The sequence below is a fragment of the Brachyhypopomus gauderio genome, unplaced genomic scaffold (genome assembly GCF_052324685.1).
Source record: "Brachyhypopomus gauderio isolate BG-103 unplaced genomic scaffold, BGAUD_0.2 sc79, whole genome shotgun sequence".
NCBI classification, from domain to species: Eukaryota; Metazoa; Chordata; class Actinopteri; order Gymnotiformes; family Hypopomidae; genus Brachyhypopomus; species Brachyhypopomus gauderio.
The window spans coordinates 717968-778915 of NW_027506900.1; the positions used below are offsets into that span (position 1 = coordinate 717968).

At 40.8% G+C, this 60948-nt stretch overlaps 1 protein-coding gene across 1 annotated transcript; it reads left to right on the plus strand.

Annotated features, from left to right (window-relative positions):
* Positions 1 to 11957: 11957 nt before the first annotated feature.
* Positions 11958 to 59862, plus strand: LOC143492560 (mucin-5AC-like). Its single transcript, XM_076990905.1, has 48 exons — positions 11958 to 12071; positions 12886 to 12909; positions 13106 to 13165; positions 13394 to 13453; positions 13754 to 13801; positions 13959 to 13997; positions 14096 to 14357; positions 14568 to 14682; positions 15872 to 15959; positions 16338 to 16447; positions 17610 to 17823; positions 18974 to 19099; positions 20543 to 20660; positions 20803 to 20938; positions 21167 to 21265; positions 21357 to 21423; positions 21570 to 21704; positions 21801 to 21965; positions 22053 to 22147; positions 22452 to 22578; positions 23294 to 23546; positions 23763 to 23812; positions 23926 to 24029; positions 24574 to 24725; positions 24884 to 25022; positions 26113 to 26220; positions 26404 to 26583; positions 26899 to 27138; positions 27637 to 27793; positions 28098 to 28226; positions 28634 to 34297; positions 37420 to 37688; positions 46831 to 46999; positions 47166 to 47407; positions 49004 to 49187; positions 50085 to 50295; positions 51077 to 51252; positions 51344 to 51413; positions 51522 to 51646; positions 51760 to 51791; positions 53806 to 53956; positions 55261 to 55301; positions 57215 to 57337; positions 57977 to 58075; positions 58191 to 58319; positions 58506 to 58545; positions 58963 to 59080; positions 59327 to 59862. The coding sequence occupies exons 1-48, from the start codon at positions 11990 to 11992 to the stop codon at positions 59496 to 59498; spliced, it is 11697 nt and encodes a 3898-aa protein (XP_076847020.1). The 5' UTR covers positions 11958 to 11989; the 3' UTR covers positions 59499 to 59862.
* Positions 59863 to 60948: the final 1086 nt, after the last annotated feature.

Consider the following 60948-nt stretch of genomic DNA (forward strand, 5'->3'; position numbering starts at 1 on the left):
CTGAAATATATATCTCAAATATTTATATTTCCTGTCACGCTGTGGGGGGGGGGGGGGGGCGCTCCCGGTTACAGCAGCAGCTGTCCTGTTTTGGTCACGTGATGTTCGTCCCTCAGGTGGGCGGGACCCATGATCCGTCTCACCTGAGGGTCGTTTGTTCGTCTATATATGTCTTGTCTTTGTAACGTAGCTTGCGCCACGGAGCGAGGAGACAGACACAAACGCTGAGAGGAGCGAGATTTACTGCAGGGCATTCCATAATCATCATCACTAAGCCAGTGCGGGTCGATAGCGGGAGGGCAGTCCGAATAACACGCAAAGACAGGCATAATAGACACAAGGAAACACAACCAGGCAGGGAGACACAGAGAACCAAAATCCAACGGACGAAACACAAAACCACGGGAATCAGGTACACGAACCAACAGCATGAAACATACAATGAATAAAAAATACTCGACAAGGGACAAGGGAGATTCAGGGGCTTTTATACACAGAACTAAACTAGGGACAGGTGATGACAATGACACAGGGGCATGGTAACAAACGAGCAATCATCAAAACCAACGAGCAGGGTGGGACAAACAGGCAGGGAACACGGACATGAGGGAACCCAGAGTGACAGCTACGAGAGGGGGCGTTGCCCTACGTGACAGAACCCCCCCTCAAAGCATGCCACTCCGGGGCACGCAACGGCAGACAGGACAGGGACACTGACTAGGACAGGACAGGGAAATACGGCACACGGCGAGGGACAGGAACAGCAGACACAGGACAGACCAGAGGGACAGGATCGGGCAGAACAGGACACGGGACCTGGGGCATGGCAGGGACAAAGACAGGGGACATGGAGACTGGCCAAGAGCTGGACAGGGACGTGGTACGACACGGGACACAGGGAGGCTGGACAAGGCCAGGGCGAGGCAAAGGAGCAGGGCCAGACAGGACAGGACCGGGGACAGACACGGGAGTGGGGACAGGGCAGAGGCACACACGGAGGCACACACGGCTTGGACAACTGAGACTGGGACAGGAACAAAGTGGGTGATTACTTGGGGAACAGACATGGGGACAGGGACAGAGACGACACCACAGGAAACAGACTCGGGAACAGGAACACAGACCTGAACAGACACAACCACGGGGACAGGGACCAAAACAAAACCAGGGATAGGACCAGGGAGCAGGGGGAACACGGGCAGCGGAACATAAGAGGCACAGGGTGGAGCAGGGGGCACACGAAGTCCATGCCCAACAGAGGGCAGCACAGTCTCAGAGGAAACAGGCGGGGTCCGCTGGCGGGCAGCGGGAACAGGCGGGGTCCGCTGGCGGGCAGCGGGAACAGGCGGGGCCCGCTGGCGGGCAGCGGGAACAGGAGCCGGCAGACGGGCAGCGGGAACAGGAGCTGGCAGACGGGCAGCGGGAACAGGAGCCGGCGTGGACGACCCCTCCTGGGTCGCGGAGACAGGAACCGGCGTGGGTGAGACGCCCTCGGGGGGCGGAACCACCGGGCTGACGTCCTCGGGGGGCGGAACCACCGGGCTGACGTCCTCGGGGGGCGGAACCACCGGGCTGACGTCACCGGGGGGCGGGACCGCCTTACTGACGTCACCGGGGGGCGGGACCGCCTTACTGATGTCATCGGGGGGCGGGACCGCCTTATCGACGTCATCGGGGGGCGGAGTTGGCCACTCTTGCCGTGAGTGTCCACTGTTTTGGTCACGTGATGTTCGTCCCTCAGGTGGGCGGGACCCATGATCCGTCTCACCTGAGGGTCGTTTGTTCGTCTATATATGTCTTGTCTTTGTAACGTAGCTTGCGCCACGGAGCGAGGAGACAGACACAAACGCTGAGAGGAGCGAGATTTACTGCAGGGCATTCCATAATCATCATCACTAAGCCAGTGCGGGTCGATAGCGGGAGGGCAGTCCGAATAACACGCAAAGACAGGCATAATAGACACAAGGAAACACAACCAGGCAGGGAGACACAGAGAACCAAAATCCAACGGACGAAACACAAAACCACGGGAATCAGGTACACGAACCAACAGCATGAAACATACAATGAATCAAAAATACTCGACAAGGGACAAGGGAGATTCAGGGGCTTTTATACACAGAACTAAACTAGGGACAGGTGATGACAATGACAGGCGGGACCACCTTACTGATGTCATCGGGGGGCGGGACCGCCTTATCGACGCCACTCTTGCCGTGAGTGTCCACTACTCCCCCCCAAAAAATTCTTTGGCGTCTTAAGGGGAGAAGCTGGCAGGATCGAAGGAAGGAGGAGCTCCTCAGGGTAGGCGACGACCTCATGTGTTGTTGCAGCGGGGCTCTGAACCGGGGGCGTGGTCTTCCTCCTTCCCCGGTCTGGTCTGCGCCTGGAAGAACATACAGACACAACTGCTTCTTGGTGGCTTTCATTGTGACTCCGCCTCGTCGGAGGCATCGGGAGCTCACAATGGCTTTTGAAAGCCAACCGAGAGCCAAGCCAATGCTCGTCTGCACATTCATTCCATCTACCCGAATCTCGCGCTACAGGTTGCTCCTCCCTGTAGCGTGTGTCGAGTCGGGCAGACACGTAGCGCTTATCAGGGAGCTCGTCGCTAAAGCTAGAAACCGAAAGTGATTTTGCCTTGTTTTTACAGCAACGAGACTCCCCTGTACCCACAGCGCAAGGGGAATTCCTGTCTCTGGTTCGTTCACGCTGTAATAACGGAGAGTCGAACCGAATTAAACCAGCCAACATCTCATTACAGCGATTGAACTTACCAGAGTCTCGCTCTCTCGCTGTGTCCTTGTAAGGTCGAGTATTATGTAACGTAGCTTGCGCCACGGAGCGAGGAGACGGACACAAACGCTGAGAGGAGCAAGATTTATTGCAGGGCATTCCATAATCGTCATCACTAAGCCAGTCCGGGTCGATAACGGGAGGGCAGTCCGAATAACACGTAAAGACAGGCATAATAGACACAAGGAAACACAACCAGGCAGGGAGACACAGAGAACCAAAATCCAACGGACGAAACACAAAACCACGGGAATCAGGTACACGAACCAACAGCATGAAACATACAATGAATCAAAAATACTCGACAAGGGAGACTCAGGGGCTTTTATACACAGAACTAAACTAGGGACAGGTGATGACAATGACACAGGGGCGTGGTAACAAACGAGGAATCATCAAAACCAACGAGCAGGGCGGGACAAACAGGCAGGGAACACGGACATGAGGGAACCCAAAGTGACAGCTTTGTACCAGTTGACTGCTGGTTATTATTTCCTTCATTCGGAACTATGTCACGGGTTTTTGGTTTGCGCACTTTCAATTAAGCCATCCTCTTTTCCTGAGACTTGGCGTGATCGTTTCCTTTTTAGTTGCTCACCCTGCCCGTCACATTTCCCCATCAAAGCAAAAACAACAGTAAATGTTACAACACTAAGTAAAAATTTATTTTCATTTACTTCCTGAATTGTTTTCTGATTAATTTTTAATTTATGATTGTACTTGATTATTAGCTACCCAGTGCAATGTATAACCATGGCCTTTAACCATCTTTCTTTATACAGCATGAGAAACAAACAAAAAGAAATCATACAATACTTTATCTACTGCTCCACAGATTTATGTTGGTCATTGTCACGGTGAGGGGGCCAGGTCGCCACAGGAGGGCGCGCGTCCCGGCCAGCAGCCGATCCCAGCACACACCCCCGAGCACGCAACCACTCCCACCATCGCATTCTCCTGAGTACTGATACACCTGTACACAATTACGTTGCTCTTTTTAAGCCCGCAGGTCATTCGGTCCAGTGCTGCACATTGCCTCTAGGAGCCTCACTGGACCTCGCAAGCGCTGCTTTACCCTCTGCTATCGTCCTTTGTTTACTGAGAGCAATCTAGTTTGCGTTGCTTGTTTTCGTTGTTGCACGATGGAGAATAAACTCCCTTTTGTTCCACCTACGTCTCCGGCTGCCTCTGACCCAACGCCTTCGGCGTCACAATCATCCTCTAGACCCAGTGGTCACAGGACGATGCCCAACACATACTAACACACCACCACTACAATGGAATAGGAAAAGATAATAAAATAAGTCCTGTATTTGATATGGCTTTTACAAATCCAAGTGCTGAACAGAGGGTTTGGTCAGAAAAAAGGCCCATAAAGCTTTTATGTGCCCTAAACTGTATGTAGATGTCATGTATGGATCCACTCCTGCTGTTAGTCCTGTCCATGTCTTCTGTTTAACCTTGTATAGATCCGTTCCCCAGGCAGTCCTGTCCGTGTCTTCTGTTGTTCTTTACCTTGTCTTGTCTGTCCCCCCTTCCTTGCTTTTGGCTCAGGTGTTTCTAGTTTGTGTCTTGATGTGTTTGGTACTTGTACTCCCTGTGTTCCTGTCCCTTTTTGTAAGACAATACTCCTTGTGTTAGAGGCCCTGTGGTTAGTGATTGTGTTAGTACCCCTAGTTTATTGTATTCCTGTCTTGTAATTTGTTCCTGTGTTTATCTGCCTGTTTTCTGTCCCTTGTTCCGAGTTCTTGTATTTGTTACATTTTCTGTCTTTTTGTTATCAGAGTTATCCTGTCTGGTTGTTGGTTTCTTGTTTTTTTATAGCTTTATTTGAATTTGTTCTGTCTCGCTGTTCTTGTACCCTCCTTGTCCGCACCCAAGTTATTTAAACCCTGCTCTCCTCAGCACTTGTGTCTGCCTCTTAGCTCCCCAACGTTACAATAGAAGAACATCAGAACATGATGGAGAGCACATTCTGCATGGGATATGAAACATTGTGCAGAATACGAGAAAATACAATAAGCAGCCTTATTGTTGTGCCTTAAGTAAATGTTCTGCTACACAAAGCAGCTACTTTGAATGTGTACATTCAAAGACATGCACATTACCAAGACTGAACAGTTTGTCTGCATTAGCTGAGACAATATCGGAACTCGTATTACCTCTTCTCCATTCAATAGGACAAATTTAAATTATGTTGATACTTCATTATTTTTTTACATATTTTTACACGAATAACACAAATATTAAATGTTAAACATGAGAGAGTGTCTCAAAGGCCTGTTTCCCACTCAAGGGCCTGTTTCCCTATGAAGTTCAAGACTAGAATAAAAAGAACTTCAATCAGCAATTCACTACATCTACATCCAGGACACTACCTGAGGAGTGTAGTGTGTACATATTATAGTTACCAGTTACCAGTGTTGGGAACGTTACTTTAAAAAAGTAATTAGTTATAGTTACTCACTACTTGTTCATAAAAGTAACTGAGTTAGTAACTGAATTACTCTATAATAAAAGTAACTCGTTACCAGAGAAAGTAACTATTTGCGTTACAGTTAAAAAAAGTTATATGCCAATGAATAAGGATTTTTTTTGAAAAAGCAGTTTTTACAGTCAGTTGAAATGAGTAGATCAGAAAGGTGTTTAACTTTTGATATTTATTACACATCCACAGACCAGTGCAGGATAAAATCCTTTAATATCCCAAATCTTTGTAAAAAAAAAAATAGTAAACAGTTACACTATATAAAGTGCATTTAGATCTATCAAATAAAATTAAATTCTCTCAATCTGAGACAAATGTTTGTTCACAACAGAAGTAAACTTAACAATACAACCTCTATTCTTAATTAAATAATTCAAATACCCAGTCTGGTAGACATTCAGGAACTTCAAGTATTTTCTTAAATAATGTTTATATCGCCACCTTGAAAATGCAAATTTTTCTTCCTCGCCATTTCTGTCTCTTCTCTGTTTGTGTCGTGTGCTTCGGCGCGCGTGTAAAAACACTGGCTTTGATTGGCTACCATAACTCTGCCTTAGCCAATCGCTTTCTGACTTGTTAAGTTAAACAGTTGTTACACCGAGAACTGTGACCTATCGAGATCTGTTACTCCTCACTAGCCTGGGCAGCGGTCCGCTCGGATTACTGTTAGTATATCAATATATAGTAACGCACCGCTTTTAATGACCAGTAACGTAAACGGCGTTGTAACGACAGGAAAAGTAATTAATTATATTATCAATCAATCAATCAATCAAATTTTATTTATATAGCGCTTTTTACAACAGTTGTTGTCACAAAGCAGCTTTACAAGTGCCGAGTCCTAGCCCCCAGTGAGCAAGCCAAAGGCGACAGTGGCAAGGAAAAACTCCCTTGTTTTTTGCATGAGGAAGAAACCTTGAGAGGAACCAAGACTCAGGGGGGGAACCCATCCTCCTCTGGCCGACACCGGTCACCATGACAACAACAATAATATAGACAGAATGTAGACAGAATGTAAAAGATGCAATAATGTCCATTTAGACCGAAAAATATGTAATAATGTCCATCATGGTGTAGGCATCCGGTCAGGCAGGAGGTGGCCGGCCAGGATGGATCGCTTGTCTCTCCTCATCTCATTATTCCTCAAGCAGGCGGGCAGCCATGTGGAGAAATGAAACAGGGAAAATTAGCTCTGTATGAGGACATATACAGGACAGGTAAAATTATAAACATTTCTGGAGTGTGGCAGCAACTCCGGCACTAAGTTAAATTATTACAGCCTAGCTAAAAAAAAGGCAGAACCAGAAGGTAACATAGGCTTGGGGGCATTCTGAGACAATGGCATCCGTCCACTGCACTGTCAACAAACTTGAGTGACCACGAGCAGTGACAGGATGACAGCACCAGCACCCCAGTCTACCATAAAACCCTTCGTCTATGAACCCCTGGATCTGTACCTTTATCTAAGGGGGATATTAATTATCAAACGCTAGACTAAATAAGTGGGTTTTCAACCTAGATTTAAAGATTGTGACTGTGTCAGAGTCCCGGACACATTTAGGAATATTATTCCAAAGCTGGGGGGCCTTATAAGAAAAGGCTCTTCCCCCTGCTGTTACCTTGTTAATTTGTGGAACTAATAACAGACCAGCACCCTGTGATCTTAGTTGACGTGGGGGTTCATAATAGGAAATAAGTTCCTGGAGGTATTCAGGAGCAAGCCTGTGTAGTGCTTTATATGCTAATAATAGAATTTTAAAATCAATACGAAATTTAACTGGGAGCCAATGCAGGGCTGATAGGACTGGTCTAATATGCTGAAATTTTCTAGTTCTGGTCAGAACTCTAGCTGCGGCATTTTGAACTACTTGAAGTTTATTTAGATTCCTATTTGAACATCCTGACAGTAGTGAATTGCAGTAGTCTAGTCTAGAGCTAACAAAGGCGTGCACCAATTTTTCTGCATCATCCTGTGATAATGCATTTCTTAATTTGGCAATGTTGCGGAGATGTAGAAAAGCTATCCTAGTAGTATGATCTATATATTTATCAAATGATAGGTCGGAGTCGAGTATGACGCCTAGGTTTTTGGCTACTGTGCCAGGTGTAATGGGATAGTCTGCAAGATTAAGCATTAAGTTTGGAATTTTCTGTCTTGCGGCCTTAGGGCCCACAAGGAGAACTTCTGTTTTGTCCTCATTTAATTGTAGGAAGTTTAGAGACATCCAGCATTTAATATCTCTTACACAGGCCTCAATTTTTCCTAAACTGAGTTTGTCATCGGGTTTGGCTGATATGTAAAGTTGAGTGTCATCCGCATAGCAGTGAAAATTGACACCATGTTTGTTTATAACTGTGCCCAATGGTAGCATATATAATGTAAATAATAGTGGTCCTAAGATGGAGCCTTGCGGGACCCCATATTTAACCATTGTACGTTTGGATGAAATATTATTGAGCTCTACAAACTGATAGCGATTTGTTAAGTAAGACTGAAACCATGAAAGGGCTGTGCCTGAGACTCCAACCCAGCGTTCTAACCTTTCTAGCAAGATCCTATGATCAATTGTGTCGAAAGCTGCACTAAGATCAAGAAGCACTAACAGTGATACATAGCCTTGATCTGATGCAAGGAGGAGATCATTTGTTACTTTAACTAATGCTGTTTCAGTACTGTGATGGGGCCTAAAACCAGATTGGAACTTTTCAAATGTGTTATTCCTATGCAGATATAGGCATAATTGCTGGGCAACAGCTTTTTCTATGATCTTAGATATAAATGATGTGTTTGAAATGGGTCTATAATTAGATAGCACAGTCGGATCAAGATTTGGTTTCTTGATCAGAGGTTTGATAATTGCTAATTTACATGATTTGGGCATGTGACCTATTGTAATGGATGAGTTAACTATAGTTAGAAGAGGTTCAGTTACAGCTGGTAATACCTCTTTTAATAACTTTGAGGGAACTGAGTCTAATGTGCAGGTAGTACAATTTAAGGAAGAAATTATTTTCTCTAATTCTGATTTTGGGAGTGGATGAAAAGCATCAAGTTTTTCTCCCGGTATGTAATTTAAATCAATATCAACCAAACCAGATGACATACCAGTTGTATTGCTAATAAAGGGTTTTATATTTTGTCTAATATTCTCTATTTTATTATCAAAGAAATCTATAAATACATTACTAGTGAGGTTTATTGGAATCTGAGGTTCTGTGCCTGCTTGATTTTTTGTAAGTTTAGAAATAGTATTAAAAAGAAATCTAGGATTGTTTTTATTTTTCTCTATCAGTGAGGCTAAGTATGCTGAGCGTGCTTTAGTGAGAGCCCGTTTGTAGTCAATAATGCTATCCTTCCAGGCACAGTGGAATACTTCCAATTTAGTAGATCGCCATTTCCGCTCTAATTTACGTGCTATTTGTTTTAAGTTTCTAGTTTGGTCGGTGTACCATGGGGCGAGCTTTTTGGATCTAGCTTTTTTATATTTTAGTGGAGCTACTATATCTAGAGTTGATCTGCAGGTATTCTCTAAGTAGTCGGTTAGACTATCTAACTCTCCTGGATCGGATGGCGAGTGGGCTAAAGCAGTTAAGTCAGGGAGGGTTTCAATAAACCGTGTTGCTGTTGATGAATTTATTGAGCGCTTTATACACTGCCGAGGAGACGGGCGGGTATTTATGTTAAGGTGAAAATCGAATTTTACTAAATAATGATCGGAGATTGCTACGGTTTGCGGGAGTATGTTTATATTATCTACGTCGATACCCAGCGTTAATATTAGATCTAGGGTATGATTTCGATAATGTGTAGGTCCTACTACGTTTTGTTTAATGCCGACAGAGTTCAATATAGAAGTAAAAGCCCTTGTCAGTGGATCCTCCGCATTATCAAAGTGTATGTTAAAGTCTCCTACCATTATTATTTTGTCACTACATACTGCTAAATTTGCTGCAAAATCGGTGAAATCGTTTAAGAAATCTGAGTAAGGCCCTGGTGGTCTGTATACATTAGTTAGGGAGAATGTACTTTTATTTTCAGATGGACTAATAACATTAATAGACTGCATCTCAAATGAGTTTGAGATATCTAAGTATTTCTGATGAATTTCTAAACAATCACGATAGATTATACATATTCCACCTCCTCTGCCTGACAGTCTAGGTCTATGTATATAACTATATCCCACAGGAGTGGCTTCGTTTAGAGTTAAATAATCACCAGATTGAACCCACGTTTCAGTTAGACAAAGAATATCAATTTTCTGGTCTGTTATAAGTTCATTTACAAAAACTGCTTTTGAGTTGAGCGATCGAATATTGATTAATCCAATTTTCAGATCGGTCATATAGGTTGTAATAATTTGATGTGAAGTCTGTATATTAGTTAAAAACTTCGGGCGGACTATTTTCTTATGATTTAGTTTAACCCGGGGCACAGACACAGTCTCAATCCTAAGGGAACTTGGTGACGCCTCTAAGCAGCTCGCAGACAGGTTTAACCCATTAGTCTGCGGCCTGGTCGCGACCCTGGACAGTCAGCAGCTTCTAGTGCTACTCTGCCGACTAGCTAACAGGCTATGGGCTATGCTGCAAGATAACAGGGCAGCGCCATCCCGGGTGGGGTGGACACCGTCCCTGCCTAAAAGACCAGGCTTGCCCTCGAACTCTTCCCAATTATTAATAAAGCCCACTTGATTTTCTGAACACCACTTGGACATCCAGCGGTTTAGCGACGTGAGCCTGCTGTACTGCTCATCACCGCGCCGCATTGGGATGGGGCCAGAGCAGATTACGGCATCGGACATCGTCTGGGCTAATTTAACCACCTCTTTAACATTAGCCTTAGTCACCTCTGACTGCCGCAGACGTATATCGTTGGCCCCTACATGAATCACTATCCTAGAAAACCTCCTATGAGCTAACAATCTAAGGTTGCCACTAATGTCCGGCGCTCTGGCTCCCGGTAAACAGCTGACTGTAACCGCTGGTGCCCCTACAGCTACAGCTACTTTCACGTGTCGGACTATAGAGTCTCCTATGACCAGAGTCTCCTCAGTGGGTGTAACACTGAGCGGGGCAAACCTGTTGGACACGTGAACCGGGGAGTGGTGCTCTGGTGGGCTAGCGCTGGCGTTAGCGGTAGCTGCAGCCCTCGCTCTCCGACTACGCCGCCGAGACGTCACCCATTCACCCCGCTGTGAGGGCTCTATCGCCGGAGTCGCGGAGGGACTAGTTCTCCCTGGCGCGTCCACACCTACTACAGACCCTGTCCCTGTCTCTCTATCCCTCAATAATGAGTGGACGCGTCGCTCTAAGCTTTCCACTTTCGCCACGAGAGAATTTACTAGTTTGCACCTCTGACAAATACTATCACTATTACTATCAGTGGCGAAAGGGTCTAGACTAAACATGCCACACTCCGAACACGGGAACAAACCAACACCAGCCATGAATAAATCAAAACACTTACCGTGTCTAGCCGATATATAAACTTACGCTTGCTGATTTGTGAAGGCAGAAAGTTGGTCAGCGGCCGGAATAAAACCTGTAAAATGTATATAGGAATGCAAAAGGTAAAGATTAGCACGTAAATAGGTTATTATACTTTAGAAAACAATTTCAAAATTCGCTCCGCAACAGCGTCGGTCAGCAGGAAGCAGCGTCGGCAGGAAGCAGGAAGTCAGACCAGCCAATTTCAAAGAGAGTGAGGGAGGAACGACCCAATTGGCCACACAATGCAAAATCCCGTTATTATCCCGTTACTAACAAAATTACACCGTTACCTAACGCCGTTATTTTTAACAGCGTTATTCGCAACACTGCCAGTTACTAGTTACTAATCATAGTTACTTACCTCTTCATGTTATACATCAAAATGCCTCTGTAATGTGTGTTGCAGATTTTTGCTTATAATGTGCATGATTCTTCTGCTATTTGTAGCACACTTCAGGAGGTCATTCACAGTTGTGATGAACTCAGATAGTGCTTGAGAAAACAAACATTCCCATTAACTGTTCGGCTAAACTGTTTCTAGAATAAAAAAACAGGCTTGTCCACAAAAATGCAAATTAGTAAATTTCAAAGGTATTTGATAAAAAAATATCAGTTTCTTTATTTTTCTTTGTTTTTCTTATTGAAATCCAAATGGTTTAGAGTACTCAGAGAAACAGCTAAGCAACAACATTTGTTTGAAGAATGGCTTGCCCATCTTCATGGCAACAAGATCCAACAGATTGAAACTGAATTGGTCTCACTATCATTATACTTCTACTAATATGAAAAAGCTAGTGAAGTGGCATTCTTTTGTGCAGTGAATCATTTCAACTTTTGTCCTTACCCCAACAACCATTTACCACAAGACCACACCATGGGCACAAGATTGGCCTGCTGAGTCCTGGAAACACATTCAGTGGAGGAAAAGACCACAACATTTGGCAGACCTACGATTGTATACCTACTGTCTGCTTTTGGAGACACACTCAGGTATTAAACCATATGTGATGTTAAACAAAGGCAAACTAATATTTGTTTTATTCAGAATTGTTACAGACAATGTAATGAAAAGGTCAGTCTTCAGCCATGCTCCACCCGGAAATGATAATTACTATTTAACCTGAGCAAGATTCCTTATAAAAACCCCCTTAGAGGACGAGGTAGGTGAAAGAGGGGAAGCAGCCTCTCACATACATCCCAGGGCTGGTAAAGATGGGAAGGCCAATGATGTCTCGAGTGTGGATGCTGAGATGTGTTACATTATTAATCATACTGCAGTCATCACAACAATCAGGTTGGTTCTTGGTTATAAACTGGATTACACTTGTAAAATGGTAAAGATATTTAAATGCTGTTTTATTTAGCTTGCATTTATTTTCTGTTGCCTGTTCATTTATGCTCTCTGACAGTTTCCCTCAGATGAAAGAAGCTTTGTTTATTCAGTTAATTAAGTTGTTTATTCAGGCAGCGATAAGGTTGTACAGCAAACATTTTGGGAAGGAAATTGATGGTGTCAGTGATTATTTTTTGATCATGAGACAAGCTAATAAGGTTTAGCTTGATGCATGTCACACTAATTATAACCAAAATTCAAATACAGCTTTGAAACTTAAAGACATTAGTGTGACATGTTGAGACAACTTAGTGTTCCAGTGAATAATTCACTTTTGAACTGTTAAAAATATTATTTTGTTTTATAACTGATATCATCTGCATTTAAGTGTATTTTAGTGTTTCGTGTATTTAGATGTATCCAAAACATTGTGAATTATTATGTGAGATTGTAACGGAATCTGAATGGAAACTCATTTCATCAGCTTATGGTTCTTTTGAGACCTACACAGAGCATTCAATAGAGATGAAACCAGGAGATCTAGGGATGCCTTTCTAGTTTATTTCACAGTAGTTAATGTGTAAAAATTCCCAAGCCACTCTAGTTTATTATTTGATAATATTGACACAGCCATTTGGAGGAGGTTACAATGTTCCAGAGAATTGCTATCAATGAGGCTTCATACAGTAATAATTAAATATTTGATCAATAATCTTAATGGATCCTCTCATTTTATTATCTTATGGTCCTTCTGAATTCAACATGGAACATTCAGATGAAATGAAACAAGGAGCATCAGGTACACCTTTCTAGTGTATATCCTCGATATTAAGTGTATTAATATACCAAGGCTACTATTGTTTATTACTTGATAATATTGGTATAGACATTTAGAGTAGGTTAAAATATTCCAGAGAATTGCTATCAATGAGACTTTATAAAGTATGAATTAAGTATTTGATCAATAATCTTAATGAATGCTCTCATTTGATCAGTTAATGGGTCTTCTGAAACCAACACAGAGTATCCAATGGGGATCACACCAGGAGCACAAGGTAACCTCCCTACTGTATATAACTAATTAAGTGCATACATTTTCCCAGGCTCATACAGTTTATTACTTAATATATTGCTTATTTAGGATGTTACAGTGTTTATAACACTGACATGGCTTTTTAGGGTAGGATACAGCATATGTTCTGGAGATATGCTATTAATGAGCTATTACAAGTATTAATTAAATATTTAATTGCTAACCTGACTGGATGCTCTCATTTCATCAGCTAATGGCTCTTCTGAAAGGCAAACAAAGCTTTTAATGGAGATGAAACCAGGAGCAGCAGGTACACTATCTCACTGTATATACCAGCAATAAGTTTATTGATATTCCCAAGCCACTCTAGTTCATTATTTCATAATACGAGGATGAAACCAGGAGCACATATTAAGTGCATTAATTTGCTCAGGCCTATACAGCTTATTACTTAATGTATTACTTATTTAGGTGTTACAGTTTATAATAACACTAACATGGCCATTTTAGGGTAGGTTACAATGTGTAGAAGAATTGCTATTAATACATATTGGAGAAATACATATAATACACATTTAACCAATTTGAATGGATGCTCTCATTTGACCAGATCATGATTCTTTTGAAACCCACATAGAGGTGATACCCATGGCAACAGGTATGCTTTTTTATATTCAAATAATTAAATGTATTAATGTACCCATTCATTTTATTGTTCTGGACAATTGCTATTAATTATAAAAATATATGTCATTAACAAGTGACATATTTCGTGAATAATCTGATTAGTCTCTCTCTTTGTCTTGCACATTAAGTATCTGTGCTGCCAGAAACAAAGATGATTATTGATACAGGTAAATATGTTATAGCAACATTATTTTCCAAACTTTGATACTCTGCAATACATCTCAAGAAATGCTGCATTCGGTCTTAAGAAAACATGTTTACCCAGGAGTGAATGTGGGTCACAACGGGCAGATTTGCAGCACCTGGGGAAACTTCCACTTCAATACATTTGATGGAAAATTCTTCCAGTTACCCTATACATGTAACTATGTACTGGCCACCCTGTGTGACACCACCAAGATGGACTTTAATATCCAGATGAGGAGACAACATGTCAACAACATTCCCACCATCAGTTCATTTACCTTAAAGCTGGAGGGAATTGTCATCAAGCTTCTCAATGGAGCCATTACCATGGATGACAAGGAGTGAGTGTTTTCTTTGAGATTAAAGTCCCTCTAGATTGTGTGCAATTCATAAATAACCAAATAAACAGATACTAGAAAAATATAATAAAAACTTGAATGGCTGACCAACTAAAGAAATTAAACATAAATAATGGCATTTACTTGTTGAATGCAGTTGTGGTCATTTCATTATATTAGGTGTCTAATAATTTCTTAAATATTTTTGTACAGAGTGACGTTCCCCAGCTCTCAGCTTGGAGTGCGCATTGAGAAAACAACGAGTCTCATTAAGATAAGTTCCAAGTTGGGAGTGACAATCAATTGGGATGAAGTCAACTCACTCTCGGTACAGTTCAACTATTGTTTTCATTGCCATTGCAGTATATTTGCTAAGTAGTGTCTAAAAATGGATCACAACTCTTAAAGATCCATAAACCCATATTTGTAACCTTATCCATGAACTACAGGTAGCACATGTTTACATTTTAAAGATAAATGCCATACATAGGAATAGGGCAAACATCAGCCCTTAAAGCTTAAGTTTACAAAGCTAAAGCTTCAGTTGTATGATCACTGTCAGTACTGGAGCTCAAGTATGACACAGAGCTACACTGTTTGCCAAGATTCAGAGACAGAATGCAAACAGCACTTGTTCACATAAAGTATGCTTATTCAAATGATAAGTCAAACATTGAACAGGATACCAAACCTGTGATCATCCTAACCAATAGGGAACATTTCAGAAGAAATTCTGCAGTAATGTATTAATATTGTGTAAACAATGATGCATTTCTCCTTGTTATACATAAGCGATATTGATCATTAAACAGAAAACATTCCATGAAAGATTATACAAACTAGAAATGATCTGTTTAAATACTAGAACCTCATTGTTTAAAGGAAGTTCTGGGAGTTCCATATTTTTTTATATGCATACACATCTTTTAATTGCAGAGAGTAAAATGGATAGTATGTGAATTATATTGTTTAGCTGTTTATGTACTAAAAACAACGCATCCAGCATTACAGAAATATATTTATATTCACAATCTATATGGAAGCTGTGACAGCACAGAGGATGTGAGAGACAGACAAATGGCTTTATTCTTCATGATCAGCTTGCAAGGCAGCAGGTCTAACTCATAATGCTGGCTAGCAGCGATATCACAGTGGCTATAAGAACAACTTGGATGGCTGAGACAGCTTGGCATGAACAAGGCTGGAGCAGCTCAGGTACGGGCCTCTCTGCACAGGACATTAAGGAACGCGCAGCACAGAAGGCCTGTGAACTTAAATACTGGTGAAAAAAAGGAGAGAAAATGAGGCACAGGTGAAAGGAATGAGCTAATGAAGAGGAAGATTTAGAGAGGACCAGTGTGTGTGTGTGTGTGTGTGTGTGATAGATAGATAGATAGAGAGAGAGAGAGAGAGAGAGAGAGAGAGAGAGAGAGAGAGAGAGAGAGAGAGAGCTGAAGCCTGGGGCTGAAACCTGATGTAAGTGCTATGAGTGACCTGTATTTTGTCCTATTCATCAGGTTGAGATATCCACAAAGTACAGGAATCAGACCTGTGGGCTTTGTGGGGACTTCAATGGCATTACGTCTGATGAGTTCACAGAAAATGGTGAGACAGTTATTTTGGTAGTTACAAATAATTGTTAAAAACAATAGCACATCTTCTGTATTAGTTCTAGGTGAACACTTTATAATGCCTAGTGACTGAGTTATGTTGGCCATTTTGTAAAAAGCAAACATTGTTTTCACTGCTAGACATGAACACCTACATAACTTCTGTTATTCTTATAAGGAACTTATAAGAAAGCTTTGAATGTTTGTGGTGGTGGTTCTGCTATCATCTTGTCAACTGGTCTTTAAAAGATAAAAAATATTTAAAAAAATAACTCGAGACATGGGGTTACAGATTGACATATTGGATGCTTAACCTACATATCAAAACATTGGAACTTTATATTTTTATTGACTTTTCTTATTTCTTTTACAGGGGTAAAACTAAGTGCAGATGATTATGGCCATAAGTGGAAGATGGATGCACCAACTGAGATATGTGAGGAGGTGAATGAGAAGGAGAATCCTGAGGAATGCAGTAACATGGTATGAACTGTCAAGATCAAGAATTTGTTTGATTATTTATTCATTCATTCATTTACTTATTTAGGCTATATAATACCTGACCTACTGAGAGGGATGGGAGCAGGGCACCCAGCCCTCACTATTATTAATACAATTGTGGCATTGGTCACTGCTCATTAAGAGGATGTTAATTGTAGTTAATTAAGGAGATCTGGTTTTCTGGTTTGCCTTTTCATATCTAATTTGCCTTTTCGCTATGATACTTGACTCCAGAGTGAAGGGAAGAGAGAAGAATCTGTCATACCTTTACTTTCTGGGATTTCAGTATCTCTAACATAGAGGCTACTGTTGTGTAATGAATTAGATAACATACAACGAACAACATACTTTACATACTTTCACAATAGCATCTTCAGTTCATATAAAATGCACATTCTTGTGCAGTTTTTCCCCCTTTCTTCCACCAGGCTGTTCAGGCAGAAACAGAGTCCAGAACAGGACTGGTACAACAGGATTTTAATGTAGGTCGAGACAGATGAATCAAAAGAGCAGAGAAATACAATGCAGGAGTTAAAACAGGCAGTAATCATACATATGCAGGGTAGAATACTACACATATGAGAACAGACAAGGGCTGGATGAAAACAGCTCTCAAAGACAGGAGTACACAGTTAAAAAGCAGAAATCAGAAGACGTGGAAAAGGAATGGTTCAGAAACAGGAAAGAACAAAACAATCAATGGAGTTTATATTCAGTGGTGATTATGGGAACATTAACAACAGATAATTATTATATGAAGTTATGCTTGCAGCATCTTTCTCAGTACCAAAGAATGCTTTACAATCAACACACTGTACAGCACATTTCCATCTAGTCAACACACAGGTGAAAACCACTAGCCAATTGTGCACAACAACCTCTCAGGAAGAGGAGAGAGCATAACACCCAGGACAGAGCACAATCCATCACTGGGCATGCAGACATGCATGTCATTCTCACACACACACACACACACACACACACACACACACACACACACACACACACACACACACACACACACACACACACACACACACACACACACACACACACACACTCATGCCAGATTAGACCTGATGAAGTTCACTATAATAATAATAATGATGTGATTATAAGGAAGTACCATCTTTATTCTTCACAGACATCTACATGTCTACAACTGCTTTCCAGTCCAGCATTCAGTAGCTGCCAGGACCTACTATCCATTCAAGGCTTTATGGATGTGTGTGTTAGAGATGTGTGTCACTGTAACAACAGCAAGACCCCATGTTTGTGTGACACAATATCTGAGTTCTCACGACAGTGTGCCCATGCAGGGGGCAGGCCGCAAAACTGGAGGAGCAAGACACTCTGTGGTATGTACCTGAAAAATTAATGGTGATGTCATCTGCAAAGCAGTTTTGGAGACCATTGGAAGCATTCTATTACATCAAAGTTTCAATACGCAGTTGGTGAGGTCTATGGAAATGCATTTTGCGTATCAAACGTGCACTAGCACAAAACATGAAAACATGTCAAAGCCTGATCCGTAACACGAGAACTCCGAATCTCAAGTGTGGCTCGACTTGAAACGCCATGCTTAAAGTCTCATGAAAGACAATACTCGAGACTATTCTCTGTCCTGACTCTGAGATTGTGGAACGATCTTCCAGTAGCTGTTCAGACTGCAGAGTCTATTGCCATCTTCAAACGTAGCCTGAAGACTCCCCTGTTTGTTTAGTACTTAAATTAACATTTACACCGCAGATTGTCCTTGTTGTCCTTGTTCTTAAATTGTATGTTTATCTGTCTATGGTTATTTGTGCTTCTAGGTATAAGTTTTAATTTCTGTAGATTAACTTTGAGCCTATGTTTACTTGGAATACTAGATAATGGCATTGATTCCTGTAGTTTAGTAGTAGACTGAAAAAAGCATCTGCCCTAAATGTAAATGTAAATGTTTTAAATGTAAAACATGAAAAAGCAACCAGGACAGAAATATACAAACAGGACTAAAGGAGCTGTAACTAAAATAGGTGATATACAGAATATGAACGAATGGCACAGGAATGTATACAAAAGACTGTGCAGAGACTAATTTATTCTGCAGCAGCAGTGTGATGCAATTACAGGTGTTATAGGGGTTGTGGCCAGGGTATCCAGTCCACCTTGGATATTTGTGTTTTATTAAATAGTGGCATTGTTGTTCAGTGAGATTTAGGATGTAAACATGCTGCAGAGCTAAAGATTTAATGCCCCTAGACGGCACTATGTATGAGTTATACATGTATTATACATTATACACTATGCATTTATTTATTTATGTTTGTAGAATGAGTTATGACATATAGCCTATTACAAATAACTATAAGGTTAGGGGGATAATTTGCTACTAAATATTCAAAGTTTTAACAAAAGGCCAAATATATTTACATTTACATTTACATTTATGGCATTTGGCAGATATATGCATTTATCTTTGTTGTTGTTAACCTATTGATTATCCATGTGGTTTGACCTATGCAGGAAAAGAGTGTCCATTGAACATGGCGTACAGTGAGTGTGGGAGCCCCTGCACAGACACCTGTTCTAACCAAGAAGGGAGCCAGCTCTGTGCAGACCACTGTGTTGATGGCTGCTTCTGCCCACCTGGTAACCCACCACTTATGAAACACACACACACTGTAATACAGTAGACGCTGACACAGAGGTGGGATCCATAAGTAGGATAACTTTAATGAAACAAGATGAAGAGGACCTGAAGCAGTATGCAGAAACCAAGGCAGGCATGGGTGATAACCTGAAACACGATATGAGGCTACACTAAAGGGCAAAACAAATAGCCAACAAACATAAGCAGGCGGAGACTTATACACAAAGAGAGCTAGAGAAACCAACAGCTTAGAATGCAGACCAGAGGTAGACTGGCAATACTTCATAAAAGTTCACATGGGTCTTATGTAGTGGACTAAAGGGAGAGTGGAAACAGGGGAGTATGATTAGGACACATGGGCATTCAGAACTCAGGTCAGTGGCAGGATTTACTCTGAAATGCACATACAAATAAACCACAGTATTGCATTATAAACAGCACATTGTATATTGTTTCATCAGTAATGTTAACTTTCCAGTTCAATAATTCAATACAAAATTTTTATTAAACATAAAGAAACACATAAATTCAAAATCAGCTTTAGACTCTTCTGAGCCAAATTCCCAGATTCTTATTCTGAGAAACATGAATATGTGTATGGATTTGTAAATAATACCCGGATACTATTTGAAAAACATTAAAATGAAAAAGTTAAATGAATAGCAAACTTGTAGTAAACCTGTCCTAGACACAATGTGAAATGTTTAAATAGAATTTTCACCAAGCATATACCAAGTGTTCATTTTGATCTTGCTCACTTGAGTCATGTAAAAGACGTAAATGTGCCATATCGAAATTTGTCCTCCACATTGACCCATCTGTGCAGTGAGAACACACGCACACACGCACACACTAGTCATCACTAGGGAGCTGTGGTGCACATGTGCCCAGAGTGGAGGGCAGATCCAAGCCCGGCGTCCGGGGAACAGTTGGGTTTAAGTGCCTTGCTCAAGGACACTTCAGTCATGGCCTAGAGCCTGGGACCTCCAGTCACAAGACCGGTTCCCTAACCACCAGACCATGATTCCCCCATAATCATGGGGGAATGGCCCCTGACACCAGCAACATAGTGTAAGGCTATTAATGTATGAAGTACTGAACAAAATGCTGCTTGAGATATGTCTAAATGTCTTTTGTTAATTAAAACTGTTTTATCTGTAGAGGGTCCCTTTGAAAACCTTTGATAGTGGATGGTTTTTAGACATTTGGTCCTGTGGTAGTATAATTGAGAAATATATTCTGAAAGCATTTGGTAGAAAGTCCTGAATGTTTATTTAATTAAGAACTTATTTGACTTGGGTGGGTTGAACTCATGAATTTGCAGACTGCTCCCTCATATCTCAATGTCATCCACAGCACATTTTGCTAAATGACTAGGTTCTATACCATACATCTACAAACACTACACTGAATTATGTATGTATAATGATCTCTTCATACAGGCACTGTGCTTGATGACATTGGGCAAACTGGCTGCATCCCTGTTGATCAATGTCCTTGCAGCCACAATGGAAATAACTATAAATCTGGAGAATCATACACAAGAACTTGTCAAAAATGGTAACACACACCCACACAGCTCACGAACACATTATAAAGAAAGTGTACTCTTATTATCAATCGTAACACACACCCACACACAGCCCATATACACATTATAAACAAAGTGTACTTTAACTATCTTCCTCTTTGTGTATATCAGTGAGTGTTCTAGTGGGCGGTGGAATTGTGAGGTTCTCGACTGTCCTGGCACATGCATGGTGACGGGGTCTCATGTCACTACATATGATGGCACTGCTTACACCTTCCATGGAAACTGCTACTACATCCTTTCCAAGGTCACTGCTGTTAAATTAACTTAAAACCAAGTAGACAAGCAAGTGATTGATATGTCAAAATGGTCTCTGTATTGTTTAAAGTTAGTGACAGGTGTTTTATAAGTATCTCAGTAATATTACTAATCTAATCTTGTGCAAAAAAAACCATTTGATCAAATTGAAATATAATTAATAGTTGTAACACAAAGAGTACTGTAGTAGATACAAATAAACATTTATTTTCTTCAGGACAAAGATTTGAATGTACTGGGGAGTCTGGTGCAATGCGGTCAGAAAGATATGCAAACATGCCTGACAGCTGTGAAGCTGATCATCTCTACAACCACTGTAAGCATTCTAAACTGATTATTCATTTGAGAAAATTTTGAGAAAATATTTTTTAATCAATTACTTCTTCGTTTTTATGTCCTATAAACAGGTTACCTTCTTACCCACTGGCATTGTACAAGTTAATGACTTCACTACCAAACTTCCAATTTATACTGGTGAATGTTCCAACCTGACGTCTTTTACCTAAAGATAAAATTTCAATGCTACAAAAAAAAAAAAAAAAAGCAATGCTACAGTTTGATCAAGATCCTTGGATATGTAAGCTGTGACGTTTAATGACATGGTGCTCTCTTATTTTCAGATCAAGTGACAATCTTCAAGCCTTCTACTTTCTTTATCATTGCCCACACACCAAATCTTCGTCTGGAGATCCAACTAGTTCCTGTCATGAGAGTGTACATTGTAGCCAGTTCTGCAAAGAAGACACAATTAAGCGGTATGTTTCCATCAACTACTGTAGGCATGTGAACAATCACAATCATTCTCATATTGAAATGTTTCATTTCATGACTAATACATTTCCTTCCTATAGGTCTGTGTGGGAACTTTAACAATGTCCAAGCAGATGACTTTGTCACAGAATCAGGACTTAAAGAGGGCACAGCAGAGAATTTTGCTAACACATGGAAGGTTGGGTTGAATTGTCCTGATGTCAGTAACAACAATCAAGACCCCTGCAGTATGAGTGTTGAAAAAGGTATAGTCCTTATTATTCATGTACATTTAGCCCAGTTCATTTCTCACATATGTGTAATTCTTTAATAATTTTTATTTGTTATTTTAGAAAAATATGCCAAGGAATGGTGTGTCCTGCTTACTGACCCAGCAGGAGTGTTTGCCCAATGTCATGTTGAAGTTAACCCAAAAGATTATAAAGATGTAAGTTTCTGTGCCCAAGCTAGAGTTGTTTTAAAACAATGTTTTGCAAACCTCAGAGACCCCTGTGCTCAGTCTTAGCTCTCAGAACGTTTCTACAAATAAAAGTTTCTACATATTCAGTGTTTACAATTTTACTAAAGTATTCAATCATAATGCAAGTGTTTACAATTACTTGGTGTGCTGTGATCTGGGCCAGAAAAAAGGACAGTCTTTTGCCCTCTAATGTTTGGTTGGAAAACATCACATACTCATGTGCCATTTCAGGAATTGTTTTAAATTAATTGTGTTGCTTAATTTTCTGCAGAGGTGTGTGTATGATTCGTGCAACTGTGGCAATAGTGAGGACTGCATGTGTGCAGCTGTTTCATCTTATGTCCATGCATGTGCTGCTAAGGGTGTATTGATCTATGGCTGGAGAAACACCACCTGTGGTGAGGTGCTAATTTGAGTATTTGATGAATATCTTAAATCAGAAAATGTGGGCCCAATAGTTTAATTGTAGTATCATGGTTTGAATCAAAGAGAATGCGTTTATTACAGTGTGTAATACAATAGAAATTTGCAGCCAAATCGGAAAGTCTGTTTCAAATGAAGACGGAAAATAACACATTTATTTCAGTCCTATATTTTATTTTACATAGCTTTCTTCTGTTTTTTAATGATATTTTAAAAAGTTAGAACTTTGCAGGGTAGTTTATCGTTATACATATTGAGTGTATTTTATACATATTTAGTTCATCCTCCTGAAAGTCAAAAAGAAAAACTACTCAGGGGTGGGTTTCCCGAAACGTTCGTGTAGTATGAAACGTACGAGGTTAAGAAGTACTTAGCGCTACGAACGTTTCGGGAAACCCACCCCAGATTGATTTAGATTAGTTTTGTAGCTTTCTAATTTTGTGTTTCTAATTTTATTTAGCTTTCTAACTTATAAATATAGTTGCATAATAATATAATATTATAGTATATTGCATATAATAATTGTGCCTGTTATTTATTTTATCTTGTTAAAAGTTTACATTCTAGAAAATAGTGGTGCTCATAGTAAATAATTATTTTCATTTACTAAAAATAAACAAAACTTTTTGTTTACCTTCTCAAATATTTGAAATTCTCACTGTTAAAGCAAGTTTGTCTCTCATTGTGAAGGTTCATTCTCCAAGGATTGTCCAAGCAGTATGGAGTACTCCTATAGCCTGAGCAGTTGTAGGACCTGCCGCTCTCTCAGTGGCCAGGACCGTAGCTGTCAAGTGACTTACACACCACTGGATGGTTGCAGTTGTCCTGAAGGCACCTACCTCACGGATGACGGAAAGTGTGTTGACTCCTCCAACTGCCCCTGTTACTTCAACGATGAGGTTGTGCCTCCCATGAATGTCATTGTCAAGGATGGGGCTACATGGTATGAACATTAATTTAATCTGCGGCTCTCTATTCTCTGATTGAGCCAACTGTATTACTCATGTTATTCTAACATATTTGACTCAATAACTCATTTTCAGAAGTAATCTATTAATAAAATGATCATATCCATACAAATAAACATTCATTCAAATAAGATGTTTCAACTTTGTTAGAATATATGACATTTAGTCATATGTTATTTACTTTATCACAGCACTTGCAATCATGCCGAGCTCCACTGCATTGGACAGCAGCAAGTTCCTAGTGAGCATAAGTCCATATTTTCTTATGTAGATTTATATGAATGGATTTTGTCTTTAATGTATTAGTGAATTTCATTCAAACACTAAATACATTGTGTATGTTTTTCCTGTTAGCTTGCACAGATCCTATGTTCTACTTCAACTGCTCAAATGCTGAACCTGGAGAGAGTGGGGCAGAGTGCCTGAGAAGCTGCAAAATACAGGGCTCTGACCAATGTGTAAGTCACCAGATAAAGGTGGAGGAATGGATGTGGAGAATAGGTGGAGGTGTGCATGAAGCAATAGATCAACTTACCGATAGATGGATAACAACTGATCGTAATATGACAGCACTTATACAAGAAAGACCTAACCATTAAAGCTTTTGAACCTATGTTTCCACTCTGATAATCAGTGTCTGAGACAAACCTGGTGCTTCAAACCTTAAAATCATGATTTTTTACACTGTTTCTTAAATTATTTTACACGCCATTATTTTACATGTTGCAGGGCAGGCTTCATATTCATGGTTACATATCATAAAATGTGAGCTACATTTAAAGAAAAGCTAAACATATAGTTCCAAAATAATTGCTATGGTTTTTAGCAATATCTTGTCAATTGTCTTGTCCTCTTTTCAATTTTGAATTCATTGCTAGATGTGTTATAGGAGTTTGATATTGAGCTGTTTTATTATGACAATATTATGGACAGGGATAAATATCATTCTCTGTACATGACTGTAATATCTTCTAAAGCTTCCCTCTATGGTGTGGGCCACAGGTGAGCTCACACTGTATGTCAGGGTGTGTGTGTCCAAATGGTCTGCTGGCTGATGGACAAGGAGGGTGTGTGAAAGAAGAGGACTGTCCTTGTTCTTATAATGGAGGCTTCTACCAACCAAACAAAACTGTTAAATCTGACTGTAACACATGGTGAGTTAGTGAGCTAATTTAATGACATGGACAGGATGCTGTTAATTATGATCTTCTGTATATAAGTGGTCATTACATGATATGTTAAACCTACATTATCTGCTAATGCATTTGCTGACTGTGAACTGTGAACTGACTGTGTGATATGAACTTTCCAGCACTTGCAAAAACCGGAAGTGGGACTGCACAGATAATGAGTGTTCTGGCACTTGCTCTATATATGGTGATGGTCACATTACGAGTTTCGATGGTAGGAGATACACTTTCAATGGAGACTGTGAATACATGTTGGTCCAGGTAAATTTTTTGATTATTATTTTTTTATTCTTAATTTTTTTTTCTTCAATAAGCTGAAAAATAAATAAATATTATACTTAACATTCTCACTTGTGATGTGCGGAGGAGGCAGGCATGACAACAACAGCAACGGTGCAACATACAACTTTTAATTGACAAATAATGTGTAGCTCTGTGCGGTAGCACAAGCACTTATAACAGACACAGGCAAGAACTTTAGATAAAGACGAGCACGAGACATTGCGCAAACGCACATTAAATAGGTGCTGAACACATTCCCCAGTGATCATGAGACAAGGCACAGGTGAAACTAACGAACACGCTCACAAACAACCCACACCCACGGAACTACAAACATGGACATAACTGCACGCAGAGGAGGGGTCCGGAGCTGTAACCGTGACATCACTCAGTTAAATACTTTCAATTTAAATGTCCTACAACAAAGCAGCCTAACATATTTAAAGGTTTTTTCTGAATAAATGATTTGCCAATAAAGCTTAATGAAACAGGTGAGTGTCAGCTGACCATATCAACTCAGGTACTGTAAACACCACAGGAGTTAATGACATTAATTACTTGTTGTGTATGGACTGAAATAACATTATTGACCAAAATCTCATCACTGAAATTGAGTGTGTGGAAAAGAAGCCTACTTTTAGGTGAATAAAGTTTATTCATTTGTAGGTACTATCTAGTGAATATTCCACATTGAGTCAGTTTGTATAACATTTTGGTATATATGCACACATTGTAGCTGTAAGATACAGATTATGTTACTAAATGCAGTTGAATGTTTGAATACAGATTTGGTCCCATCATAATCACATAATTAAACTGAACAAAATAAAATATTGTTCAAGTAACTTGTGTTATGCTATACACATGGGGGAGTTTTTGAATTTACTCAATTTACTCAATACTCAAAAAGAATATTATTCAGTTCAGATTAACTTGATGTACAAAAATTATGACATTTCAGTGAAACTGAAAGCTAGCTTGATAAGGTGTAAAATGGATGCAGTCGGCTTCAACTGATTAATTTTGCCATATCAAAACTATCCTGTGTGACAGTGTTTTATCTTGGCAGGACTACTGTGGCAGCAGCCTTAAGGGTTCATTCCGCATCATCACAGAGAACGTCCCCTGTGGCACCACTGGGACCACCTGTTCCAAATCTATTAAACTCTATCTAGGGGTAAGGACCTCATACAATGGCCTCTTGGTTATTAGAAGGCAGTTCTCCAGTATTAAAGTGCATTAAAGGAGCAGTGTGAGTTCTTCCAAAACTGGAAAAAAACTCAAAACCTGCAGAATCATTGTCTACTAACTTGTCAGCTGTTTAAACTTCTCTTGTACTTTTCCTTCATTTTATTTATAGAACCAAGAGTTGCATCTGTCAGATGAGGATATTAAAGTGGTCAATTATCAAAATGATTCAGAAATCCCTTATCACATCCACTATGTGGGGATATATTTGGTCATTGAGGCAAAAATTGGTCTGGTTCTTTTCTGGGATAAGAAGACAAGTGTAATGATCAAATTAAATCCGTCTTTTAAGGTAATCATAAAGATAAAACATTCAGAGCTCTTCTCATAGTGTCATGCCCCCCTGCCCCACCCCACGCACATTCTTGTTTCCTTTGTCAATGTATCTCTATATGCTTTCAGTTTATGTTCCTTCCACTCATACTGCCATGCCCATCCTTGTTAAAAGTATTTCCCTCTTCACCTGATTCCTTCTGTTATTGTTTGTGAATGGAGTGTTGTGAAACAGTGTTCTTTGTTAGTTGCTTATTCTGTTAATCTGAGAATAATTACTCAATCATTCAGTCACATTTACTCACTGTTCCCTACCACTTTTCCCCAATGACAGGGCAATGTGTGTGGCTTGTGTGGAAACTATGATGGGAATGCAAAAAATGACTTTGTGACTCGCAGTGGTGAGGAGGTGGTGGAACAGCTCGAGTTTGGTAACAGCTGGAGAGTTTTTCCAACATGCTCCAAAGCCAACAGTGTCAGCAGCTCCTGTGATATGAGACCACACCGTCAGGCCTGGGCCATCAAACAGTGCAGCGTTATCAAGAGTGATGTCTTTAAGGACTGTCACTCCTTAGTGAGTAACCAATAATGTGTTGAGGGTGATTAAGAGACATTCTGATTATAAGGTTTTTAATCACTCCTTAATTGAGGCTATGAAGGTTATGTTGAGGCTATTCTCGACATTTTGTATTTTTCCCATTCAAGAAAAGGCTGTTAAGTTGAATCAAGTGACTTAAAAAATTTATTAGTATACAGTGCAATCATCTAGGACTGAGAAAGAACAATGTTTCTAGCATACTTGAGAGTATTCTAGAAAAGGTGCCAGAATATGCTAGCATTATTTCAGTGCCATATTACAGCTTCACAGTGCTGTGCTCTCTGTCTACCATGGCTAATGCTTTTTACTGTTTTATAGTGCAGATCAAGCATTAAATAGAAAATAACCTATTCTCAGTTTTAGAAAATACCAATTGTTTTGCTTTTTACTATAAAATATATTACATACACCATGTAGAACTCAAGCATAGAGCACTGATTATTGAGTTGTTCTACTTTCAATTTCTGCCTACAGGTGGATCATACTCAATATTATGATGCGTGTGTGAAAGACACGTGTGCGTGTGACACTGGTGGAGACTGTGAGTGCTTCTGCACAGCTGTGGCAGCCTATGCAGCTGCATGCAGTCAACAAGGAGCCTGTATAATGTGGAGGAGCCCAACTATTTGCCGTGAGTTGAAATACAGAAACCAACAGCTTAATCAACCCACATATTCACACATTATTTTGCACTAAATGCAAGTACAGAGTTCTTCTATGGGTTTATGTTTACCACCTTACTTATCCTTTCATAAGAAATGTATATGTGAGAAATTGACATATGAGAAATACTTTTTTTAAGTGACACTGAATGAAGATGAACTTTATGTGAGGCTAATGTTTTTTTTATTTGATGTTTATGTTAAAACTTCATTTTTTGCTAATACTGTAATTCCACTTGACAAGTCATAGACTGACTTGGACTCTTCCTACAGCTTTGTTTTGTGACTACTACAATTCACATGAAAGCTGTGAGTGGCACTATAAACCTTGTGGACAATCCTGCATGAAGACTTGTGAAAATCCCTCAGGAGTCTGCTTCAATAAAATTCGTCCTTTAGAGGGTAAGTGGTCTTGGCTAAACCTTCAGTGCATTTTGTATTGCAGGGGTGGGTTTCCCGAAACGTTTGTAGCGCTAAGTACTTCTTAACCTCGTACGTTTCATACGAGGTTACGAAGTACTTAGCGCTATGAACGTTTCGGGAAACCCACCCCAGGTTTGCAGGTTGCTATGCATATCTCAATTATAATTTTTTTCTCTGTAAATTTTCTATAACAAATTTCAAAAGAATTAGACAAAATTCTATGTATTGAAAATACAGTACTAATATTTTTTAGACTGCTAATAACTTTCTCTTTGTCATTGTTATCCAAGCCTCACTTACTTTCTCAGAGGTTAGTAGTGTTGATGTGTAGTGTAGCTAAACACTGAGCTAGTAATCTTATTCTTTGTTAACACTTTATTTTGTAGGGTGTTTTCCCCAGTGCCCGTCAGACAGGCCATACCTGGAGGAGAAAACAATGAAGTGTGTTGCTTGGTGTGGCCCAGAGAGCACAACTGCCAAACCAACCACAAGAGTAACATATGTTCCTACAACACAAAGCCCAGGAACACAATCTACAGTCACCACAACAGAGATTCCCACAACAACAACCATGATTGTGTCTCCAACAACTACTGTATCAAGCACAACTGTCAAACCAACCACAACAGTAACATATGTTGTTTCTACAACAGAAAGCCCAGGAACACAATCTACAGTCACCACAACAGAGATTCCAACAACAACAACCATGACTGTGTATCCAACACCTTCTGTAACAAGCACAATCACAGAGAGAACAACTGCAAAATCTAACTGCACAGAGTGCACATGGTCACCGTGGATGGACTCACACTATACTGATTATCATTCAACTGGAGGGGATATTGAATCTATTGCTGACATTTGGGCATCAGGCAACATTTCTTGTAAGAATCCCGTGGAAATTCAATGTAGGGCAAAGGAGTATAGAGACAAGACTTTAGAAGAAGTGGGTCAAAAGGTTACATGTAATTCTTCTTTTGGTCTGATATGTAAGAATTCAGATCAGATGGGACCACCATGTTTAAATTATGAGATAAGGGTAAAATGTTGTAACAACATACTGAACAACGAATGTGTTACATCACCACCACCAACAATTACTACTACAACGTCTGCATCAAGCTCAATCATCACAGAGAGCACAACTGTCAAACCAACCACAACAATAACATATGTTGTTCCTACAACAGAAAGCCCAGGAACACAATCTACAGTCACCACAACAGAGATTCCCACAACAACAACCATGATTGTGTCTCCAACAACTCCTGTATCAAGCACAATCATCACAGAGAGCACAACTGTCAAACCAACCACAACAGTACCATATGTTGTTTCTACAACAGAAAGCCCAGGAACACAATCTACAGTCACCACAACAGAGATTCCAACAACAACAACCATGACTGTGTATCCAACAACTTCTGTAACAAGCACAATCACAGAGAGAACAACTGCAAAACCTAACTGCACAGAGTGCACATGGTCACCGTGGATGGACTCACACTATACTGATTATCATTCAACTGGAGGGGATATTGAATCTATTGCTGACATTTGGGCATCAGGCAACATTTCTTGTAAGAATCCCGTGGAAATTCAATGTAGGGCAAAGGAGTATAGAGACAAGACTTTAGAAGAAGTGGGTCAAAAGGTTACATGTAATTCCTCTTTTGGTCTGATATGTAAGAATTCAGATCAGATGGGACCACCATGTTTAAATTATGAGATAAGGGTAAAATGTTGTAACAACATACTGAACAACGAATGTGTTACGTCACCACCACCGACAATTACTACTACAACATCTGCATCAAGCTCAATCATCACAGAGAGCACAACTGCCAAACCAACCACAAGAGTAACATATGTTGTTCCTACAACAGAAAGCCCAGGAACACAATCTACAGTCACCACAACAGAGATTCCCACAACAACAACCATGATTGTGTCTCCAACAACTACTGTATCAAGCACAATCATCACAGAGAGCACAACTGTCAAACCAACCACAACAGTAACATATGTTGTTTCTACAACAGAAAGCCCAGGAACACAATCTACAGTCACCACAACAGAGATTCCAACAACAACAACAATGACTGTGTATCCAACAACTTCTGTAACAAGCACAATCACAGAGAGAACAACTGCAAAATCTAACTGCACAGAGTGCACATGGTCACCGTGGATGGACTCACACTATACTGATTATCATTCAACTGGAGGGGATATTGAATCTATTGCTGACATTTGGGCATCAGGCAACATTTCTTGTAAGAATCCCGTGGAAATTCAATGTAGGGCAAAGGAGTATAGAGACAAGACTTTAGAAGAAGTGGGTCAAAAGGTTACATGTAATTCCTCTTTTGGTCTGATATGTAAGAATTCAGATCAGATGGGACCACCATGTTTAAATTATGAGATAAGGGTAAAATGTTGTAACAACATACTGAACAATGAATGTGTCACATCACCACCACCAACAATTACTACTACACCAGAACTTTATACTACGTCTGCATCAAGCTCAATCATCACAGAGAGCACAACTGTCAAACCAACCACAACAGTAACACATGTTGTTCCTACAACAGAAAGCCCAGGAACACAATCTACAGTCACCACAACAGAGATTCCCACAACAACAACCATGATTGTGTCTCCAACAACTCCTGTATCAAGCACAATCATCACAGAGAGCACAACTGTCAAACCAAGCACAACAGTAACATATGTTGTTTCTACAACAGAAAGCCCAGGAACACAATCTACAGTCACCACAACAGAGATTCCAACAACAACAACCATGACTGTGTATCCAACAACTTCTGTAACAAGCACAATCACAGAGAGAACAACTGCAAAACCTAACTGCACAGAGTGCACATGGTCACCGTGGATGGACTCACACTATACTGATTATCATTCAACTGGAGGGGATATTGAATCTATTGCTGACATTTGGGCATCAGGCAACATTTCTTGTAAGAATCCCGTGGAAATTCAATGTAGGGCAAAGGAGTATAGAGACAAGACTTTAGAAGAAGTGGGTCAAAAGGTTACATGTAATTCCTCTTTTGGTCTGATATGTAAGAATTCAGATCAGATGGGACCACCATGTTTAAATTATGAGATAAGGGTAAAATGTTGTAACAACATACTGAACAATGAATGTGTCACATCACCACCACCAACAATTACTACTACACCAGAACTTTATACTACGTCTGCATCAAGCTCAATCATCACAGAGAGCACAACTGTCAAACCAACCACAACAGTAACACATGTTGTTCCTACAACAGAAAGCCCAGGAACACAATCTACAGTCACCACAACAGAGATTCCCACAACAACAACCATGATTGTGTCTCCAACAACTCCTGTATCAAGCACAATCATCACAGAGAGCACAACTGTCAAACCAAGCACAACAGTAACATATGTTGTTTCTACAACAGAAAGCCCAGGAACACAATCTACAGTCACCACAACAGAGATTCCAACAACAACAACCATGACTGTGTATCCAACAACTTCTGTAACAAGCACAATCACAGAGAGAACAACTGCAAAACCTAACTGCACAGAGTGCACATGGTCACCGTGGATGGACTCACACTATACTGATTATCATTCAACTGGAGGGGATATTGAATCTATTGCTGACATTTGGGCATCAGGCAACATTTCTTGTAAGAATCCCGTGGAAATTCAATGTAGGGCAAAGGAGTATAGAGACAAGACTTTAGAAGAAGTGGGTCAAAAGGTTACATGTAATTCCTCTTTTGGTCTGATATGTAAGAATTCAGATCAGATGGGACCACCATGTTTAAATTATGAGATAAGGGTAAAATGTTGTAACAACATACTGAACAACGAATGTGTTACGTCACCACCACCGACAATTACTACTACAACGTCTGCATCAAGCTCAATCATCACAGAGAGCACAACTGCCAAACCAACCACAAGAGTAACATATGTTGTTCCTACAACAGAAAGCCCAGGAACACAATCTACAGTCACCACAACAGAGATTCCCACAACAACAACCATGACTGTGTCTCCAACGACTACTGTATCAAGCACAATCATCACAGAGAGCACAACTGTCAAACCAACCACAACAGTAACATATGTTGTTTCTACAACAGAAAGCCCAGGAACACAATCTACAGTCACCACAACAGAGATTACAACAACCATGACTGTGTATCCAACAACTTCTGTAACAAGCACAATCACAGAGAGAACAACTGCAAAACCTAACTGCACAGAGTGCACATGGTCACCGTGGATGGACTCACACTATACTGATTATCATTCAACTGGAGGGGATATTGAATCTATTGCTGACATTTGGGCATCAGGCAACATTTCTTGTAAGAATCCCGTGGAAATTCAATGTAGGGCAAAGGAGTATAGAGACAAGACTTTAGAAGAAGTGGGTCAAAAGGTTACATGTAATTCCTCTTTTGGTCTGATATGTAAGAATTCAGATCAGATGGGACCACCATGTTTAAATTATGAGATAAGGGTAAAATGTTGTAACAACATACTGAACAACGAATGTGTTACGTCACCACCACCGACAATTACTACTACAACGTCTGCATCAAGCTCAATCATCACAGAGAGCACAACTGCCAAACCAACCACAAGAGTAACGTATGTTGTTCCTACAACAGAAAGCCCAGGAACACAATCTACAGTCACCACAACAGAGATTCCCACAACAACAACCATGACTGTGTCTCCAACAACTCCTGTATCAAGCACAATCATCACAGAGAGCACAACTGTCAAACCAACCACAACAGTACCATATGTTGTTTCTACAACAGAAAGCCCAGGAACACAATCTACAGTCACCACAACAGAGATTCCAACAACAACAACCATGACTGTGTATCCAACAACTTCTGTAACAAGCACAATCACAGAGAGAACAACTGCAAAACCTAACTGCACAGAGTGCACATGGTCACCGTGGATGGACTCACACTATACTGATTATCATTCAGCTGGAGGGGATATTGAATCTATTGCTGACATTTGGGCATCAGGCAACATTTCTTGTAAGAATCCCGTGGAAATTCAATGTAGGGCAAAGGAGTATAGAGACAAGACTTTAGAAGAAGTGGGTCAAAAGGTTACATGTAATTCCTCTTTTGGTCTGATATGTAAGAATTCAGATCAGATGGGACCACCATGTTTAAATTATGAGATAAGGGTAAAATGTTGTAACAACATACTGAACAATGAATGTGTTACATCACCACCACCAACAATTACTACTACACCAGAACTTTATACTACGTCTGCATCAAGCTCAATCATCACAGAGAGCACAACTGTCAAACCAACCACAACAGTAACAATTGTTGGTTCTACAACAGAAAGCTCAGGAACACAATCTACAGTCACCACAACAGAGATTCCCACAACAACAACCATGATTGTGTCTCCAACAACTCCTGTATCAAGCACAATCATCACGGAGAGCGCAACTGTCAAACCAACCACAACAGTAACATATGTTGTTTCTACAACAGAAAGCCCAGGAACACAATCTACAGTCACCACAACAGAAATTCCCACAACAACAACCATGATTGTGTCTTCAACTACTCCTGTAACAACAAAACCAATAACAGAACAAACACGTGGCTCTACTACACAAACATCCTTAACAACAGAAACACAACCATCCACACCAACTACAGAACATACAACTATAATGACTGCAGAAACTTCAACCTTGATAAGTTCTACTCTATCACCAAAAACCACAACTGTAATAATTCCATCACAAACATCAGAGATAACAACAGCTACTACAAGTACAACAGCTGCAAATCCCACCACAGAGCTCATCAAAACAACAATGTTCATCTCCAAACAGTCTACCAGGCAACTACCAACATTCTCTCTGATCACTGGTCCAATTGTCACAGAAACAAAGCAAACAGGACCCCAAGTTCTTAACACAACTACAGTACCATGTGTCTGCATGTACCTGAATAACACTTTCCCTGCAGGCAAGTACTGTTTATCTTTTAAATAACATAATTTATCAATATCTAACATTTAACAAAATAACTTAATTCTACCTATAAACTAAAAACATTGTAGCCTATATACCGGCATTCTTGTTATTTTAAATTACATTTCTTTATTATTTTTATTAAATAATTCTTATTATTTATTTAACTTCCAATGTTATAATAAAAATAGGACTTCTGCATCTATGATTATTGTGAAGATGGCGGCTGGACGAAGGACGAGACAGGAATCCTCGTTTTCAGCACACGTCACGTTTAGTACGGTAGACGTATATTGCGCAATAGCGCACGGGAAAACATACAGCATACAGAAACGTGTAAACATTAGACAACGACGAGCACAGGACACTGCGCGAGCGCACATTAAATAGACAAACCACATTAGCCCCATGTGATTACGAGACGAGTCACAGGTGAGACGAATTATCACAAGACATAACCATAACCACGTAGATCCACAGACGCAGACGATGCACGTGGACAACGTAAACACACGCCCAAAAGGGAGGGGCCGGGGTCCTCAACGTGACAGAGGACAGACATGTAACAGGCACCAGGCTGCGCACCAGGAGGAGAGAGATGAGGGGAGAGAGGTCGGGAGCTGCAGGTGTCGCGGCGAACGGTCCTCCTCCAGCCTTTGCTGCGAAGCCTCCGCCTGGTGCAGCGCGGCTGGCGGACGTGCCAAGCGGGCCGTGTGGGTGGTCCCCTTCGGTCTCCATTTCCTCCTCCTCTTCTCTCCGGCTCCACTCCATGGACTGCTCCGGGCTGCCACCCCGGGAGTAGTCCATTTTCCTTTTGCCGGAGCGATCGGAAGAGGGAGTCCACCTCCCTTTCACGGTCTCCGCAGACAACTCCGAGGGGGGAGGGCTCTCTTCTTCCTCCGCGGTGTAGGAGCCCTCTGACGAAGGGTAATCCTCATTTTCCCCCTCCTCCTCTTCCTCACCCTCCTCTGCAGTGTGAAAGGGGCACACGGGCGGAGGGAGGTAATCCTCTTCCTCCGATTCTTGCTCCTCCTCCTCCTCAACGTAGTCCACGGTGGAGGAGCCACACACAGACGGAGGGTAGCCCTCCTCTTCCTCCCCACCGTAGTCCACGGTGGAGGTGTCACACACAGACGGAAGGTAGCCCTCCTCCTCCTCCCCACCGTAGTCCACGGTGGAGGCATCACACACTGACGGAGGGTAGGCTTCCTCCTCCTCCTCCGAGTCTTCCTCCCCGAATTCCTCCTCCGGGGTTGACGCGGTGGCGCCGATCGTACAGTCGCCCACCCTCGGAGGTGAGAGGGCGCGGGAAGGAGACGAGTGTAGACGTCTCCAAATCCTCACCGAGCCCTCGCGGAACATTTCCGCCATCTCAGGGTCCGTGCACTCACGAGCCGCAGACAGCTGGGAAGCGCACACAGGGTCCCGCTCCAGCTCTTCCAACGTGGGCTCGTGGCGCGAGGAGGACTCCTCTTCCTCTCCTCCTTCCTCACGACAGGGAGGGTCCCCCTCAAGCTCGAGGACGCCCACCCGCAGGGGCGAGAGTTCCCGGGAAGGAGAGGGGTGCTTCTCCTGCCACACCCTTACAGCCATCTGGCGGTATTCTTCTGCCAGCTCGGGAATAGCGGTCTCCCGAGCCGCGCACAGCATATAGGAGCACTCTGGGTCTTGCTGGAGCTGCGCCATAGTCGGCGTGGCCTTGCGGCGCGGGGGGGAGGAAGAAGCGCGGTGATGCCGCTTGCTGAGGCGCTTTGCCTTTTTCGGCCGGGTTGCGTAGCCTGGCATGGTCTTGGTGTCTCTGGTCGGCTCGTCGTTCTGTGACGATGGCGGCTGGACGAAGGACGAGACAGGAATCCTCGTTTTCAGCACACGTCACGTTTAGTACGGTAGACGTATATTGCGCAATAGCGCACGGGAAAACATACAGCACACAGAAACGTGTAAACATTAGACAACGACGAGCACAGGACACTGTGCGAGCGCACATTAAATAGACAAACCACATTAGCCCCATGTGATTACGAGACGAGTCACAGGTGAGATGAATTATCACAAGACATAACTATAACCACGTAGATCCACAGATGCAGACAATGCACGTGGACAACGTAAACACATGCCCAAAAGGGAGGGGCCGGGGTCCTCAACGTGACAATTATAAATATAAAGTATGTATTATAATACCTCAACTACAGAATTTGAACAGTTCTCATGTGATATACTCACATGTCCTAATAGCATGACATAATTGTTTACCTTTTGGCTGTGAAGGGCAGGGTGAGCGAAACAAAATGGAAGCGATCACACCAAGTCTCAGGGAAAATGTATGGTTTAATAGAGAAAGTGAGCAAACCAAAAACCCATGACCTGATCCGAAATAAGGATATAATAACCAGCGGTCAACTGGTACAAAGACAAGACATATATAGGCAAACAAATGACCCTCAGGTGAGACGGATCACAGGCTCCGCACACCTGAGGGACGCACACAACGCAACAAATACTGGACAGCTGCCGCTGTAAACGGGGGCGACCAGTAGGGGGCCCGCCGTACAGTGACATTGGCAAAGAAAAATACCAACACAGATTTTATGTTAGAAAATGTTACTTTCCTGTATGAGTAATGTAAATTTTATCGAGCTGCTTTACAAAACCAACATAGCCATATCTTCTAGTGGAATTTATTTCAAGAATTGTAGAATTTTTATGCAACAAAAGTTTGTACAGAAAAAAAAAAATTGTACAGATTTTGCAACAAATGATAATATTTCTATGACATGGTATAAAATCATGAAAGCACTTACAGGTCAATAAGCATCAGTTTCTTCTTAGTCCTGTTCTTTTTTCTTTCTTTTTTGAGTTAAGAAAAAATATTCAATACAAATATATATTTAGCAAAACTCTTATTTCAGACTGCTATTGAAATAGTGTAATGCTTACTTGCCATATTCATATGCCATGAATTTCTCATTAACCCTATATGATTAGTTCTTGCATGACCTGTGAGTATTTGCTAATGTAATGTGAAATTAAGCATATATAAACTTGAATGTTTCCTTTCTTTTTTAGGTGGAGATTAATTTCTCATTATCTAATGTTTACCACTTCTGTATCTAGGGTCTTTCATGTATAATGAATCTGATGCTGCCGGATGGTGTTATACTGTTTATTGCAATTCAACGTGTCAAGCTGACAAGAAGTCACAGCCATGTGCTGCTACAACAATCCCATTTACACCTTCTAGTACTACCCCGTCTACTCCAACACGTTCCAGTACTACTTTGTCTACTCCAACACATTCCAGTACTACCCTGTCTACTTCAACACATTCCAGTCCTACTACTACACCTACTCCAGGCTGCGCATACCTTAAACCACCAAGAAAGGTAATGAATACATTTTGATCATTTGATACATTTGATCAACTTTTTAAAATGTATGGTTTATATTTTAATTAGAGGAACTGAGCCTGCTCTGGCAGAATAAAATACATTTTTAAACAACTTATTTAAAATGTACTTTCTAAGTAAGTTAAAAAAGTTGTTCATTTTTTTAATATAATTATACAATAAACAATTATCTATGAAGCATTAGTTTGCAAATGAACACTGTAGGAAATATTCTCAAGATGTTTGTATACATTATTTTTTATCAGGTAGCTCAGGTAACATTATAGAGAAGGCAGGATGCTGAAACCGCAGTACTTCTCAGAACGCATTTTATTAGCATAAATGATAGCGAGATAGCGCTATCGTAACATGAAACACTTAGACGTTGGTACACAAACAAGCATGGACAATAAACAACTAACTAACTAACTAACATAAACATTAAGATACATGTTTATATGTGTAGCGGATACATTTGTTAGTTGTGGATTATGAACGGGGCACCATCCTGATTGCTCAGGAACAAATATTGTGATAATGGAGATAGGTGGAATATGGTTTAATCAGTCTCATTACTAAAGGGTTAAGTTCTGGTTCGGACGTGCCAGGAGCAGCGCGGCGGGCGTACGCGCCTGGTGCGCCGGGGCTGGCGTACGCGCCTGGTGCGCCGGGGCTGATGGACTGACCGAACGGGCCGTGTGGGTGGTCCCCTTCGGTCTCCATTTCCTCCTCTTCCTCTTCTCCCCGGCTCCACTCCATGGACTGCTCCGGGCTGCCACCCCGGGAGCAGTCCATAGCACTGTCTCTGGAGCGAGCGGAAGAGGGCGTCCGCTTTCCTCTTACGGTCTCCGCAGACCTCTCTGAGGGGGGAGGGCTCTCTTCTTCCGCCGTAGTATAGGAGCCCTCCTCCTCCTCACCCTTCTCTGCGGTGCGAGAGGGGCACACGGGCGGAGGGAGGTAATCCTCGTCCTCCGATTCTTCCTCCGACTCCGCCTCCTCCCTACCGTAGTCCACGGTGGAGGCGGAGTCCTCCGACGGAGGGTATTCCTCTTCCTCCTCCTCTCCACCGTAGTCCACGGTGGACGCCTCGCCCACCGACGGGGGGTAGTCCTCTCCCTCTCCCCCGTAGTCAACGGTGGAGGCGTCGTACAGCGACGGAGGGTAGGCTTCCTCTTCCTCCTCATCGGAGTTCTCCTCCCCAAACTCGCTCTCTGGGGTGGACTCGGTGGCTCCAAAGACGCACGAGCCCACCCTCAGCGGCGAGAGGGCGCGGGGAGGAGACGGGTGTCTGGCCAGCCAGACCTTAACCGCCTCCTGTCGGAGCACCACCGCCCACTCGGGGCTGGACACCTGTTTAGCCATCCGCAGCAGGTCGGCGCACTGCGGGTCCCGCTCCAGCTGCTCCGACGTCGGCGTGGCGTCGCACTGTGGCGGTGATTCCCTCTCCTCCTCAGGCGGCGTCCCTGCCTCGTAAAACTCCGGGACGCTTACCCGTAGGGGCGAGAGTCCCCGGGAAGGCGAGGGGTGCCTCTCTCTCCACACTCGGACCGCTGTCTGGCGGTATTCCCGTGCCAACTCGGGAATAGCGGTCTCCCGGGCCGCACACAGCAGGTAGGAGCATTCCGGATCCTGCTGCAGTTGCGCCAGAGTCGGCGGACCTGTGCGGCGTGGGCGAGGAGATGGAGAGCGGTGATGCTGCTTACTGGGCTTCTTGCCCTTCTTTTGCTTGTCCTTGTAGCCTGGCATGCTTTCTAGGTGTCTCAAACGGCTCGTCGTTCTGTGACGTTGGGTGCGGCGTGAAGGACGAGACACAGAATCCCTCTATTGCAGCGAACGTCACTGTTTTATTACAACAAGGATTGCGCAATAGCGCACGGAGAACATTACACAGATACAGCACGTGTAGACTTTAGACAACGACGAGCACAGGACACTGCGCGAACGCACATTAAGTAGACAAACCACATTAGCCCCACCTGATGACGAGACTAGGCACAGGTGAGATGGATAATCACTAGACGGAACCACCACCACGAGTATCCACAGACGCAGACGATGACACGCGGACTACGTGAACACACGCCCAAAGGGGAGGGGCCGGGGTCCTCAACGTGACACATATGGAATGATTTGGCTCAAAATTAAATTAAACCTATATGTGAATCTTCTAATCTAAACCAGGGATATAATAGTGAACAACAAAGAATATAAAATTAAACAACAACAGCGAATGATAAGCAGTTATCGACGGTCATTAGATTTAAATGGATTATATGACTACCCTAAGACTTGCCTAACTAGCGTAGGACCCAGGGATGGACACGAGGTCTTTAGAGAGAGAATAGAAAGGAGAAAGAGAAAGTTTGGGCAGGTTAATGGTAACAGTATTTACTATTTCGGAGTCCAGTTCAATATTTCCGAGCACATTAAACTTAAATAAGTTAAATATTTATACATATACTCGAAATGATTCGAAATAATTCGCTTTTAATCACATTATTTAATGGTGTTTTATTTTCAAAACGCCCAATCTTAACGTCTTCACGTTCTCTCATGTTTCGTCCTGGAATTACAAGAGGCTCATATTTGTTAACATAATACAAGAGAACTGTTCAGTCTTACAGCTATTTGTTGTGAAACAAAGTAGTTACAATTTCAAGCATTTTAAAGTACTTTAGCCTAAATTCCAGCACTTTTTAAACCTGAAACACAAAGCAACATTAAAATTCGTCAGGTAAATGTTCCTTCCCCTGTTTTTGAGTGGTGTTTCTTTATACTACCACATATTGTTTTGGACAAAGAATGTGACGTGGCTAGTATAAACGCCTCCACCGTTTGCGCAGGTTCATAGATGTATATAGATCAGAGATGGGCAACTTCCATGATAAAGAGGGACAACATTTTGTCAGCACTATTATTGGAGGGCCACATGACCACGCACTTCAAATAATTGGATATGAAAGACACTACAAATTATTCTCAATAAGAACACATTTTAAATGAATTCAGATCTGTATGTTTATTGTACCAACATACATATATTTTCTGCATATAAATGCATTAACATGTCCTTAATAAGCAACAAAGACAAAACATTTGCTTAATAAAAAAGTGCAAAAAAAAATTTGAACTCATATCAAAAGAACTGTAATGCGTAGCGCGCTGCGGAGCGAGGAGGCGGACACAAACACTGAGAAGAGCGAGATTTAATAAGGAGACTTCCATAGGCGAAGTCGTTTGTACAGGCACGGGTCAAAACGGGAGAGCCGTCCAAGTGGTCAACAGGACAGGCAGGAGTCGTAACAGGAGAGCCATTCACAACGGAGAAACACAACAGAGACGGAAAATACCAGAACAGCGATGACCCACAAAACCGAACAGACCACAAATAACCGACAACGGGCGAAACACAGAGATACAAGTACACAGGACTAAACTAGACACAACTGAATACAATGACGACACGGGCGTGGCAGACAGAGAGAAACCAGCGCAACAGACACGCAGGGTGGGATAACCGGGCAAGGAACAACACCGACACGGGAAAGGGGGGCGTAGCCCTACGTGACAAGAACAAAAAAAGTTTTTTCTTTTAATTATTAAATTATTATTGATCTATCTGCGGGCCGCACTGAGTGAGGACGAGGGCCGTGTGCGGCCCGGGGGCCGCCAGTTGCCCATCCCTGAATGTATATTTCCATCTATATAGATCTATGTATATATGTAGTGTGTGTATATATTTATTTATTTTGATGCCTGGTGTAGCGTCAGGTAAAAATTTTCTTTCACCGGTTTTGCAGGGGTTTTTATTCTTCACTGCCACCTATCGTTTCGGAGAACACTGCAGTGAAGCTCGCAAAAGTATAAATGCTTCCACCGTTCGCGCGAGGTGGGTGGAGACGAAAGCATAAACCAGGCTTTACTTCGTTGAAGAGGCATGGTGAAGCGGACCCAGGGCCGGCCCTTCCATGAGGCAACATAGGCAAATGCTAGGGGCGCCGTCTATCCAGGGGGGTGCTCGCGTGCTCGTTTTTTAAATTTTATTTTATTTTTTATTTTATTTTTTTTAAATGAACAATTGATAAATGTGAAAACAAACCAAGTCCACATAATCATAATTTCATTGTTTAATAATATTAGTCAAATTAATAATTATTAAAATAATACACGACACCTTTCACCCGCGCGCCAACCCGCCGGCCCCTGCGCGCTCTGCGCACCTCGTTACTGTTTCTTTTGGGGGAAAAGACATCACAGAGTGAGTGACATCTGCCCGTAAAGATGTCAAAAAAACAGAAGTCCTCTGGTGCCCAGGGCAGAAAAAGGAGATAAATGGAGGAAGAATTGTGACAAAAAAACAGAGGTAATATAATGGTAATATGTGGTGAATTAACACTATACCAGTGGCGATCCGTCAGGGCCTTCAAGGCCTTCTCTGAAGATCCATTGATCTTAAAAAAATACGTTTTATCTATTATCTGTAATATATGTTAATAACGCTTCACCAATAATTTGTATTTTTCCTCTAAATCGGCTTTCAAATCCACTTTTCGTGCTTGTGCTGGAAAAAAAACTCAGTGCTGAAACAAAAAATCAACCAATCAGAATATTTGACACCGTTGTTTCTAGGTAAAACAGAAAAAGGACCTCCCCAAGGACCTTCTGTTTATCTGTCGCATTGGCAGTTTAATCAACCAATCATATTTCGAATTAGAATGGTGGAGGCGTGCTCCAATGGTCTCAGGGTATTCTCGCAGGTCCTCATGCTGTTGTTCTCTGCACTACTTTACGTAATATAGTTTTAAAATGTTTTTTGTGCAACACCTTTATATGTATTGCTTGTTATACGGTAATATTTAAGTCATTTGCTTTTTATTTGTTTCTTTAATAGTGATACAATCAACACAATGATTGATGATGCAGGGGGCACCAACAAGAAATTTCGCCTAGGGTACCACATTGGTCAGGGCGGACCAACCGGTGCGCGTTCATGGTTAGTTTCCTGAGGCGGCTAAGGTCAGCGGAGCAGGTCACGTGAGACGGCTCGAATCGCGGAGACTTAGCGGTGACGTCACAGTCGCAGCTGAAGGGCGCAGACAAACTCTTGCAGATAACTTAACTGAGAAAGAAATTGAGCTTGACTTGAAAGACTAGACTAAATAAAAATACGTTTGATGACAACACATAAAAAAAATAAATAATAATAAAATATAGAAGAATCTTCTGTTGGACTCAGTGAGAGCTTTAGTGGCGGTCTTTTGGCCTCGCTCCAGTGCACTCTGTGGTGTTCGGCGTGAGTCCAGCAATCTGTTGGTCCCGATGGTTTGGCGTGTTTCCAACGAGTTTGAGTCTTTGAGTCTCGTGAAAATTACCTGGCCAGATGAAGTCTGGTGAAATTCTCCAAGTCCTTCCAAGTCTACCAGGCTGCCAAGCTCATTGTCTCTCCTTGAGCAAGGGATTTTAAACAACTTTCATGGGCATCATCGTAAGGCACTTTCTTGGGGGGGGGGGTCCGTCTTTCCAGGACTAGTCAATGACTTAACCAAAGGAGACAGATTAGCACAATTTGAAGACCAAGGGAATTCCCTATTCCTAAATAAATTGACTTACATACTCTGCCTAAGTATAAGTATTAATTTGGTTCTATTAGTCTACACATTGAGCCATTCTTAATTTCCACTTTTAGACAATAAATGACACATAATGCACAGACAGGCATGAATGTGAGGTCACATAAGCACACATGAAAATGATTACATTCAATGAGTAATATACAAACTAATACATAGATATGCATATGCCTAATATAGCACATTACATATTGATACTTGGTTATATATGAATCTAAATTAATATTACATCGGAATACAAGTGTATTGATATGATATACACAAGTCTCTATGACTAACACACAGAATTATTGAGCATGCATGTCTAAATAGCAGAACACACAGTAACATATATATATATATATATATATATATATATATATATATATATATATATATATATATATGCATGCCTGCATTCACTATAGAGTTTAAGACTACAAGAACAGGTATCTAACTACAGAAACACAAAGTAATACATGGATATGCATCAATGTGGTGTGTTTATACAATAACAGGTATTCTAATAAGATCACTCAATAATGAATACATGCAAGATCATAAGTTGTGTCTTTATATCAACCACATATCACAGTGTTCACATTTAGAGGCACATGGTCCTGTGGTCCTTTGTTCTTAAGGGCTGGAAAGCTGAATACTGGTTTCAGGAATAATGAATCTTTCCTTGTATGAAATGTTGTCTAGTTTGGTGTCTTTAGACTGAGTTCTCCGAGCTAGTTCCAATAGGCTACGTCCCAATTTTATGTACAGTTCGGGGGTGAGTTTCCCAAAACGTTCTTAGCGCTAAGTACTTCATAACCTCGTTCTTACGTACGCTAACGTTTCGGGAAACTCACCCCTGATTTGAAGTTACAGAGATCTCTGACGTATTTGCATCTTTAGTTCTGGATTTTAACACAGGACTTCCAATGGGTTTAAACTGTGGGCAATCAGATAAGGTTGGAATTTAGAGTTTTATGGTCCTTCCTGACTGTGGTCCCAGTGTCCTCCAAAGAAGGTTGATTTTGACCAGAACTCTTAGATGGCCTCTCTGCTAAGCTTAGGAGATCATATAAGGTCAGAATTTTAAGCTTTGGGGAAACAAACACCATTGTGAATGTGGATCCTTTGGGGCCTGTTGCTGGGTAAAGAATCAGTGTTTATCTTTACATACAATCAAAGAGATTTGGGTGAGTCAGTCTCTCACGTTCAGCAGGCAAAGATTCCACTTTGGGTGTCATAGTGAAATGGCTTTTAGCTGTCTCCACTACATATGTACAAAACACAATGAGGAACAACACATAAGGAAACTCAGAGCAGGTGACACGAATGAGGGGCATTGGCACACCTACATATACAGAAGTACATATAAGGACCTAACTGGACTAAACGACACATAGACACGCCCATAAGTGAGGGATTTGGGGTCATACAGTGGCATCATCACCCATGAATCTGTAATTGTAGGGCTTTAACGCAGCGTAAGCTGCGGAGCTAGGAGGTGGACACACACACTGAGGAGAGTGAGATTTATTGAAGGGAATTCCATATTCGAAGTCGTAATTACAGGCAGTGAGCCATAACGGGTGAGCCATCCATGTGAGACAAATACATAGGCATACTGACACAACGAACTAAACAAGGCACTAAGACACTGAACGAATACTTTAAACAAAACATGGGAGTAACGCATACAAACCAGGAAAAGAAACACAGGATGTGCCCACTTGTGGGCAGCACAGTCTCTGGGGAAACAGGAGGGAACTGCGGACAGGCGGCGGGGACCGGCGGGACCAACTGACGTGCTGCTGGGACTGGTGGGGTCCGCTGGCGGGTAGCGGGAACGGGGGTGATGCGCTGGCGGGCAGCGGGAACAGGCGGGGTCTGCTGGTGGGCAGTGGGAACAGGAGTCCTGGGTGACCTCCTCCTGATCACCGGGGCTGGAACCGCTGAAAAGAAGTCCTTGGGAGGCGGGGCTGCCGGGCTGACGTCCTCAGGGGGGCTGGGCCGCCAGGTTAATGTCCTCGAGTAACCGAGCCGGCCACTCTTGAGGAGAGTGGCTACTACTCCTCCCCAAAAAATCATTTGGGGTTTCCAGGGGAGAGGCTGGCAAGATCAGAGGAGGGAGGTCTTCATCTGGCCAGGTAATGACCTCTTGAGGTGCTGGGGCGGCGGGGCTTAGCTTTGTGGGCATGGTTTTTTCACCCGGTCTTGTTTGAGCCTGGAAGAACACACATACACAACTGCTTCTGGCTTTCATTGTGATGACTCCGCCTCACCGAAGGCATCGGGAGTTCACAATGGTCTTTTGAAAGCCAAACGAGAGCCAAGCCAATGCTCGTCTGCATATTAATTCCGTCTACCCGAATCTTGCACTACAGGTCGCTCTTCCCTGTAGTATGTATCAAAATGTGCAGACACGTAGCGCTTATTAGTAGGGGTGACCTGCAATAGTCGCTGATTCGACTATAGTCGACTATACCCCCTAGTCGACTATGAACGTCATAGTCTAATGTACCATTCTAACTGCATGGGGGTGCCCAAGGATGCAGCTAAGCATTAGTTGTTACATGAAATGTCTTTGTTTTCGTTATATATAGCCTTTTGTCAAATAAAATCATCCTAATTTCTGTTAATAAATATTTTTAAATGATGTTTGCGCATTAACAATAGGCATCTTCCTTACTACACATTAATAAACAACACCCTGAAGTTGCACAATCCAAATGAGCAGAGCTGAACACGCTACAGGATCAGCATCTGCCGAGATTATAATGGCTACTAAAAAACTTCAAAAGTATTTTGAAAAAGATAAAGATTAATCAAACAAAGTAAAGTCCAAGTTATGTCATCTATGTCTTTCATTTCGCTGTGTCCTTGAATGGTTAATTGTTATGTAACGCAGCGTAAGCTGTGGAGCTAGGAGGCGGACAGAAACGCTGAGGAATACTTTACCGAACGAATACTTTAAATAAAACATGGGATACAACGCATACAATCTAGCCAGGAAAAGAAACATAGAGCATGACAGAGCAGCGAAATGAGTAGAACTCACAGACCAGGAAGCCTTGAGCACTGAACATAACAACCGACACTCGACTAGGGAAACACAGGGATATAAATACACAGAACTAAACTAGACACAGGTGGAGACACTCACGACACGGGCTTGGCAGACAGAGGGAAACCATGGTACCAGACAAGCAGGGAACAACACAGACACGAGGAGCAGGGAACCGGGGTGACAGCTGGGGGGGGGGGGGGGGGGGGGGCGTAGCCCTATGTGACAAAGGCTTTCTATTCTTTTTGTGGTGTTTTTACAAAAATGGTAAAGAAAAAAAATAATGAAATGTGTCTTACAGAATTATGGGTCATAAGCAAAATGTAGTGAAAAATGTTAGTCTCTCTGATGAGCATTAAATGGATTAAGGTTAACTTGCACTGAAACTTCTGTATGTATAAATGAGGCACAGATGCTGATACAGCTTGAGATGAAGCTACAAAATGTATTTATTTATAATCATTTACAGAATGGAGAAACATGGACTGAAGATTGTGTGGTGAAAACATGCACAAATGGTTCAGTTGTGGTTAAACCTGTGTGTGCCACTCCAAACCCCCCTGAACCAAACTGTGAAAATGGCTTTCCTCCAGTGAAGGTTTATGACTCAACCTGTTGCTTCCATTATGAATGTGAATGTAAGTTTGGCATTTAATATTTTTCTTCTTTCACACCAAGCATTAAGTGGGTACAATACATTTTAGTCTGTAATTTCAAATCTTTTAAACATTCATACAAACTTTAAGTATGAATACTTTATTTTGCATAATTGCATTGTAACTCTGTTCTTTTACAAAATGACAGGTAAATGCATGGGATGGGGAGATCCCCATTATGTGACGTTTGATGGGCAGTATTATGCTTTTCAAGGAAACTGCACATACGTCTTGGTCCAGGAAATCATGAAAAAATACAATTTCAGTATCCACATTAAGAACTATTATTGTGACCTTCCCCATGGCTTGGCCTGTCCTGAGAGTATGATTATATACTACAAACTGTATAAAATAAATCTGACTCAGACAAGAAACCCAACTGTCAATAAAGTGAGTTAGAGTTTTAAAAGTTAAATTGTTACAAATCCAAACCCCAAGCAGGGGCTCAGAATGGCAGCTGATTAATGCCATCAGGTTTTCTTTTACCTCACAACAGTCTAATTAAACAAATACCGTATTTTCCGGACTATCAAATCAAATATATTTGTATAGCGCTTTTCACAACATGTGTTGTCACAAAGCGCTTTACAGGATTTACAAAGTTAACAATACTATGGGTCCAGAGCCGGAGTGGCTAATCGGGAGATTCGGGAGGATTCCCGATGGGCCGGCTCATGTCAATCTCTAGTTTTGGCCGATTGGGATGGAAAAATAATTTTGGGCCGGATTTGGGCATGAAACTCCCGGGCTGAAAAAGTGGCCCACTCCGGCCCTGTATGGGTCCAAATCCCTTATGAGCAAGCCAAAGGCGACTATAAGCTGCTACTTTTTTCCCCTCGATTTGAACCATGCGGCTTATACTGAGGTGTGGCTTTTCTGTAGATTTTTCTTCACCCATCAGGGGTGGAGCAAAAGTGAATCAGGTTAACTTAGTTCATTGAGCACTCTAGTTATGTCTTAATTAGATATTTAGACATAATACTGCTGTAATACTGCGAAGTTGTGGTCAGAGGTGAACTTTGGTATAGCCAGTGTGTATTTTATTTAAAATAATTAACACCCTTGAGCCAGTGTGGCTTTGGACATAGATAATACCGTGCCGTTTGCTGTGATAGATAATTAAAGTCTAGCTCTTATTTATGCATAGAAACATAAATCGACAATATAATCTGTAGCATCTTTATACGCGGATAAACAAGGGGAGTCGGAATTCGACATAACACCGGCTGAAAGCCAAAACTGTCGCACATGAAATCCTACAGGCTCTGTTCAGAAACTGATCAGTTCAGTTAAATATACTGTGAGTCCCCGCTTAACGATGGGGTTAGAGACTGAAAAGTCTGTCGTAAAGCAGTTTTCGTCATTAAGTGTGACCCTAGATTTAGATACGCTTTTCTTGTAAATACAGTATAGAAAAAAAAGAACAATGTTCTCATGTGTGCATACAGCGTGAGAGAGAGCGATCGTGTTGCCGAGATGGGCTGCGGTGGAGGCTGCGCTGCCTCAGCTTATCGTACACAACACTCCACAACACTCCACTGTGCTGCCACTGCTCCTCCATGCACCGCGCAAAATTTTAAAAAGTAACTCCGGTCCATTGCTAACCAGACCCGTCATTAAGCGGGGACTCACTGTATTCAGTTCAGTAGATATATGCGGCTTATAGCCCGATTTGGCTTATACAACATTTTCCATAAAAAAAAAAACTTGGTAGGTGCGGCTTATATTGAGGTGCGCTCTATAGTCCAGAAAATACGGTACTCAAAAAATCTGTTTGAAACAAGTACGTTATTGAGAGGAAGAAATCACACAAATTAATCACAAGAAATCACAGGAAAAAGATGATAATGAATTTGTATATAAAGCATTTATAATTAATATTAGAAGAGAGAATAAAAAAGATATTTTATGTAGCCTGTTGGCCATTTGGCTTTTGCATTTGTTATGACTTTAAACTGTGTGAAATAAAGATTTTTGTTGTAACAGGTATTTGTCAATGATGTAGAGAAGATTCCAACTATCTCTAATAAAGACTTCACCATCACCACTTCTGGAATTCAGATGACTGTGGATATTCCTGCAATACATGCTCAGATTAATTTCAGAGGAATGAACTTTGAGGTCAACCTGCCATTTTCCCTATTCTACAACAACACTGAGGGACAGTGTGGTAGGTGCACCTGCTTATCTGCACACACTGTGTGCATAATTATGATAAAAGCTTTGCCAAGCTATTTTAATACTCTAGTAATGCTACTGGTACTTTGCTGGTATAATGGATGATATGCTACATTAGTCATAACTTTTAATTTAGTCATGTTCACAGTTGTATATGGAGTGAGATTGCTGCCTTTAATATGAGGGCACAAAGATATTGAGCAAGACAGACTGAGCTCGCAAAATTAAGAAAACCAAGCAAAAACAGTGACAGCTAGATCAGAGAAACAGTTTTTTGCTCTCTTCACTGTTTTTAGTGCACATTTCAGGTTTTTGCTCACTTCTAAAATTTCTGCTCGTTTACAAGAGGAAATACATCACAGTTCAATCTTGGTAGATGATTACCTGAACCATCGAGACATGGGCTGCATCCAAAATGCCGTACTAAAGCAGTAGGCACTAGATTTCAATGCTGTATATTCTGCTCAACCAGTAAAGCAGTGCATTCTTTCAGTAGTTTTCATAACCTCGGACATACTACTTCCGCCATTTTACCTATGTCATATGATGTCACACTACCACAGTTAAAGGCTGCTATTCATTAAAAGCATTCCATACACCAGGATTTTGCTCAGGCTTCCTGGATTGTGTTGATTCCACTCATTTTACCTGGATTGTAGAAAATCTAGCAAGCTTGAGCAAAATCCTGGTGAGGACTTTTACTTTCTGAACCTGGATTATACACCTCTGGATGTGCGTAGAAATGCCCAGAGGAAGGGGTCAGGGGCTGTATCTACTTTAGTCCACGTCTTTAAATTTAGTCACATTAAAAGTTGTATATGCAAAAATGACAAAATAAATGCCTTATGTATTAATTCTTTTTTATTTTTTTACTGAATAACCTTCAAAGGTGTTTGTGACAACAACAAGAACAACGACTGCAGACTACCTAATGGACAAGTCCAATCATGTGAGACCGCTGCAGCTTCTTGGGAAGTGATAGGCAATATCCCTTGCCATCCTCCTGCTCCACCATCTCCCACAACCCCACCAAAAACCACAACAAAACCCTGTGAAAATACAACCGAATCAGACATCTGCAACATCATCATCTATAGCGAGTAAGGCTGATGGGGGAGGGGGGGTTGGCTTTGGCTTTGAACCCCTCATGAAATATTTCATGATGGTTCCAAATGTTTATATTTGCATTTACATCCAGTGCAGCTGATACAGTGTGTGTAAAGTAAAATGTTTTTTTGAACATGCAGTAAATGCAGTACAGTACAGTACAGTACAGTGATCTTTCAAAAAGTTAAAAAAGTCCCAGATGTCAAATGAGCCCCTTAGGTTTTTTACTCACATTTGATTAGCTAACAGATGCTTTGGTGATACACAAGGCTTACCAATCAGAACCATGATTTTTTCCAGTTTCTATTGAAAAGCTACATTAGCAATGAAAGTTCATCCACATAAATGGAAAAAATCTGGAATAATGAAACAATGAAACTAAATTAACTGTTTCTCCTAATTTGTCATATAATCACTGTAATATAATCAATCAATACAGATTGATTCACTGTATATCATATATTTAATTATGCTACAACTGCCTCCACTAGTGTCTTGTCAGTTTTTCATTTCATATTAGTGTCTTTCAGATTTTTCATCTAATATGTTCCTTTGACATGAATTCCTGGCTACAACAGCAAGGAAATTAAGATATCTGGATATGCAGTATTCAGACAAATTATGCTCAATCCAGATTCATGTCCTAACAGATGGATACATAATTTGAATATGTCTAAGACATATACTGCATATTAAATGTTTAGCATACTTTAATACTGGTTTGGTTAGATCAGTTTATATGTATTTTCATACCTCCATTTTGTTCTTTTTAAGGGTGTTTAAAAAGTGCCGTGAAGTCTTTCCTGCAGACTATGTATATAAGGCATGTCGATTTGACACATGTCACATGGGGAAGGAAGCAGGCTGCTCCAGCTTAGAGGGCTATGCTATGATGTGTGCTGAACATTCTGTATGTGTGGACTGGAGAAACTTAACTAATGGACTATGTCGTAAGGAACAGAAACTAACATTGTTGTTAAATAGTGAATTGTATTAATATAGAGATGGACATTTTCATCAAATTCTGATGTCTTTGTATAGCGCACAGTTGCCCGGATCATAAAGTCTACATGCCATGTGGACCAAAGGTTGAGAAAACCTGCAATTCAATGTAATGATGACACATCAGACAATTAAAACTACAGTATTTTTTGGTCCTTTTTTTGTCCTTTAGTTTCAGTGTTGATAAGTGCTGCATGTTTCTTTGTGATGAATTCAGGTACAATGAAAAGTTTGTGACATGCGAGTCTGACTTTTGTAATGATAACTTCAGAGAAGGATGCTACTGTTCTAAAGGCACAATCCTCTTTAACACTGCTACAGACCAATGCACAAATAGCTGTGGTAAGTACATACTATGAACATAACTGATTTATTATACAAAAAATATCAATGCTCTAGTTAGCTTTTGTCAATACTACTCAACCTACTGAACTGTAATTTTTTCTGACTCTTAGGTTGTGTAGATTCTAATGGACAGCCCAGACAGGTAAGTGTTTTGTCTGGTAGTGTCAACACAGTATTTACCTCACACTAGGGACTACCTGACAAGTTAGGAAATATTTTTTTCCTGAAGTCAAAGGTAAAGCAGTGGGCTTACTTTATGGAGATTTATGGAAATTGCTGCATTTAAGAATTACAATTTGAATTGCTATTACGAGAATTAACACATAGAGAGCTAAAATAAACTAGAAGCAGAGCAGGCACAGGAATCTTACAGTTAGGCCTGTACAGTTTGTGTGCCTGGCATATTGGTGGAATGTTTTAGGATATTTAAAAATTTCCATAAGGCTTTTGGAGTGTATCAGAGCTTTGGTCTGTGTTTCTGAAACATTGCCAAATTTTCCAGTTTAAAATATACTAGCAATAGAAGCAATCTAAGAGACATCTTTTAGAAATACAGTGAGTATCATGGGAATGACCTATTGCATGTGACATCACAAAACAGGAGGAAGGTACAATTGAGCTCAAAAAGCATTTTATTAGTTAAGAAAAAGAAGTCTTCAGAGAAGCAGGCTTGGCAAAGTTTCTGGTGGTTAATGACCATCTGTGCAAAGCACTGAACGTGGGAGTCTGTGGGGATTAAATAGAGTGAGGTAAATGAGGATATGGGTAAGTGATTCAATAAATGGATGATTGTCATGTGTGCTGTGTAGGGTTGCAGCGGTAACCGGTTTCACGGTATACCACGGTATTAAAATGCACGGTTATCATACCGTGTGCGTTTGCTTATTACCGGTAAAAAGCAAGCCAGCGGAGAAACTGACCCGCGCATGCGCAACTCCGCTCCGGTTCAGCTACTCAGCACACAGCAGTGAGAATGGCAGAAAGTGCATCAGACTTAACACATTTTTTAACAAAAAAAAAGCTAAACTAAAATCAGTGGCGAAAATGACGTAATCGCGGTGGCTCCGCCCGTGCGCGAGGGTCTCGCGCGCTGTCGATTCGCGAGGTCGTGCACCTCTCGAATTTTGTAACTTTGCGCGCGCTGCGCCTCAGCGCAATGAACAAAGTCATGTTTGCAGGATTCATACACGTTTAAAAGGTGGAATTAAAACACTTGTACGTCACTTTAAAGGTCCGTTTCAATATTTCCCAGCACCTTAAACTTAATTAAGTTAAATATTTATACATATACTCGAAATAATTCGCTTTTTCATCACATTATTTAATGGTTGTTTATTTCCAAAACGCCCAATCTTAACGTCTTCACGTTCTCTCATGTTTCGTCCTGGAATTAAAAGAGGCTCGTATTTGTTAACGTAAGACAAAAGAACTGTGCGGAGTCGCGTGCTACGGTCACTAGTGAAAGTATAAACCTAGCTTTTTATGGTCCTTGCTTTCACTGGATGTGAAAGACGCTATTAATTTACATGCGTTCAAATTCTAACGTACCTGTTTTTGATATGTTAAAACCAGACTCGATGTGAAAACCTTAAAATAGAAATCTCTATTGTGATGATGTCAGAAATAAATCCTCTCTTCCTGCAGTATCTGGTTATATTCCAACTTGGCAGTACAACGGACGTTTACAACAGTTGTTGATCAGACACTGACCCAGGCTGAGTTTATCAGATATTAAATAATTTAAACTTAAATAATTGTACTGAAATCCATGATTTAGGTTTCTCTAATTTTGCAGTATTTATATAAACATGTGTACAGCTTATTTTTTTAAAGGACACATTTTGTATACAATAGTTCCAGGTTTCTACAATAAATAGTTAATTGAACAAAAATAACTTGTTGTAATTTCTTTAAGGGTCGGTGTATCTTTTAATAATATACAAACTAACTGTGATACCGTGATAACCGTGATACCGCGGTATTTTCTGAGACGGTTATCATACCGTGAAAATCTCATACCGTTGCAACCCTAGTGCTGTGATTGGTGCATGTGGTCCATGAGGGCTGGCTAGGTAGCACTGGGTTTGTGTAGTAAATACATTAACATTTTATCTATACAGTATTTTATACCCTCTTGTCATGCATTTTTCCTGCAGCCTGGAGATAAATGGAACCTGAACTGTGAGCAATGCATATGCTCAACGGAGACCTTCAATGCGGTCTGTTCCCCTATTAACTGCCCACACTTAGAGTCCTGTGAGAAACCCGGCTATGAGATCCAGACAAAGAACTGCTGTCAGATCTGTGGTGAGTGATCAGTACCTACAGCCTTTTTGATTTGTACCAGTGGAAACCTCCTTCTTATCATTTTCTGTGTAATGCAGTAACAATAGAAGATACTGGCCCGCATTTACAGGACTTGAATTTGATGGTAGTAACATGTGAGTATTAAGTTCACTGTCAGGGTTAGATATTGCAAAAGTGGTATATATAAATAGTTAAATCATACTAAAAAATAAAACATTCTTTGTGATGTTAGTAAACTATACGATATAACTGGTAATAAGAAAAATAGAATAAAATAAGATAAGAAACATTTTTTTGTTTAATGCTGAGTTTTTAAACAAGGAATGGACTTCTAAATATTTTTTTCCTGAAGTCAAAGGTAAAGCAGTGGGCTTAGTTTATGGAGATTTATGGAAATTGCTGCATTTAAGAATTATAATTTGAATTGCTATTACGAGAGTTAACACATAGAGAGCTAAAATAAACTAGAAGCAGAGCAAGCACAGGAATCTTAAGATTTGGGAAACCACAAAGGCAGCAAGGATTCTTACAGAGCTCTACTCATCCAGAGATGCAGCAGTCAGAACCAGCTTTGTAATATCCCACAAAATTGCAAGATGGGGAGTTTGAAAAGAATGTTTGGTGGACTACGCAGCACTAATTTGTCCTGAGAAAAAAAGATGGATTTGCAAAAGTGTCCCTTGTGACCATAACAACACGGGTCAAGGGAGGCATAGTGACCGGGAGGCAATGTGGGACTAGGGCAGGGAAAACACAAATACGCGGAGTGAGACGACAGAGAAAAACAGCAGGTATAGGGAGGGGGGTGTGCTACACGTTACATTTATCATCATTAGTTCATTAAATAATGATATAGCTCTGTCCTCCACATTTTTGTTGCATCATTTTAATGTTTAACTTATTGTTTTTTTTGTTAAATAAAGGGATACATTATACATACGGTATACAGCATATATGTTTTGTGCAGGACTAAAGATAAGTATATTGGTCTGGCCCTCTAAAACTATTAAATTTTTTCATTTGGCCCCTTGAGAAAATTAACCCTAAATGTAGATAATTAAATCTAACCCTGATGTAGATCATGTATACATTTTTTTTACCATTTGTTTATGTTGTATTATTTTATTTCCATGTAAAAATTATTGCATGTTCAGTCATGACACACTGTCAAATATTTTAAGAAAATGTTTTTTATGTTTCCAAGGCAGTCCAAACATAGGTTATATGAATAATTTTCCTATGAGCGATTTTTACCAGTTTGTGCACAAGTAGTAACAACATTCTTTCAACGTTTGTTTTTTTAGAAGCCAAGCCTGTTTGCATGGTGAGCAGCACTGAATACCAGGTGAGATTTGTTGCTTGTTATTATTTGATAGATTTATTTTTTAAAATAAAATCTTGTAAACCATTCTTTGTTGGACGTTTTAAGCAAAACATCAGATCCATGGTGTGACATGATGGAGATAGTCAGGATGCCAAGATGTGCGTGTACATTCAATGTAGGTTTTACACATTAAGCCACATTAGGATAACGAGATGTGAATACATACACACACAATCACACACACAGCATGTACACATAAGGACACGAACAGATGCAGACTAAACATTTGCCCGAAGGGAGGGGACCAAGGCTGTACCGTGGCACATAATTAATGCAATCAGCTGTATTCTGTTATGACCTGGTCTAGGTCAGGCCATAACAGGACATGGTTTAGTCTGAAATGTATGTAGAATATGTCTGTGCATGTAAGTGAAGAAACACATTGGTAGGAGGGGAATGTCACACTGTACCCAGAGATTTAGAAATGAATCAATGTGACTTTGGGTGAGACCAGCCCACAATAACGAACAAAGTCCCAAACAAGTCTATTTTATAAACAGTGTAACTTATCACCATCAAAAATGAAGGCAAACACAACAATTTCCTCATCACCTATTACAAAAGTACCTACAAACCCTGCACAATCGAAATGGCACAAAATGCAAAATATAAGGAAAATCAACCAAACTAGATGGGGCTAAAAGCAATCTCCAAGTTCTCATCAAAGTGATAAAATAGTCTATAGCAGGGGTGTCAAACTCAATTGCACCAGGGCCAAAACTCAAAGCACACTTTAGATTGCGGACAGAACTTCTTCCTTAACTCTTCTACATTCTATTGCTTCTGATCTACATTCAGATTTTTGGTTTCAAAATATTTTCTTTTCGCCATTGTTATGGACTAGCTTTGACGTTACAGACAGACGTTTGACTTGAATGATGCGGAAATGTTCCCAGTATCATAATCCTGTATCCCATATCATGTATCATTCGGCAAGGCAGCTGTTGTGCTGCAAGGCAGCTGTTGTGCTGATCTGTAGTTTGTGTTATCAGTGCTTCATATTGCTGGGCCATTAATAACCATAATAATAGATTGATGTAAAATGAACTTGCGGGCCAGATATAATTGTTTTACGGGCCGGATGTGGCCAGCGGGCCTTGAGTTTGACACCTATGGTCTACAGAAAGCTTGTGTAACGCGAGGTTTGAGGCAGGATGCTGAGGTGACAGCAGGTTAACACACACGAGACTGAACAACATTGTCTAACCAAGAACACACATGTAATTACACTGACAATAACAACACACAAATGCAGCACAGAGAGATGGGCACTGAAGTGAGGGCCTCAAGTCAAAGGCACACTTAAGTCACCTAGAAAAAGACTTCAGACTTTACTTGAAACTCGTCCTTAATGACTCTTGACTTGACCTCGTCCAAAATAACACATGAACAATAAGAGTCACTACGTTAACCAGGAGCTGTATGCGAAAGTTATAGAAAAATATAGAAAATTGGAGAGAAGCTTAAATTGTATACAAACTAGGGTGACATGGCTTTGGTTGGAATACCATACATGGCAGCTATAGGAAGTTTGAAATTCTTGGACATAACTTAAGGTTGGCAATGTGTAACGAATGTGATAAACAAATTAAAGACACTGTGACAACCACATCAAACTTCATAAGGCATCTGAGAAACACCTGGATAGGTTTGTTTAGTTTTAAACTTTTGTCAAGATTCTTCAGTCTAGCTTGGCCAGGTAAAACTTTTGATGGCATCCTTAAATACGCTCCTCACACATGCATACACATGCGCAAGTGCATATGCGTACACATGCATATTTTTCCAGATTAGAGATACAGTCATGGAAAAAGCGACTTGAAAAGAAAGTAACAGTAATCTACATGATGCTCTGTTCTATATCAATTTTACAGCCTGGAGATTCAGTTCCAGGAGGCCTCTGTGAGACTTGCTACTGTGGTTCCAAAAAGGACTCCACCACAAACCTACATAGTGTAGAATGTTCTCCTGTGACCTGCAACACAACCTGTACTCAGGTAATGACTGACATTGCTGTAAGCAGTGTTTCTGGTGCTTTCTGACTTCTGACAGATTATCCACTGACGATCTCCACCCCTTCCCTTCAACCCTGGACCCACCATTCAAACGTCTGTCCAAAGCCCCTTTACCTTGTCCACTCTACTGTGACTGCTCAGACATAAAAAAAGTAGTTGGTTGGCAGGCATAACCAGCTTATTGTGTAAAGGGTTCCTTGTTTGTTACCTTAACTGGGCTGTATTAGAGGTTTTAGTTGTTGATTACACAGCACAGGACAATAATAGAGGCTTTTTCATCTCAGAGCATCTACTTAACTACTAACTGTTAGAATATAAAGACATGAATACATTAACATGAATACCATGATATTAGATATAAATATTAAGAGTAAATTATTTGTAGTCCCATATTGTTCCTTACCTGTTCACACTAGCATTTCTAACATATCTGTTCCCATCGCTCAGTTTTTTTTTTACTGAAGAGCAGTGACATTAATTCTAATGATACAAATAATACAAAAACATAAACTATTTAGCTTTTGAATGAACATGCGCACTAATTTAAATATGTATGTGTATAATCCATAAATAGCTTATCATGCCATAAATGAGCATTATAATTACATTGTTTTTATGTAGGGCTACTCATATAAAACTGTCCCAGGAAAATGTTGTGGAGAATGTGTACCACAGCACTGTGTTTACACTGGACCAGACAACACTGTACAAACAATTGAGGTACAGTCAGCAGTTCAAATGGAATTATCCAATACATAATTTGATCAATTTGATTTAATCATTTCAGCTTGGTCATTTTTGTATATTTGAGTTTCAAATTCTGTATTTCCATCAGGTTGGACAGAGCTGGCACTCTTCAAATGAAAAGTGTGTGACCTATAACTGCACTAAAGTTAATAACATGTTTGTGTTGGTGAAAGTCCCCCCTGTTTGTCCTGAGTTTAATGAAGAACAATGCATTCCTGTGAGTAAATGTCCTGTACTCACTTTTATCTAATATCCTTAAAAATATGTTTTCCCGTGAGTACTTTTATTACATTTTACAGAAATGTAATGTTAATAGTAATCATAAGATATAATAACAGTAATAATAATAATAATAATAATAATAATAATAATAATAATTCAAGTATACCATTGTTTTGTCTAGGGTACCGAAACAACCACAGCAGACGGATGCTGCAGTATTTGTAAGATGTTGAACACGCTTTCTCTGTTTTTCTCTCACCTGTTCTTGATTATCCTTGCTTAACTGAAACATTACAAATAGAAATAATCTTTCATTTTCTACTTGGTCTTTAACCTGTAGTTTGTAATACAGTTGCCTAACCAAGTAAAGGAATTTGATCTTTTCTGTTATATTTGATAAAAACAATAAAATATATGCAGTAAATAAAAAAAAATAATTAATGATTAATGACAATTTAATAACTTTATTCTGTTTGTCCAGTATCATAATATAAGACTATACCACTTGCAGATTACTCTAATGACTAACTAAGTAACAATTAACTAATGACACTGGTTGCTCTAAAGTAATGTCTGACAGATACACACAGAGACAGATACACACATACATATAAGTGCACCTATGTTTCTTTACTCAGGTGTGCAGAAAAAGTGCCGTGCTATGATGAACATCACCTACTTGCAGGCCAACAACTGTATCTCTGTCAACCCTGTGGAGATAGCCTCCTGCTCTGGTGCCTGTGACACCAGCTCCATGTGGGTATCCTCACTTCTAGAAACACACATACACATACACTTTTTAATTAAGGAATATGTGAAGATAGTAAATGTAGATGTCGTTTGAAATGGGCAAATTAACACCTACTGTCACCAACTTTACAGAACTGCTATGCTGTATTTTGTTTGTACATTACACATACACAAACACAGGCAATCAGCTAGACCTTTTTAAAAATTTCCATCCCTTTGTTCCTGATGGTCATGTCTCTTTTGCCTGTTCAGATACTTGATGGCGGCAAACGGCTACATGCACACATGCTCATGCTGTCAGGAGCTGCGTACCAGCCAGAAGCAGGTGCAGATGCACTGTCCTGGAAAAGACAATATGACATACACTTATACTTTTGTTGAAGAGTGTGGCTGCAATGTCAAAGAGTGCAAATATGAGGAGTGATTAAAAACATTAGCCAATTTCTCTTACTTGCTTATGACACATCTGATCTGATCTGATGAAATAGTCACATGGCTAGAAAGAACAAATCTCCAGATGATAATTTCTGAATTAGTTAGACATGCATTGTAATGCAATAGTAAATAGTATAAAATAGTAAATAAAATAACTTTTTGATTACTATGTGGTATGAAAGCAAGACATAATCTTTTGGGGGTACAGGCTTCTATATTTCTGCTGAGAATAAAAGCTCTTTAATGTTCTGCATAGGTTATGAGTACAGATTCTGTATATTTCAATGCTATATTCTTACTAAACATGTAATTTCTTTTTAAGATTAATGATTAATAAAATTAATCAAATAGCAACAAAGATGATTTGTTCAGTTTTCTGATTGTTATGAACAATCCATAACAAAGATTCTATAGATTTACAGCGTATATCCATTCATTCGTACATACACACGCACACCGTCACAATGAGCTGAGCCCAGAGTGCAAGCGAGACACCCACTCCCTCACACACACAGCCTCTGTCACTCCCATGCTCACAATCCCCCACCTACTAGCATTTAAGGGCACAGGGCCTTACATCCAGTGCTGCACATTGAGCGCATGAGTGGAGTGCTGACTGAGTGGACTCTTATTTTGTAAAAAAAAAAAAACACTGACATATGAGAGACTTACTGTCATTTTCGTGACTGTATACTGGATAACACTTTCTTAAAAGTTCTTACCAATTAAAAAATATTGTTTGTTGGATGTGCCATTGCTGCAAGAGGATGTGCAGATGCTAGCTCCTACCTGAGGCTCCACTGAAGGGACTGTAACTACTTGGCTGGGGAACCTGAACCAGAACTATAACTATAGAACTACTTTTTGACCACAAATACGGACTTGTGCTAGAGGGCCGCCCAATGAAGGATGGGTTCCCTTTTGAGTCTTGGTCCTCCTGAGGTTTCTTCCTAATCCCCACCATCATAGGGAGTTTTTCCTTTCCACTGTTGCCTTTGGCTTGGTCATTAGGGATCTGGACCCATACAATTGTAAAGCTGCTTTGTGACGTGTTGTAAAAAGCGCTATATAAATAAATTTGACTTTGACTTTCACTTCCCCCATAACAGCTGTGACAAAATCTGACCAACAAATTAGATTTCTAAAAAATAGGCTAAAATGAATAAATGCAAATTTAGCATTAAAAGTTCAAGTATATTAGTTATTAAATTAATCAAATCGAAAAGGCAGAGAAGGATGGAACTTCGAAATAACGCCGCCTTTATTGAATGAGAAACAGTCACCCGAGACGAACAATGCAAAGCACAAAGAGTGGCACGGAACACAGGAGTGTTACACAGAATGTGGAGCCGGTCCAGGGTCATGCCGGGAGAGCAGAATCCAGGAGGTACAGGAGGGCTAGGCAGGGTACGAGGTATAGGAGGGAAACAGAAGTCAGA

Excerpts from the sequence above, each read along its gene's own strand:
- LOC143492560 (XM_076990905.1), top strand. The coding sequence starts at position 11,990 with ATGGGAAGGCCAATGATGTCTCGAGTGTGGATGCTGAGATGTGTTACA. Across the intron at positions 23,547-23,762 it reads GTCAAGGATGGGGCTACATG|CACTTGCAATCATGCCGAGC; the intron begins GTATGAACATTA and ends ACTTTATCACAG. Across the intron at positions 47,408-49,003 it reads GAAACCCAACTGTCAATAAA|GTATTTGTCAATGATGTAGA; the intron begins GTGAGTTAGAGT and ends TTGTTGTAACAG.